Source organism: Stenella coeruleoalba, assembly GCF_951394435.1.
Source record: "Stenella coeruleoalba genome assembly, chromosome: 2".
NCBI lineage: Eukaryota > Metazoa > Chordata > Mammalia > Artiodactyla > Delphinidae > Stenella > Stenella coeruleoalba.
This window is the reverse complement of record NC_137147.1, coordinates 128,038,148-128,110,236: the sequence shown is the minus strand read 5'-3', so window position 1 is coordinate 128,110,236 and position 72,089 is coordinate 128,038,148.

Below are 72,089 nucleotides of genomic sequence, written 5' to 3'. Positions count from 1 at the left end.
TACAGAGAGCAGATTGGTGCTTGCTAGAGGTGGTAGGTGGGGTGTGGGCAAAATGGGTGAAGGGGGTCAAAAGGTAAAAACTTCCAGGTATGAAATAAATAAATCTTGGGGATGTAATTTATGGTAGGGTGACTGTAGTTAAAAATACTGTATTGTATATTTGAAATTTGCTACGATAGTACCTCTTAAAAAATGACAAGAAAAAAATGGGTAACTATGTGTGATGATGGATGTTAACTAAACTTATAATGGTGATAGTATTGCAATATTGTATACACAAAATTGAATCATCATGTTTTATATCAACATTATGTTTTAATACAATGTTATATGTAAATTATATATCAATTTTTAAAAATTAATGTATGTCTTGCTCAGAGGTAAATTAAAAAGAAAAAAATAACTATATATTAACGTTTTATGTTCTCTATCTCTGTGATTTTTTGATACTTGCCTAATTGGTCAACAAGATAAATAACTGAAGATGACAGGTGAGAAATTGTCATGATCAATTCAAACATACTTGTTAATAACAAGTGAATTAAATAGATGTAAATAGGATAAAAGTTAATGAACTTTAAAAAATTGATCATGTTTTATAATACCTACTTAAAAGTCATTTCACAAAAATTTTGGCAACTTGAAACCTTAAAGCTATATTAGATTAAGGCAAATAATGGATATTTCTTGAATATCCAAATTGTTTCCAAATAAGAAAAATATTGAAACTTCAGTTGTTGAACATATTGTATCTACTTTTACAATCTTGTTTTTATATGGTACAAAAAAGCTAAAATATATTGGGGTACATCTTTAAACATGGAATATTGTACAATGAAAAGGCATATTCCTCTAGAAAATTTTAAATAATGTGTTTATAAATTTGCTACAGAATAATAGTATGTAGCCAACAGTTATCAATTGCTTAATTCCTACTTTTCTCTGTAAAAGAAAGATGACTAATGGTTAATGATTCTAATAAATATATGTAAATGAAATGACTATAACTAAGAAAGATAAAGAAAAAAACACTGTGTATGCAAGGAAAGTAAGGTATGTTTTTAATGAGGAAGTATATGAAGAATGTGATTTTGTTACGAAAAAAAGAGAGTAATATTGTCCTAATGTGGAATGACATCTTAATCCAGAATAAAAAAGAGGAAAGGTGTAAAGCAAATACCGAATGGATTTTTTTTAAGTTAGAAAGACTGTGGAAAATGAATCTTGAAAGGAATATTATCTTGTGTGGGCAAATCTGGCAAAGATTGGATGAATTTACTTACAAGGTTTTTAGAACTTAGCCTTAGAATTAATAGTACACAAATGCAAAAGCAGGATTTGGTTATTTCTCTATTAAAGCAACAAGGTGTGTTTAGATTATGTTTGCTATTAATAAGAAACTATTTTTTTTTCTTTACCTTCTATTTATTTAGCATGGAAAGCCAAATTTTGCATTTTAATATAATTTATTGTGCTTCATGTTGTCTTTATCAGGTCTTTGATTACTTAGGAAACAGAGTCTTATTAATAAAAGAGCTGGATTTTTAACAGCTATATAACATTTTGTATTTGCCTTTAAACTCTCTTGTCAGTTTGGTTAAATGATTAACTTGGTATAGTTTCACAGTGATCCTATTTAGTTGTGTTAAAACCTTTTGATATTTTTTTACAACTTCCCAAAACCAAATTATAAATGGAGTCTTTTTTATCTCAAACTAACATTGAGATTTCCCAGATGGTTCCTGGAAAATGTCAAAGGATTTCTTTCTCCCTTTGTAAAAGGTAGATACTAAGCTAATTAAGTTTACTTGGTGTATTTAATTACATGGAAAACATTGGCAAATAAAAAATGATGATAAAAAAGTGTATATATCTGAATCATTTTGCTGTACAGCAGAAATGAACACATCATTGTAAATCAACTATACTCCAATAAAAAATGATGATAAACCTTAGGTTTATATGTTATTAATGAGGTATTCTAGAAATTATATGAAGTTCATATATATTTGTCAATACACTCCAACTAATATGCTGAAATCTAGTATGTAACAGAAATAACTAATTTTCCTTATCAAATAAACTCTCATCAGAAGTTTAACTATTGCCTTTTAACAAGAATATACAATGGAGAAAAGACAGTTTTTCAATAAGTGGTGCTGGGAAAACTGGACAGCTACATGTAAAAGAATGAAATGAGAACATTCTCTAACACCATACACAAAAATAAACTCAAAATGGATTAAAAATCTGAATGTAAGACTGGATATTATAAAACTCTTAGAGGAAAACATAGGCAGAACACTTTCTGACATAAATCACAGCAATATCGTTTTGGATCCACCTCCTAGAGTAATGAAAATAAAAACAAAAATAAACAAAAATGACCTAATTAAACTTAAAAGTTTTTGCACAGCTAAGGAAACCATAAATGAAACAAAAAGACAATCAACAGAATTGGAGAAAATATTTGCAAATGAAGCAACTGACAAGGGATTAATCTCCAAAATACACAAATAGCTCATGCAGCTCAATTAAAAAAAAATGGGCAGAAAATCTAAATATACATTTCTCCAAAGAAGACATACAGGTGTCCAATAGGCACATGAAAAGATTCTCAACATAGCTAATTATTATAGAAAAGTAAATCAAAACTACAGTGAGGTATCACCTCACAATGGTCAGAATGTCTACAAACAGCAAATGCTGGAGAGGGTGTGGAGAAAAGGGAACCCTCATACACTGTTTGTGGGGATGTAAATTGGTGCAGGCATTATGGAAAACAGTATGGAGTTTCTTTTAAAAACTAAAAATAGAACTACCATATGATCCAGCAATCCCACTCCTGGACATATATCTGGAGAAAATCATAATTCAAAACAATACATGCACCCTCAATGTTCATTGAAGCACTATTTACAATAGCCAGGGCATGGAAGCAACCTAAATGTCCATTGACAGAGAAATGGATAAAGAAGATGTGGTACATATATACAATGGAATATTACTCAGCCATAAAAAATAATGAAATAATGGTATTTGCAGCAACGTGGATGGACCTAGAGATTATCATACTAAGTGAAGTAAATCAGACAAAGACAATTATCATATGATATCACTTATATGTGGAATCTTAAAAAAATGATACAAATGAACTTATTTACATAACAGAAACAGACTCACAAACTTTGAAAGAAAAATTATGGTTACCAAAGGGAAAGAAGGAGGAGGGGCAAATTAGAAGTTTGGGATTAACATATACACACTACTATATATAAAACAGAAAATCAACAAGGACCTAATGTGTAACACAGGGAACTATGCTCAGTATTTTGTAATAACCTATATGGGGAAAGAATCTGAAAAAGAAATGATATATGTATATGTATAACTGAATCACTTTGCTTTGCACCTGAAACTAATACAACATTATAAATCAACTATACTCCAACATAAAATAAAAATTAAATTTAAAAAATAAGTTTAACTATGACCTTTAAATCATTTAATTCATTCACAGACAGTTATTGCTTTGCTTTCCTTCTTCTCCAAAAGTATTTACAATCAGTTAAAGAAAGTATGCTCTATGATGGGAACATTTGGATAATTTTGAAGCCATGCTCTGGACTGAGTAATATTTCACAGGAAGAATAAAGAAGCTGATTAATTCATAAAACTACTAACCCAATATTTAGCAGAACAAGAATTAATTACATTGAGCTAAATAAACTGATGAGGATGATCATAAATTTTATGACTTTTGGTTTAAACATTGCTATTTTTTAATGTTTTGGTTACCATGTAGAAATTAAACATTTTCTTATGGCAATTTGGTAAAGTATACATTTGTGAACAAATATGAAACTATTCCCTTTTTTTCCTAACTGATTCCTGCACAATTCAAAAACCCTAGGTATTTTTATTTTTATGGCAATATACTTAGTTGCATAATTTCAATAAAAATCTGTTCTTGTAAGAGAACAAAACTTGAAACATTTGTTATATTACCAATGCTCTGATTGGAATGCCATATTTGAAAATGTTCATGAAAACAGATATGAACAGAAAGCTTTAAGGAACTAAGCTTGAGCTGAATGAGTAAATTCTTATGAAACTCCCTTTGAAAACCAGCCTGTAACAGAGTTTCCCACTATACTGGTCAATAAGGAATGTCATCTCCTGACAGGCTCAGGAATCTCAGGGTATTCTCAGTACCCTAAAAGAGAGGAATTTACCTAAATCTTTAGGTACTGTAGGCAAAATCTGGTATCAAGTTATTGGCTTGGCTTCCTAGCCTTGAGAGGCTTTGAAAATTTCAACCTGAGATTCCTTATGAAAAGGTCCAATCAAGCAAACTCACAAGACCTACGTGATCAGTTGCTATTTTTGCTTCACTTGTGTAAATAACCAGATCAAATTTAATGAGACTAAACTTATTTTGCAAACAAATTAGTCTTACCTTGATTATCTTTAATTGAAAGGTGGTGATTTTAGAGGAAAAAGTTATGATTCAATGGAAAACTTGTGGATTTCATCTTGCACATTTTGCCATTTCATGCCAAAGCCTGAATTATTTTGGTTATCTCCAAGATCTGCCTACAACCCTGCAAATTAACATTTCCAATTTTATCATTTCTCACCTGGAATTATGCATTATGTTTATCTGTGCCATCATGGCTACTTTGTTCTCGGGCCCATTGGAAAATAACAAGGGTGACTGGGAAAAGAGTGATTAATATCCATGAGAACTGACATTATAGCCACTTGATTATTGAAATCCTGGGGTTGGGGTGGGGAAAGGTCATGGATATACCAGCTCTAGGAGAGGAGAAGAAATTTTCCTTCCTTTGCCTTTTTCTATTGTGACCCTCTTTGATTTGGTTGGTGCTCTCCCATATTGGTGAGGGCAGACATCTTTACCCAGTCTAATAAATCAAATGTTAATCCCTTACCTTCCAGAAAAATCCTGACACATTCAGAAATAATGTTTTACCAGGTATCTGGACCTCCCTTAGCCCATCAAGTTGCCAATAAACATACAATGAACAGTCTTCCCCTTGTGAAATTGACACCAATATGCATTGCCTTTGAACATACTTACTCTTCAAATAAAGAAAGCAACAAGTCATAATTCTGCCTAACGTGATAGAAGTATTATGCATACTACTGAAAACACACTAATGTTTTCCAAGAAGAGAGGTAAAATCCTTCAGTAATGTTTACTGTTCTTCTACGTATCTCATAAGAAATACTATGATGTAAAATTAAAAAGCTGATATAAAATTAATATGTCACATATTGTAATTGAGCAGGACACTATGGGGCCTTCCCAGAACAGACCACTCCCACAATGTCATTGGCCTGCCTCTTGTCTGTAGGAAAACTTGAGCCTTCACAAATAGTTCCAAACGGTATACTTAATCAGAGAATAAAGTCAATGGAAAACGGTATACTTAAGTTCCAAGTTCCAAATGGTATACTTAATCAGAGAAGTGAGAAAATGCAGAAAAAAAGGAAAACAGTCAAGCAAGACAAAATAATAAATGATTAGTCATTAAACTTTTAGTTCCTCCTCAAGGGCTATAGGAAATATTCTGAGTCATATCTGCTGAGCTGTTTTGCAGATACTGAAACCCCCACCAGGTGGAAGAAGTTAACTGTATGCTGCCCACAAGCACATAGACCCCAGACTGGTTAGAACCATAAGATTGATGATGTTGACACCTGATTGCGTCACAACCAACCAATCAGAAGAATTTCCATGAGGTGATCACACACCCCACAAACCCCCTCCCACATCCTGTCTTTAAAAACCTTTTCCTGAAAGTGTTCGGGGAGTTCAGGCCGTTTAGGCACTAGCTACCTTGACTCCTTGCTTGGCTCCCTGCAATAAATGCTGCCCTTTCCTTCACCATAACCCAGTATCAGTAGATTGGCTTTACTGTGTGTGCTCAAGCATGCCCAAGTTTGGTTCAGTAACAATATTACAACATAATGAAATAATAAAGTTAGAAAGCAAAGACATTTGATATACACATATAGTAGTATTCATAAAAAATGATGAAATACTCATGACAATTACATTCCTCATTTCTGTCACTGGTCATGTGTTAGTAGGTGGTAATTATAACTACATCTACTATCCACTCTATATTGCCTTTGTATAAGCAAGCGCTTCAGCTTGTAATAGTTCTTTACCTGGTGGAGCAAATCAAACGTTCATTCCTGAAAAGTCTAGGCCTTTATTAGTCCTGCTTGGATTGAGTTGTCGTAGTTTTCCATTGACTTTACTCACAGGGAATGATAATAATAAGATACACCCTAAGAGATATCCAGTACTCCAGGCATACTCTTTCCTACCTTCACTGTAGAGTTGTTGTCCATTTTCTCTTTAGTAGTGACACAGATTCTTTGCCTCACCATTCTTCAGTCAAGCTCCTAAACCTTCTTCAATGCCCATCTGGTATTTCCTTATGAAATCTTTACCAAGAACCTTGTTAAGTGAGTTTAACAAGGGTCTCTCATCCTTCATTTGATCATCCTCAATAGCTAATTAGGTTTCTCAGCTTCTACCATCCTCCAGGTGATGACCTCTCAATCTGGCCTGTCTTCAGCAAACACTCTGTCAATTTAGTCAGAATTCTCTTCACCTTTTATGATTGCTGTTAGTAATTTTCCAACTACTGAAACCCATCAGGCATCTTAGATATAAATTCCCTCTTACCCATGTTATATTCAGTTTTGAACCTGTTTCTTTACTGAGATGTCTTTCCCCTATTGCAATAGTCCTGAATAATTACCCATTTAAAACTGGCGTTTCTTTGACAGTTATAAAACAGAATTTGATAAAACAGAATTCTTACTGGAGATCAGAACCATTCACCTAGGACAGAAATTATACACCTTTGAAGACTTTGTCTCCAATCTTTACTAACTGATTGGAGATTCTTTGGTGAATCTAACTCCTAAATCATTAATTCAGAGCCTTAAAGCTGGTAGGGACGGATTTTTATTTGTAAGATTTTGAGTATATTCTAGAAGCAGAGTTAGAGTCCCAGACAAAAAAAATCAGGATTAAAGTCCTAGGTTTTTCCCTAAGAAGCCAGTTTAGAGTCCCAGGCAAGCAAAAGCTATCTAGTTTATCCAAGTTTATCTATACATTAGAATTAAGGTACCACTAGTTAAGAACTTGGGAGTTTCTCAGTGGACTGTTGAGCCCCCACTGACTATGCTCTGCCAACTCTACTTCCTCTCTTGCTTGCATGCTTTTACCAAGAATAATTTGGAATTTCAACAACCTCTTTGGGAAACTTAGGATATTCACAAAATGGATCCTGTAAGACTTCTACCTTCCTTACACCTTTGTTCCTCTTTCTTTATTTCAGTGTTTTGTATCTTTCTTCCAGTTGCCTTAAATCATTTGTTATCATCTCCTTCAAACACCTACCTCCTTCTTCCCTGTTTCTACCCTGCAAGACATTTTCCTTCCCATTCCAACCCCCAAGTCTTCTGTAACAACTTGAATTTTAGGTCCCCTATGCTCTATTGAGGTCTCTCAAGGAACTAAGGGACCTGTAAAAGCAATCAACTCAGTCTGAAAAAAGTGGTTATTTGTAAAGAGAACTGGATGTTTAGTCCACTCAGATTGATTTAGAGACATCAAGACAGCTGCTAGATATCACCTCATTTAATGACCTAACATTTGCTCCATAGCCTCCACTAAATTACCTGCCAGGGAAAAGTAAAATCTTGACAGTTTCTCCACAAATATTGGTTACCAGGTAACTTAACTTGTCCTATTTTCCAGAAACAGAATTCACACAAAAATATAAAGGGGTGAGTGACCAGGGAGATTATATTACTAGTTTTACTGAGTCAGAGTATCTCTACTGACATCTGTCCACATGTTTTCTTTATATATCTATATATTTATTTTATGTATATGTGACATTTTCTATCTCTTCATGATAGGACAAAATTAATTTATAAAATTCCTTAAGGAAGTTTTATTCCAATTGTCAGAGATAAATGAGTTTCTATAAATTAAGCATTTCTCAAACTCTCAGGAATGTAAAAAAAAAAAATCCAAATTTTAAAAGTTCCTTTATGTGGGATAATCTTTGGCAATAAAGCTAGTTTTGAAAATTGTTGGTTAGGAATAAGCCCAGATAGCGGATTAGAAAGACCCTGAGCTCACTTCCTCTCATAGGCACACCAAATTTACAACAATTTACAGAGTAATCATCAATTAAGAAGACCATAACCTACCAGAAAAGGCCTTCTGCAGCTAAAGACATAAAGAAGGAACCACAACAAGATGTGTAGGAGTGGTGGAGCCACAATATAGTCAAATCCCATACCCTGGGGTGGGTGAATCCCAAACAGGAGAATAATTACAATTGCAGAGGTTCTCCCAGATGAGTAAGAGGTCTGAGCCCTCAGGCTCTCCAACCCAGAGGTCCTGCACTGGGAAGACAAGCCTCCCAAAATGTTTGACTTTGAAAGCCAGTGGGGTTTACATTCAGGAGTCTCAGAGAACTGAGAGAAAGAGAGAATCTACTCTTAAAGGACACACACAAAATCTCACATGCTCTGGGACTCAGGGCAGAAACAGTCATTTGGAAGGAGTCTGAGTCAGATCTACCTGCTGATCTGGAGAGTCTCCAGGAAGGCAGGATGAAAATATAGCTCAACTTCTGGACATAGACATGGGCAGCAGGAATTTTGGGGAGGTTCTTCTACCACAAGGACACTAGTGGTGGTAATCATCATTTTGAAACCCTCCCTCTAGCTTATTAGCCTCAAGACCCAGCCCAACCCCTGCTCAACAGCCAATAGGCACCAGTACTGAAACACCTCAAGCCAGGCAATTAACTGGACAGGGACACAACCCCACCAACAAGCAGGCAGGGTACCTTAAGATATCCTGAGCCCACAGCAACCCCTGGACATGTCCCTGCCCACAAGAGGGCCAGGACATGGCCCCAAACACCACCAAATAGGCATTAAACCCAGCACCCCCAGGGTCCTGCAGCCAGAAAACATGGGACAGAGCTTCACCCACCAGTGGGCAGGCACAAGCCCCAGAATTCCTGGCCCCAGAAAACAGTGACCTTGCTCAAGCCTCAGAATCAGCTTCACCAACCAGTGGGCAGATACCAGCCATAAGAGAACCACAGCACCCCAGACTTAGCCCACACACCAGGAGGCCAGCTCCTGCCTTGGTATCTGCTGGGTCCTGGCTCTGACCAGCAGCATGCCTTATCTAGACTCAGGACCTGGCGCATCCACTATCTGGAGGACACCAGCCACAAGACAATAGCAGCCCCACAGCCTGTAGACCCAGCCTGCCTTCCAGAAGACCAGAACACACCCCAAGACTGGATGGGCCCAGTCATAGCCCACTAGAAGGCAAACACAAAGTTTGGGACACCCTGAACCCTACATTCAGACGTTCCAGGGACTGGTATTACCCACCAGCAGTTTAACACCAGCTGTGGGACTCTTGGGACCATGACTCTGCCTGCCCGTGAGTGAGAACAAGCCCTATGGCCCCCCAGGATTCAATCAGAAGCTGGTACACACCACACAGGGCAGGCCCCAGCAACCAATGAGATCAGGGAGCAGCCAAGCCTACCAGATCATCCACAGTAGTCAGCCTGCCAGAACAGAAGAATCCAAACAGCCCACATAGGGGGAAAACCTAGAGCATATAGCTCTGGTGATGAGAGAAGAGTGCACTGCTGGGATGCATAGGATACCTCCTAAAAAGGCCACCACTACAAGGTCAGGAAAGATAACAAATGTACCAGATACATAGAAATATAAATAGCAAGTTAGACAAAATGAAGCTACAGAGGAATAGGTTCAAAACAAAAGAACAGGATAAAACCACAGAAGAAGAAATAAGTGAAATGAAGATAGTCCATCTACCCAAGAAAGAGTTCAGGGTAATGACCATAAGGATGATCAACAGACTCCAGAGAATGGTTGCACAAAACAAGAAGTTAGAAATATCTAACTAAGAGTCAAAAAATATAAACAACAACAAAAAAGAGATGAAGGATACAATAAATGGGATGAAAAATATACTAGAAGGAATCAACAGTAGGCCAAATGATACAGAGGAATAAATCAGCAAGCTGGAAGACAAAGTAATGGAAATCACTGATGCTAAACTGAAAAAAGAAAAAGAATGAAAAGAAATGAGGACAGTTGAGGAGAAATCTGGGACATCAAGCACATTAATATTCACATTACAAGGGATGAAGAAGGAGAAGAGAGAGATAGAAAGGTGTTGAGGACACATTTGAAGACATAATACATGAAAACTTCCTGAATCTGAGAAAGGAATGATACATCTCAGTCCAGGAAGCACAGAGAGTGCCAAACAAGATTAACCTAGAGAGGAAAACACCAGGACACATTGTAACTTAAAAGGCAAAAATTAAAGATAAAGAGAGAATATTAAAATCAAAAAGGGAAAAGCAACAAGTTACAAAAAAGGGAACTCCCATAAGGTTATAAGCTGACCTTTTAGCAGAAACTCTACAGGACAGAGGGTGTGGCATAATATATAAAAAGTGATGAAAGGGAAAAACCTACAAACAAAATATTCCACTTGATAAGGCTCTCATTCAGATTTGATGGAGAGATGAAAAGTTTACAGGCAAGCAAAAGCCAAACCGCCTTTACAAGAAATGTTAGAAGGACTTCTCTAAGTTGAAAAGAAAAGGGCACAACTAGAACCATAATAATTATGAAAGGGAAAGTCTATTGGTAAAAACAAATACACTAAAGGAAGGAAATAATCCAACACAAACCTAGTAAGAAGGTAAAAAGATAAAAGTTTGTAACATCAACTATGTCTAAAGTAAGGAGTTAAGACCTACACAAAATAATTACATTTAAAATATATTGTCAAAAACAGAATAATCATAAGGGAAGGTGTATACAAATAGAGAGTTATTAAAATGCACTTGGAAGTAAGAGATCAGCAACTTAAAACAATCAGCAACTGAAGAGATTATGATATATATATATGTCATATGTATGACATATATATATATATATATATATATATCAAGATAACCACAAACCAAAAATCTATAATATATACACAAAAAAAAGTAGAAAGGAATCCCAACAACACTAAAGATAGGGATCAAATTACAAGAAATTGAACAAAAGAAGAAGAAAGGAACAAAAAAGACCTACAAAAGCCACCCCAAAACAATTAATAAAATGGCATTAAGAACATACATATTGGAGGAGCTTCAAGATGGTGGAAGAGTGAGACATGGAGATCACCTTCCTCTCCACATCAGAAATACATCTACATGTGGAATAACTCCTATAGAACATGTACTGAACACTGGCAGAAGACCTCAGACCTCCCAAAAGGCAAGAAACTCCACACGTACCTGGGTAGGACAAAAGATAAAAGAAAAAACAGAGACGAAAGAATAGGGACGGGACCTGCACCAGTGCGAGGGAACAGTGAAGGAGGAAAGTTTTCCACACACTAGGAAGCCCCTTCAACGGTGGAGGCTGTGGGTGGTGGAGGGAGGAAGATTTAGAGCCACGGAGGAGAGCGCAGCAACAGGGGTGCGGAGGGCAAAGCTGAGAGATTCCCGCACAGAGGATCGGTGCCTACCAGTACTCACCAGCCCAAGAGGTTTGTCTGCTCACACGCCAGGGTGGGTGGGGGCTGGGATCTGAGACTCCGGCTTTGGATGGATCCCAGGGAGAGGACAGTGGTTGGCTGCATGAACACAGCCTGAAGTGTGCTAGTGCAATACAGCTAGCTGAGAGGGAGTCTGGGAAAAATTCTGGAGCTGCCGAAGAGGCAAGAGACTTTTTCTTGTCACCTTGTTTCCTGGTGCACGAGGAGATGGGATTAAGAGCGCTGCTTAAAGGAGCTCCAGAGATGGACGCATGCCGTGGCTATCAGCACAGACCCCATAGATGGGCATGAGACACTAAGACTGCTTCTGCAGCCACCAAGAAGCCTGTGTGCAAGCACAGGTCACTATCCACACCTCCCCTCCCAGGAGCCTGATTAGCCCACCACTGCCAGGGTCCCGTGATCCAGGGAAAACTTCCCGGGAGAACACACTGCGCGCCTCAGGCTGGTGCAATGTCACACCAGCCTCTGCTGCCACAGGCTCACACTGAATGCCTTACCCCTCCCTCCCCGTGGCCTGAGTGAGCCAGAGCCCCCGAATCAGCTGCTTCTTTAACCCCATCCTGTCTGAGCAAAGAACAGACGCCCTCAGGCGACCTACACGCAGAGGGAAGTCCAAATCCAAAGCTGAACCCCAGAACCTGCACAAACAGAGAAGAGAAAAGGAAATCCCTCCCAGCAGCCTCAGTAGCAGTGGATTAAATCTCTACAAACAACTTGATGTACCCTGCATCTGAGGAATACATGAATAGACAACAAATCACCCCAAATTGAGGAGGTAGTCTTTGGGAGCAACGATATATTTCTCCCCCCAATTTTTTTGTTTTTTTTTTGTAAGTGTGTATGTGTAAGCTTCTCTGAGCGATTTTGTCTGTATAGCATTGCTTTTACCATTTGTCCTAGGGTTCTCTTTGGCCTATTTTTTTTTAATATAGTTTTTAGTGCTTGTTATTATTGGTAGATTTATTTTCTGGTTTGGTTGCTCTCTTCTTTCTTTCTTTCTTTTTGTTTTACTACTTTCCAAAAATTTTTATTTTTTATTTTAATAGCTTCATTTTATTTTACCTTCTTCTTTCTTTCTTTCTTTCCTACATTTTCTCCCTTTTACTCTGAGCCGTTAGGATGACAGGCTCTTGCTGCTCCAGCCAGGTGACAGGGCTGTGCCTCTGAGGTGATAGAGCCAAGTTCAGGACATTGGTCCAGAAGAGACCTCCCAGGTCCACGTAATATCAAAGGGCCAAATCTCCCAGAGATCTCCACTTCAATGCAAAGGCCCAAGTCCACTCAACAACCAGCAAACTCCAGTGCTGGACACCCTATGTCAAACAACTAGCAAGACTGGAACACAATGCCACCAATTAGCAAAGAGGCTACCTAAAGTCATAATAAGGCCACAGACACCCCAAAACACACCACCAGACGTGGAACTGCCTACCAGAAAAACAACATTTAGCCTAATCCACCAGAACACAGGCACTAGTCCCCTCCACCAAGAAGCCTACACAAGCCACTGAAGCAACCTTAGCCACTGGGTGAAGACACCAAAAACAACAGGACTACAAACCTGAAGCCTGCGAAAGTAGACCCCAAACACAGTAAGTTAAGCAAAATGAGAACCCAAGAAACACACAGCAGATGAAAGAGCAAGGTAAAAACCCACAAGGCCTAACAAATGAAGAGGATATAGGCAGTCTACCTGAAAAAAAATTGAGAATAATGATAGTAAAGATGATACAAAATCCTGGAAATAGAATGGAGAAAATACAAGAAACATTTAACAAGGACCTAGAAGAACTAAAGAGCAAACAAACAATGATGAACAACACAATAAATGAAATTTAAAATTCTCAAGAAGGGATCAAGAGCAGAACAACTGAGGCAGATAAGTGACCTGGAAGATAAAATAGTGGAAATAATTACTGCACAGAAGAATAAGAAAAAAGAATGAAAAAAATTGAGGACAGTCTAAGAGACCTCTAGGACAACATTAAATGCACCAACGTTCGAGTTATAGGGGTCTCAGAAGAAGAGAAGGAGAAAGGGACTGAGAAAATATTTGAAGAGATTATAGTTGAAAACTTTCCTAATATGGGAAAGGAAATAGTTAATCAAGTCCGGGAAGCACAGAGAGCCCCATACAGGATAAATCCAAGGAGAAACATGCCAAGACACATATTAATCAAACTACCAAAAATTAAATACAAAGGACGAATATTAAAAGCAGCAAGAGAAAGACAACAACTACTACATGCATGAATCTCCATAAGGTTAAGAGCTGATCTTTCAACAGAAACTCTGCAAGCCAGAAAGGAGTGGCAGGACATATTTAAAGTGATGAAGGAAAAAAACTACAACCAAGATTACTCTACCCAGCAAGAACTTCATTCAGATTTGACGGAGAAATTAAAAGCTTTATAGACAAGCAAAAGCTAAGAGAATTCAGCACTAACAAACCAGCTTTACAAAAAGCACTAAAGGAACTTCTGTAGGCAGGAAATACAAGAGAAGGAAAAGACCTACAATAATAAACAAAAAGAGTTAAGAAAATGGTAATAGGAACATACATATTGATAATTACCTTAAATGTAAATAGATTAAATGCTCCCACCAAAAGACATAGACTGGCTGAATGGACACATAAACAAGACCCGTATATATGCTGTCTACAAGAGACCAATTCAGACCTAGGGACACATACAGACTGAAAGTGAGGGGATGGAAAAAGACATTCCATGCAAATGGAAGTCAAAAGAAAGCTGGAGTAACAATTCTCATATCAGACAAAATAGACTTTAAATCAAATACTATGACAAGAGACAAAGAAGGACACAACGTAATGATCAATGGCTCAATCCAAGGAGAAGATATAACAATTGTAAATATTTATGCACCCAACATAGGAGCACCTCAATACATAAGGCAAATGATAAGGGCCATAAAAGGGAAAATTGACAGGAACACAATCATAGTAGGGGACTTTAACACTCCACTTTCACCAATGGACAGATCATCCAAAATGAAAATAAATAAGGAAACACAATGATACAATAAACAAGATGGACTTATTTGATATTTATAGGACATTCCATGCAAAAACAACAGAATACACATTCTTCTCAAGTGCTCATGGAACATTCTGCAGGATAGATCATATCTTGGATCGCAAATCAAGCCTTGGTAAATTTAAGAAAATTGAAATCATATCAAGTATCTTTTCCAACCACAATGCTATGAGACTAGATATCAATTACAGGAAAAAATCTGTAAGAAATACAAACACATGGAGGCTAAATAACACACTACTTAATAACCAAGAGATCACTGAAGAAATCAAACAGGAAATTAAAAAATAGCTAGAAACAAGTGACAATAAAAACACAATGACCCAAAACCTATGGGATGCAGCTAAAGCAGTTCTAAGAAGGAAGTTTATGGCTATACAATCCTACCTCAAGAAACAAGAAAAATCTCAAATAAACAACTTAACCTTACACCTAAAGCAATTAGAGAAAGAAGAACAGAAACCCCCAAATTTAGCAGAAGGAAAGAAATCATAAAGATCAGATCAGGAAAAAAATGAAAAAGAAGTAAACTGAACAACAGCAAAGATCAATAAAACTAAAAGCTGGCTCTTTTAGAAGGTAAACAAAATTCATAAACCACTAGATAGACTCATCTAGAAAAATGGGAGAAGACTCAAATCAACAGACTTAGAAATGTAAAAGCAGAAAGAACTGACACTGCAGAAATGCAAAGGATCATGAGAGTTACTGCAAGCAACTATATGCCAATAAAAAGGACAACCTAGAAGAAATGGACAAATTCTTAGAAATGCACAACCTTCCAAGACTGAACCAGGAAGAAATAGAAAATATAAACACACGAATCACAAGCACTGAAATTGAAACTGTGATTAAAAATCTTCCAACAAACAAACGCCCAGGACCACATGGCTTCACAAGTGAACTCTATCAAACATTAGAGAAGAGCTAACACCTAACCTTCTCAAACTCTTCCAAAATATAGCAGAGGGAGGAACACTCCCAAACTCATTCTACGAGGCCACCATCAACCTGATACCAACACCAGACAAAGATGTCACAAAAAATGAAAATTACAGACCAATATCAGTGATGATCATAAATGAAAAACTCCTCAATAAAACACTAGCAAACGAAATCGAACAGCACATTAAAAGGATCATGCAGTATGATCAAGTGGGGTTTATCGCAGGAATGCAAGGATTCTTCAATATACGCAAATCAATCAATGTGATATACCATATTAACAAAGTCAATAAATGCAGAAAAAACATTTGACAAAATTCCAAAGCCATTTATGGTAAAATTCTCCAGAAAGTAGGCATAGAGGGAACTTACCTCAACATAATGAAGGCCGTATATGACAAACCCACAGCACACAGCATTCTCAATGTTGAAAAATTGAAACAATTTCCTCTACGATCTGGAAGAAGACAAGGTTGCCCACTCTCACTGCTATTATTCAACATAGTTTTGGATGTTGTACCCACAGCAATCAGAGAAGAAAAAGAAATAAAAGGAATCCAAAATGGAAAAGAACAAGTAAAACTGTCACTGTTTGCAGATATGATACTATACATAGAGAATCCTAAAGATGCTACCAGAAAACTACTAGAGCTAAACAATAAATCTGGTAAATTAGCAGGATACAAAATTAATGCACAGAAATCTCTTGCATTCCTATACACTAATGATGAAAAATCTGAAAGAGAAATTAAGGAAACACTACAATTTACCATTGCAACAAAAAGAAAAAAAATACTAGGAATAAACTTACCTAAGGAGACAAAAGACCTGTATGCAGAAAACTGTAAGACACTGATGAAAGAAATTAAAGATGTTACAAACAGATGGAGAGATATACCATGTTCTTGGATTTGAAGAATCAACAACGTGAAAATGACTCTACCACACAAAGCAATCTACAGATTCAATGCAAACACCTATAAAAACCCCAATGGCATTTTTCACAGAACTAGAACAAAAAATTTCACAATTTGTATGGAAACAAAACAGACCCCGAATAGCCAAAGCAACCTTGAGAAAGAAAAGTGGAGCCAGAGGAATCAGGATCCCTGACTTGAGACTATATTACAGTAATCAAGAAAGTATGTTACTGGCACAAAAACAGAAATATAGATCAGTGGAACAGGATAGAAAGCTCAGAGATAAACCCATGCACATGGTCACCTTATCTTTGATAAAGGAGGCAAGAATATACAATGGAGAAAAGATGACCTCTTCAATAAGAGGTGCTGGGAAAACTGGACAACCACATGTACAAGAATGATTTTAGAACACTTCCTTACACCATACACAAAAATAAACTCAAAATGGATTAAAGACCTACATTTAAGTCCAGACCCTAAAAACTCTAAGAAGAAAACATAGGCAGAACACTCTATGACATAAATCACAACAAGATCCTTTTTGACCCACCTCCTAGAGAAATGGAAATAAAAACAAAAAATAAACAAATGGAACATAATGAAACTTAAAGCTTTTGCACAGAAAAGGAAACCATAAGCAAGATGAAAAGACAACCTTCAGAATGGGAGAAAATATTTGCATATGAAGCAACTGACAGTAGATTAATCTCCAAAATATACAAGCAGCTCATGCAGCTCAATATCAAAAAACAAACAATCCAATCCAAAAATGGCAGAAGATCTAAATAGACATTTCTCCAAAGAAGATATACAGATTGCCAACAGATGGATGCTGAACATCACTAGATGTTCAGATGTACATGTTGGCATATACAGATGCCAACATGAAAGGATGCTGAACATCACTAGAAATGCAAATCAAAACTACAATGAGGTATCACCTCACACTGCTCAGAATAGCCATCATCAAAAAATTTACAAACAATAAATGCTGAAGAGGGTGTGGAGAAAAAGGAACCCTCTTGCACTGTTGGTGCGAATGTAAATTGATACAGCCACTATGGAGAGCAGTATGGAAGTTCCTTAAAAAACTAAAAGTAGAACTACCATATGATCCAGCAATCCCACTCCTAGGCATATACCCTGAGAATAATGTAATTCAAAAATTTCGGGTACCACAATGTTTATTGCAGCTCTATTTACAATAGCCAGGACATGGAAGCAACGTAAGTGTCTATTGACAGATGAATGGATAAAGAAGATTTTGCATATATATATATATATATATATATATATGTGTGTGTGTGTATATATATATATATATATATATATATATATATATATATATATATAATGAAATATTACTCAACCATAAAAAGAAACTAAATTGAGTTATTTGTAGTGAGGTGGATTGACCTAGAGTCTGTTATACAGAGTGAAGTAAGTCAGAAAGAGAAAAACAAATACCATATGCTAACACATATATCTGGAATCTAAAAAAGAAAATTGTTCTGAAAAACTTATGGGCAGGACAGGAATAAAGACACAGATGTAGGGATTGGACTTGAGGGCATGGGAATGGAGAAGGGCAAGCTGGGACAAAGTGAGAGACTAGGCTTGACATATATACACTACTAAATATAAAATAGATAGCTATTGTGAAGCAGCTGTATAGCACAGGGAGATCAGCTCCGTGTGACCACCTAGAGGGGTGAGATATGGAGCATGGGAGGGAAATGCAAGAGGAAGGGATATGGTGATATTTGTATACATATAGCTGATTCACTTTGTTATACAGCAGAAGCTAACAAAAGTTTGTAAAGAAATTTTACTCCAATAAAGATGTTAAAAAAAAAAAGAGTATGGAGGTAACATATTTTAACATAATAAGCATCATTTACTACCCATCCAAAGTCATCATAGTACTCAGTGATGAAAACTCAAAAACCTTCCCACTAAATTCAGAAACAAGGCAAGGATGCTCACTCTCACCACTTCTATTTAATATAGTACCAGAATTCCTCACCACAGCAATCAGACAAGAAAAAATAAAATATATTTAAATTCAAAGGGGAGAGATAAAACTGTCACTATTAGCAGATGACATGATAATTATAGAGAACCCTAAAGTCTCCATCCAAAACTATTAGAATTAATAAATGAATTCAGCAAAGCTGCAGGATACAAGATTAATATACATAAATCTGTTGCATTTCTATACACTAATAATAAAATATCAGAAAAAAATTAAGGAAATAATTCCATCTAATATTCCATTTAAAAAGAATAAAACACTTAGGAATAAACTTATCCAAGGAGATGAAAGACCCATGCACTAGAAATTATAAAACATTTATGAAGAAAATTGAAGGTTATTTCAAGAAATGGAAAGCTATATCATGCTCTTGGATTGGAAAAATTAATACTATTTAAATGGCCATACTCTCCAAAGCAATCTACAGATTTAATGCAATCCCTATCAAAATACTGATGAAACTTTTTCTCTGAACTAGAACAAATACTCCTAAAATTCACATGGAACAACAAAAGACCCCAAATTGTCAAAGCAATCTTGCAAAAAGAGAACAAAAGTAGAGATATACTCCTCCCAGACTATATTACAAAGCTACAAGAATCAAAACAGCATGGTACTGGCACAAAAACAGAAACATAGATTAATGGAACAAAATAGAGAGCCCAGAAATAAACTTATGCACCTATGGTGAATTAATCAACTCAAAGGAGGAAAGAGTATATATAAAATGGAGAAAGTCAGTCTATTCAATGACTGGTGCTGGGAAAAATAGACAGACATATGTAAATTAATGAAATTAGAACATTCCATCACAAATATACAGAAATAAAGTTAAAATGGTTTAAATTTCTAAATATAAGATGGGAAACCACAAATCTAGAAGAGAAAATAGGCAGAACACTCTTTGACATAAATCATAGCAATTCTTTCTTGGAATAGTCTCCTATGACATAAGAAATAAAAGCAAAAATAAAGAAATATTACCTCATGGAACTTAAAAGCTTTTTCACTGCAAAGGAAACCATAGACAAAACAAAAAGACAACCTACTGAATCAGAGAAAATATTTGCAAATATATTGACCAAAAAGAGGTTAATATTCAAAATATACAAATAGCTCATACAACTCGATATCAAACAAACAAACAATCCAATCACAAAATGGGCAGAAGAGATGAATATACATTTCTCCAAAGAAGACATACAGATGGCTAACAGGCACATAAAGAGATGCTCATCATCTCTAATTATGAGAGAAATCAAATAAAAACACCAATGAGATATCATCTCACACCTGTCAGAAAGGCTATCATCAGTAAGTCTGCACATACAATATGGTGCAGAGGATGTGGAGAAAAGGGCACCCTTGGACATTGTAGGTAGGAATGTAGATTGGTATAGCCACTATGGAAAATGGTATGGAAGTTACTCAAAAAACTAAAAAGATAGGTACCATTTGATCTGGCAATTCCACCCCTCGGTATATATCCAGAAAAAAATGCAAATACTGACTCAAAAATATGCATGCACCCAATGTTCATAGTAGCACTATTTACTGTAGCCAAGACATGGAAATAACCCAAGTGCCCATCAACCGATGATTGGATTAAGAGGGTATGTTATATATAGAGAGAGTGGAATAATACTCAGCCTTAAAAAATGAAATTTTGCTACTCACAGCAACGTGAGTGGACCTAGATGATATTATGCTTAGTGAAATAGCTCAAGCAGAGATAGACAAATACTGTTTGATATCCCTTTTATGTGGAATCTAAAAAATTGTACAAATGAATGTATATGCAAAACAGAAAAAGACTCACAGATACAGAAGTCAAACTTGTGCTTACCAAAAAGGAGAAGGGGGAAGGACAAACTGGAGTGTGGGATTAACAATGCAAATTACTATGTATAAAATAGATAAGCAACAAGGATTATAACACAGAGAGTTATAGCCATTATCTTGTAATACCCTATAATGGAGCATAATCTGCAAAAATAGTGAACCTCTATGCTGTGCAACTGAAACTAACAATGTTGCAAAGCAAATATACTGCAAATAATTAATCAAATGCAGAATACCTATTTAGTGGACCCATATCAATAAATTCATCCTGTTTCAACTTTATAATCATTCTACCATTATGTCACCCCCTTAATATACATTCCAGTACATATCCCCAATACTTCTACTTGTATACTTTAGAAAACTTAAGTAGTATTTCTGGAGTTTAGCACACCTCTAAATGGATCACACTTTGTATCTCACCTTTATGGGCTTGCTGGGATTTGCCTCTATCATAGGCAACAAATGCATCAGAGGAAGTTATTGCCATTTCCTCAGACAATGGAGGGTTTATGTCCTCAGTCAGAGCTGTGAAGGCTGTTACCACTGTGGAATGGGAAGATGCTTCCACTTGGGGTAGGGATACTGCTACCATTAGGGAAGGGGAGACCACCTCCTCTGACAAAGATGACTCACAGAATGAATGGGATTGATTTCCTCAGCTTAACAAGGGCATTCCCACACATACCATTCATTCTCAATCAATGCTCTCCTGTTAACAGCAGATACTAGGAGGAATGGATTTAACTTTCATTGAAATCCAGCCAATCACAGCTTTATTTTCAGCCATTTTAGCCCTAGCAGGAAGATAAACCTCTACCTCAGGGTACACCTACAACTGCTTAGAACATTTATGCAGCCTTTGAGCTGAGAATTTAAATCCCTGACATCGTTCTTTTATTTTAATTGAGGTATAGTTGACATACAGTATTATATTAGTTTCAAGTATACATCATGGTGATTCACTATCTTTACATATTATGAAATGATCTCCATGATAAGTTTAGTTAGCAAATGTCATAAAAAAGAGTTATTAAAATATTATTGGCTATATTCTCTGTGCTGTACATTACATCCCTAAGACATTTTTCATAGCTAGAAGTTTGTACCTCTTAATATTCACATATTTTGGCATTTTTCCAAGCCCCCTCATCTCTGCTAACCACAAGTTTGTTCTCTGTATCTAAAGTCTGTTTCTGTTTTGTTTTGTTTACATTACACATGTAAGTAAAGTCATGTGTTATTTGTTTTCTTTCCCTATATGACATTACACTTAGCATGATACCCTCTGATCCATCCATGTTGTAGCAAATGACAAGATTTCATTCTTTTTAATGTGATATATATATATATATATATATATATATACTTATGTTGGTTCCACATATTGTAAATAATGATGCAATAAACATAGATACATATATATGTTTTCAAATTAATGTTTTGTTTGCTTTGTAAAAATACTCAGAGTGTAATTGATAAATCATACAATTGTTCCCTTTTTAATTATTTAAGAAACCTCCTTACTGTTTTTTTCATAGTGGCTGTACCAATTTATATTCCCACCAATAGTGCACAAAATGTTTCCTTTTCTCCACAATCTCACCAGCACCTGCTGTTTCTTATCTTTTAGATAATAGACAATCTGAAGGGTGTGAGGTGATATTTCGCTGTGATTTTGATTTACATTTCACTGATAATTAGTAATGTTCATCATCTTTTCATGTGCTTGTTGGCCATTTTTGTGTCTTCTTTGGAAAAAAATTCATTCAGGTCCACTGCTTCTATTTTAATTGGGTTTTTGTGTTATATTGAGCTGTAGGGGTTTTTTAAAATATTTTTTTGGTATAATAGTCTTATTGAATATATAATTTGCAAATATCTTCTCCCAGTAGAATGCAGTTTCATTTTGTTGATTGTTTCCTTCACTGTGATAAGTTTTTAGTGTGATAGTCCCATTTATTTACTTTTGCTTTTGTTGCCCTTGACTGAATAAACAGATTTTTACCTCCTAAGTTAGATTTATTCCTAAGTATTTTATTCTTTTTGATGTGATTGTGAATAAGATTATTTTCTTAATTTCTTTCTCTGAGAGTTCACTATCAGTGTATAGAAATGCATCAGATTTATGTATATTAATTTTGTAATCTGCAACTTTGCCAAATTAATTAATGAGTCCTAATAGTTTTTTAGGTGACATCCTTAGAATTCCTATGTATAATATCACATCATCTGCAAAAAGTGACAGTTTTACTTTTCTTTCCAATTTGAATTTATGTTTGTTTGTTTTTTTCTTGTCTAACTGCTGAGGCTAGTACTTCTAATAGTATGTTGAATAAAAGTGATGAAAGTGGGGATTCTTGTCTTCTTCCAGATCTTAGAGGAAACACTTTTGGCTTTTCACTGTTAAGTATGAGATCATCTGTGGGTTTTTCATATATGACCTTTTTATTTTGAGGTATGTTTCCTCTGTATCCATATTGATGAGAGATTTCATCAAAAATAGGTGTTGAATTTTCCCAAAGCTGTTTCTGCATGTATTTTAAAAAATCATATGATTTTTATTATTTAATTTGTTAATGTGTATCACATTGAGTAATTTACACTTATTGAACCATCCTTGCACCTCTGGTATAAATGTCACTTGATGGTGGTGTGTGATCCTTTTTATGTATTGATAAATTCAGTTTGCTACTGTTTTGCTGAGGACTTTTGCATCTATGTTAAATCCATGTTATTCACCTGTAATTTGTGTGTGTGTTTCTGTGTGTGGGTGTGTGGGTGTGGGTGTTTATGTTTGTGTGTGGGGTGTCTTTGTCTGGCTTGGTATCGGGGTGGATGCTGACCTTGTAGTATGAGTTCAGAAGCACAGCTTTCTCTTTTAAATTTGTGGAATATTTTGAGAGATTTTTATTAACTATTCTGTTAATGTTCAGTAGAATTCACCTATGAAAGCTGGACTTTTGTTTTGGGAGATTTATTAATATTGATGCAATTTTATTGCTGTTCATATCATAATGTACTAGTGTAGTAATGTAATTAGTCTGTTTATATTTTGTATTTATTCCTGATTCAGTCTTGCCACATTGTATCTTTCTAGAAATTTATACATTTCTTTCAGTTTGTCCATTTTATTGGTGTAAAATTGTTTTCAGCGAACCCTTATGAACCTTTATATTTCTGTGGTGTTGGTTGTAACTTGTCTTTCATTTCTGATTTTGTTTATCTGGTCCCTCTCTCTTTTTAACTTGATGCATCTATTTAAATGTTCATCAATTTTGTTTATCTTCTTGAAGAAATAGCTTTTAACTTCATTGAACTTTTCTATAGTTTTTTTAATGTTTTATATTTTTATTGGAGTATAGTTGCTTTACATAGCTTTGTCAGTTTCTGCTGTACAGCAAGGTGAATCAGCCATATGTATGCATATATTCCCTCTTTTTTGGATTTCCTTCCCATTTAGGTCACCACAGTGTACCAAGTAGACTTCCCTGTGCTATACAGGAAGTTCTCACTATTTATCTATTTTTTACATAGTAGTGTATATATGTCAATCCCAATCTCCCAACTCATTCCCCTCCCCCATTTGCCCCCTTAATATGCATACATTTGTTCTCTACATCAGTGTCTCTATTTCTGCTTTGCAAATAAAATCATCTTTACCATATTTCTAGATTCTACAAAGATGTGTTAATATATGTTTGTTTTTCTGACTTCTCTCTGTATGATAGTCACTATGTCCATCCATGTCTCCGCAAATGACACACTTTTGTTCTATTTTATGGCTGAGTAATATTCCATTGTATATATGTAACATCTTCATTATCCATTTCTCTGTTGATGGACATTTTGGTTGTTTCTATATCCTGGCTATTGTAAATAGTGCTGCAATGAACATTGGCATGCATTATCTTTTTGAATTATGGCTTTCTCTGGGTATATGCTCAGCTGTGGGATTGCTGGGTCATATGGTAGTTCTATTTTTAGTTTTCTAAGGAAGCTCCGTACTGTTATTCACAGTGAATGTATCAATTTAAATTTCTACCCACAGTGTAGGATGGTTCCCTTTTTCCACACCCTCTCCAGCATTTAATGTTTGTAGATTTTTTGATGATGGCCATTCTGACCAGTGTGAGGTGATACCTCATTGCAGTTTTGATTTGCATTTCTCTAATAATTAGGGATGTTGAGCATATTTTCATGTGTTTTTTTGGCCATCTGTATGTCTTCTTTAGAGAAATGTCTATTTAGATCTTCTACCGATTTTTTGATTGTGTTCTTTGTTTTGTTTTGTTTTTGATACTGAGCTTCATGAGGTGTTTCTGTATTTTGGAGATTAATCCCTTATTAGTTGCTTTGTTTGCAAATATTTTCTCCCATTCTGAGGGTTAACTGTTTGTCTTATTTATGGTTTCCTTTGCTGTGCAAAAGCTTTTAAGTTTAATTAGTCTCATTTGTTTATTATTGTTTTTATTTTGATTACACTAGGAGGTGGGTCAAAAAAAGATCTTGCTGATTTATGTCAAAGAGTGTTCTGCCTATGTTTTCCTCTAAGAGTTTTACAGTGTCTGCCCTTACATTTAGGTTTTTAATCCGTTTTGAGTTTATTGTTGTATATGGTATTAGGGAGTGTTCTAATTTCATTATTTTCCTTTTAGCTGTCCAGTTTTCCCAGCACCACATATTGAAGAGACTGTCTTTTCTCCATTGTATATTCTTGCCACCTTTGTCATAGATTAGGTGACCATAGGTGAGTGGATTTATCTCTGGGATTTCTATCCTGTTCCATTGACCTATATTTCTGATTTTCTACCAGTACCATGCTGTCTTGATTACTGTAACTTTATAGTATAATATACTTCCTCTAATTCTGTGAAAAATGCCATTGATAATTTGATAGGGATTACATTGAAACTGTAGATTGCTTTGGGTAGTATAATCATTTTAACAATAATGATTATTCCAATCCAAGAGCATGGTTTAGCCCTCCATCTCTTTGTGTCTTCTTTAATTTCTTTCACCAGTATCTTATCGTTTTCAGCATACAAGTCTTTTGCCTTGTTAGGTAGGTTTCTTCCTAGGTATTTCAGTTTTTTTGATGTGATCGTAAATGGGATTGATTCCTTAATTTCCCTTTCCAATCTTTTGCTGTTAGCGTATAGGAATGCAAGTGATTTCTGTGTATTAATTTAGTATCTGGCAACTGTACTAAATTCATTGATTAGCTCTAGTAGCTTTCTGGTGGCATCTTTAGTATTTCTATGTATAGTATCATGTCATCTGCAAACAGTGACAGTTTTACTTCTTCTTTTCCAATTTGTATTCCTTTTATTTACTTTTCTTCTCTCATTGCCATGGCTAGGGCTTCCAAACTATGTTGAATAATAGTCGTGAGAGTGGACACCATTGTCTTTTTCCTGATCTTAGAGGAAAGGATTTCAGGATTTCAGCAGAGAATGATGTTTGCTGTGGGTTTGTCATATATGGCCTTTATTATGTTGATGTAGGTTCCCTCTATGTGAACATTCTAGAAAGTTTTTATCAAAAATGGGTGTTGAATATTGTGAAAAGCTTTTTCTGCATCTATTGAGATGATCATATGTTGCTTATTCTTTAATTTGTTATATGGAGTATCACATTGATTGATTTGCTTATATTGAAGAATCCTTGCATCCCTGGGATAAATCTCAATTGAACATGGTGTATGATCCTTTTAATTTGTTGTTGGATTCTGTTTGCTAGTATTTTATTGAGGAATTTGGCTTCTATATTCATTGGTGATATTGGGGTGGTATTCTCTATTTTTGTGATATCTTTGTCTGGTTTTGGTATCAGGGTGATGGTGGCCTCATAGAAAGAGCTTGGGCATGCTCCCCTCTCTGAAAATTTTTGGAAGATTTTGAGAAGGGTACAAGTTATCTCTTCTCTAAATATTTGATAGAATTCCCCTGTGAAGCCATCTGCTCCTGGATATTTGTTTGTTGGAATACTATTTTTGTTTAACATCTTTATTGGAGTATAATTGCTTTACAATGGTGTGTTAGTTTCTGCTTTATAACAAAGTGAATCAGTTATACATATACATATGTTCCCATATCTCTTCCCTCTTGCATCTCCCTCCCTCCCACCCTCCCTATCCCACCCCTCTATGTGGTCACAAACCACCTAGCTGATCTCCCTCTGCTATGCGGCTGCTTCACACTAGCTATATATTTTACGTTTGGTAGTGTATATATGTCCATGCCACTCTCTCACTTTGTCACAACTTACTCTTCCCCCTCTCCATATCCTCAAGCCCATGCTCTAGTAGGTCTGTGTCTTTATTCCCATCTTACCCCTAGGTTCTTCATGACTGTTTTTTTTTTCTTAGATTCCATATATATGTGTTAGCATATGGTATTTATTTTTCTCTTTCTGACTTTCTTCACTCTGTATGACAGACTCTAGGTCCATCCAGCACACTACAAATAACTCAAATTTGTTTCCTTTTATGGCTGAGTAATATTCCATTGTATATATATGCCACATCTTCTTTATCCATTCATCTGTTGACGGACACTTAGGTTGCTTCCATGCTGCGGCTATTGTAAATAGAGCTGCAATGAACATTTTGGTACATGACTCTTTGAATTATGGTTTTCTCAGGCTATATGCCCTGTAGAGGGATTGCTGGGACATATGGTAGCTCTATCTGTAGTTTTTTATGGAACTTCCATACTGTTCTTCATAATGGCTGTATCCATTTACATTCCCACTAACAGTGCAAGAGGGTTCCCTTTTCTCCACACCCTCTCCAGCATTTATTGTTTCTAGATTTTTTGATGATGGCCATTCTGACTGGTGTGAGATGATATCTCATTGTAGTTTTCATTTGCGTTTCTCTAATGATTAATGATGTTGAGCATTCTTTCATGTGTTTGTTGGCAATCTGTATATCTTCTTTGGAGAAATGTTTATTTATGTCTTCTGCCCATTTTTGGATTGGGTTTTTTGTTATTTTGTTATTAAGCTGCATGACCTGCTTGTAAATTTTGGAGATTAATCCTTTGTCAGTTGCTTCATTTGGAAATATTTTCTCCCATTCTGAGGGTTGTCTTTTGGTCCTGTTTATGGTTTCCTTTGCTGTGCAAAAGCTTTTAAGTTTCATTAGGTCCCATTTGTTTATTTTTGTTTTTATTTCCATTTCTCTAGGAGGTGGGTCAAAAAGGATCTTGCTGTGATTTATGTCATAGAGTGTTTTGCCTATGTTTCCCTCTAAGAGTTTGATAGTGTCTCACCTTACATTTAGGTCTTTAATCCATTTTGAGTTAATTTTTGTGTATGGTGTTATGGAGTGTTCTAATTTCATAGTTTTACATGTACCTGTGCAATATTCCCAGCACCACTTATTGAAGAGGCTCTCTTTTCTCCACTCTATATTCTTGCCTCATTTATCAAAGATAAGGTGACCATATGTGTGTGTGTTTATTTCTGGGCTTTCTATCCTGTTCCATTGATCTTTCTGTTTTTGTGCCAGTACCATAATGTCTTGATTACTGAAGCTTTGTAGTATAGTCTGAAGTCAGGTAGCCTGATTCCTCCAGCTCCATTTTTCGTTCTCAAGATTACTTCCGCTATTAGGGGTCCTTTTTGTTTCCATAAATATTGTGAAATTCTTTGTTCTAGTTCTGTGAAAAATGCCAGTGGTAGTTTGATAGGGATTGATTGAATCTGTAGATTGCTTTGGGTAGTATAGTCATTTTCACAATGTGATTCTTCCAATCCAAGAACATGTTATATCTCTCCATCTACTTGTTTCATTTTAATTTCTTTCACCAGTGTCTTATAATTTAATGTATACAGGTCTTTTGTTTCCTTAGGTAGGTTTATTTCTAGATATTTTATTGTTTATGTTGCAATGGTAATTGGGAGTGTTTTCTTGATTTCACTTTGACATTTTTCATCATTAGTGTATAAGAATGCCAGAGATTTCTGTGCATCAATTTTGTATCCTGCTACTTTACTAATTTCATTGATTAGTTCTAGTAGTTTTCTGGTATCATATTTAGGATTCTCTATGTATAGTATAATGTCATCTGCAAAGAGTGACAGTTTTACTTCTTTTCTGATTTGGATTCCTTTTATTTCTTTTTCTTCTCTGATTGCTGTGGCTGAAACTTCCAAAACTATGTTGAATAATAGTGGTGAGAGTGGGCAACCTTGTCTTGTTCCTGATCTTAGTGGAAATGTTTTCAGTTTTTCACCATTGAGGACGATGTTGACTGTGGGTTTGTCATAGATGGCCTTTATTATGTTGAGTAAAGTTCCCTCTATGCCTACTTTCTGCAGGGTTTTAATTATAAATGGGTGTTGAATTGTGTCAAAAGCTTTCTCTGCATCTATTGAGATGATCATATGGTTTTTCTCCTTCAATTTTTTAATATGGTGTATCACATTGATTGATTTGCATATATTGAAGAATCCTTGCATTTCTGGAATACACCCCACTTGATCTTGGTGTGTGAACCTTTTAATGTGTGGTTGGATTCTGCTTGCTAGTATTTTGTTGAGGATTTTTGCATCTATGTTCATCAGTGATGTCGACCTGTAGTTTTCTTTCTCTGTGACATCTTTGTCTGGTTTTGGTATCAGGGTGATGATGGCCTCGTAGAATGAGTTTGGGAGTATTCCTCCTTCTGTATTTTTGGAAGAGTTTGAGAAGGATAGCTGTTAGCTCTTCTCTAAATGTTTGATAGAATTTGCCTGTGAAGCCATCTGGTCCTGAGCTTTCGTTTGTTGGAAGATTTTTAATTACAGTTTCAATTTCAGTGCTTGTGATTCGTCTGTTCTTATTTTCTATTTCTTCCTGGTTCAGTCTCAGCAAGTTGTGCATTTCTCAGAATTTGTCCTTTCTTCCAGTTTGTCCATTTTATTGCCATAGACTTGCTTGTAGTAATCTCTCATAATCTTTTGTATTTCTGCAGTGTCAGTTGTTACTTCTCCTTTTTCATTTCTAATTCTATTGATTTCAGTCTTCTCCCTTTTTTTCTTCATGAGTCCGGCTAATGGTTTATCAATTTTGTTTATCTTCTCAAAGAACGAGCGTTTAGTTTTATTGATCTTTGCTAACGTTTCCTTCATTTCTTTTTCATTTATTTCTGGTCTGATATTTATGATTTCTTTCCTTCTGCTAACTTTGGGGTTTTTATGTTGTTCTTTCTCTAATTACTTTAGGTGCAAGGTTAGTTTGTTTATTTGAGATGTTTCCTGCTTCTTAAGGTAGGCTTTATTGCTATAAACTTCCCTCTTAGAACTGCTTTTTCTGCATACCATAGGTTTTTGGTCATTGTGTCTCCATTGTCATTTGATTCTAGGTATTTTTTGATTTCCTCTTTGAGCTCTTCAGAGATCACTTCATTATTAAGTAGTGTATTGTTTAACATCCATGTCTTTATATGTTTTACATATCTTTTCCTGTATTTGATATCTAGGCTCTTACCGTTGTGGTCGGAGAAGATACTTGATATGATTTCAATTTTTTTTAATTTACCAAGGCTAATTTTGTGACCCAAGATATGATCAATCCTGGAGAATGTTCCATGAGCACTTGAGAAAAATATGTATTCTGTTGTTTTTGGATGGAATGTCCTATAAATATCAATTAAGTCCATATTGTTTAATGTATCTCTTAAAGGTTGTGTTTCCTCATTTGTTTTCATTTTGGATGATCTGTCCACTGGTGAAAGTGGAGGGTTAAAGTCCCCTACTATGATTGTGGTACTGTCAATTTCCTCTTTTATGACTGCTAGTATTTGCCTTATGTATTGAGGTGTTCCTATGTTGGGTGCATAAATATTTACAATTCTTATATCTTCTTCTTGGATCAATCCCTTGATAATTATGTAGTGTCCTTCTTTGTCTCTTGTAATAGTCTTTATTTTAAAGTCTATTTTGTCTGATATGAGAATTGCTACTCCAGCTTTCTTTTGACTTCCATTTGCATGGAATGTCTTTTCCCATCCCCTCACTTTCAGTCTGTATGTGTTCCTAGGTCTGAAGTGGGTCTTTGTAGACAGCATATAAACGGGTCTTGTTTTTGTATCCATTCAGCTAGTCTGTGTCTTTTGGTGGGAGCATTTAATCCATTTACATTTTAGGTAATTATCAATATGTATATTCCTATTCCCATTTTCTTAACTGTTTTGGGTTTGTTTTTGTAGTTCTTTTCCTCCTCTTGTGTTTCTTCCTTAGAGAATTTCCTTTAGCATTTGTTGTAATGCTAGTTTGGTGGTGCTGAACTCTCTCAGCTTTTGCTTGTCTGTAAAGGTTTTAATTCCTGCATCATATCTGAACGAGGTCCTTGCTGGGTAGAGTAATCTTGGTTGTAGGTTCTTCTCCTTCATCACTTTAAATATGTCCTGCCAGTCCCTTCTGGCTTGCAGAGTTTCTGCTGAAAGATCAGATGTTAACCTTATGGGGATTCCCTTGTGTGTTATTTTTCCCTTGCTTCTTTTAATATTTGTTGTTTGTATTTAATTTTTGGTAGTTTGATTAATATGTTTCCTGGCATGTTTCTCCTTAGATTTATCCTGTATGGGACTCTCTGTGCTTCCTGGACATGATTAACTATTTCCTTTCCCATTTTAGTGAAGTTTTCAACTGTAATCTCTTCAAATATTTTCTCAGTCCCTTTATTTTTCTCTTCTTCTTCTGGGACCCCTATAATTCAAATGTTGGTGTGTTTCATGTTGCCCCAGAGGTCTCTGAGAATGTTCTCAATTCTTTTCATTCTTTTTTCTTTATTCTGTTCTGCAGTTGTTATTTCCACTATTTTATCTTCCAGGTCACTTATCCCTTCTTCTGCCTCAGTTATTCTGCTATTGATCCCTTCTAGTGTATTTTAAATTTCATTTATTGTGCTGTTCATCATTGCTTTTTTCCTCTTTAGTTCTTCTAGGTCCTTGTTAAATGTTTCTTGCATTTTCTCTATTTTATTTCCAAGATTTTGGATGATCCTTACTATCTTTTTTTTTTGTGGTATGTGGTCTTCTCACTGCTGTAGCCTCTCCCATTGTGGAACACAGGCTCTGGAATCACAGACTCAGTGGCCATGGCTCACAGGCCTAGCCACTGCATGGCACTTGGGATCTTCCCGGACCAAGGCATTAACCTGTGTCCCCTGCATCGGTAGGCAGACTCTCAACCACTGTGCCACCAGGGAAGCCTGATCTTTACTCTCTTTATTCTGAATTCCTTTTCAGGTAGACTGCCTATTTCCTCTTCATTTGTTAGGTCTGGTGGGTTTTTACCTTGCTACTTCATCTGCTGTGTGTTTTTCTGTCTTTTCATTTTGCTTTTCTTACTGTGTTTGGGGTCTGCTTTTTGCAGGCTGCAGTTTCATAGTTCCCATTGTTTTTGGTGTCTGTCTCCAGTGGCTAAGGTTGTTTCAGTGGGTTGTGTAGGCTTCCTGGTGGAGGGGACTATTGCCTGTGTTCTGGTGGATAAGGCTGGATCTTGTCTTTCTGGTGGGCAGATCCACGTCTGATGGTGTGTTTTGGGGTGTCTGTGGCCTTATTATGACTTTAGGCTGCCTCTCTGCTAATGGGTGGTGTTGTGTTCCTGTCTTGCTAGCTGTTTAGGCATAGGGTGTGCAGCACTGTAGCTTGCTGGTTGTTGAGTAAAGCTGGGTTTTGGTGTTGAGATGGAGATCTCTGGGAGATTTTCTCCTTTTGATATTGCATGGAGTTGGGAGGTCTCTTGTGGACCAGTGTCCTGAAGTTGTGTGTCCCAACTTAGTGGCACAGCCCTGATGCCTGGCTGGAGTACTGAGTGCCTGTCCTCCACACAGCTCACAATAAAAGGGAGAAGTAATAGAAAGAAAGAAAGAAAGAAAGAAAGAAAGAAAGAAAGAAAGAAAGAAAGAAAGAGACAGAGAGAGAGACAGAAAGAAAGAAAGAAAGAAAGAAAGAAAGAAAGAAAGAAAGAAAGAAAGAAAGAAAGGAAAATAAAGATAAAATAAAGTTATTAAAATTTAAAGAACATAATTATTAAGGGAAAAAATTTTAAAAAGTAAAACAAAAAACATAAAATACCAGACAGTGAGAACCCTAGGACAAATGGTGAAAGCAAAGCTATACAGCCAAAATCTCACACAGAAGCATACACATACACACTCACAAAAAGAGGAAAAGGGGAATAAATAATATATCTTGCTCCCAAATTCCACCTTTTCAATTTGGGAAGTTTCATTGTCTATTCAGGTATCCTACAGGTGCAGGGTACATCAAGTTGATTGTCGAGCTTTAATCTGCTACTTCTGAGGCTTCTGGGAGAAATTTCCCTTTCTCTTCTTTATTTGCACAGCTTTCGGGTTTCAGCTTTGGAATTGGCCCTGCCTCTGCGTGTAAGTCACCTGAGGGCGTCTGTTCTTCGATTAGACAGGACAGGGTTAAAGGGGTAGCTGATTCGTGGGCTCTGTCTTACTCAGGCCGGGGGGAGAGAGGGTTACGGATGTGGGTGAGCCTGCAGTGGCAGAGGCCGGCATGACGTTGCACCAGCCTGATTTCTTCCTATTTTTAGATGGGGTTGTTTGTTTTCTTGATATTGATTTGCATGAGCTGCCTGCATATTTTGGAAATTACTCCTTTGTCAGTTGCTTCATTTGCAAATATTTTCTCCCATTCTGAGTGTTGTCTTTTCATATTGTTTATGGTTTCCTTTGCTGTGCAAAAGTTTTTCACTTTCACTAGGTCTCATTTGTTTATTTTTGTTTTTATTTTTATTTCCATTTCTCTATGAGGTGGGTCAAAAAGGATTTGCTGTGGTTTATGTCATAAAGTGTTCTGCCTATGTTTTCCTTTAAGAGTTTTATAGAGTCTAACCTTATATTTATCTCTTTAATCCATTTTAAGTTTATTTTTGTTTATGGTGTTAGGAGGTGTTCTGATTTCATTCTTTACATATAGCTGTATGGTTTTCCCAGCACCACTTATTCAAGAGGCTGTCTTTTCTCCATTGTATATTATTGCCTCCTTTATCAAAGATAAGGTGACCATATGTGCATGGGTTTATCTCTGGGCTTTCTATCCTGTTCTATTGATCTATATTTCTATTTTTGTGCCAGTACCATACTGTCTTGATTACTGTAGCTTCGTAGTATAGTCTGAAATCTAGGCACCTGATTCCTCCAGCTCCATTTTTCTTTCTGTTGATTGCTTTGCCTGGGCTTTCCTGGTGGCACAGTGGTGAAGAATCCACCTGCCAATGCAGGGGACACAGGTTAGAGCCCTGGTCTGGGAAGATCTCACATGAAGCAGAGCAACTAAGCTTGTGCGCCACAACTACTGAGCCCACATGCCACAACTAAGGAAGCCCGTGAGCCTTGAACATGTGCTCTACAATAAGAGAAACCACTGTAATGGGAAACTCGTGGACTGCAACAAAGAGTATTCCCCTCTCACTGCAACCAGAGAAAAGCCTGCTTGAAGCAACAAAAACCCAACACAGCAAAAAATAAAATAAATAATTTTTTAAAAAGTGCTTTGTCTATTTGGGACATTTGCCTTTCCATTTAAATTGTGAAATTTTTTGTTCTAGTTCTGTGAAAAATGCCATTGGTAGTTTGACAGGGATTGCTTGAATCTGTAGATTGCTATGGGTAGTACAGTCATTTTCACAATGTTTATTCTTCCCATTCAACAACATGGTATATTTCTCCATCTGTTTGTATCATCTTTAAATTCTTTCATCAGTGTCTTACAGTTTTCTGCATACAGGTCTTTTGTCTCCTTATGTAGTTTTATTCCTAGGTATTTTATTCTTTTTGCTGCAATGGTAAAAGGGAGTGTTTCCTTAATTTCCATTTCACGTTTTTCATCATTAGTGTATAGGAATGCAAGAGATTTCTTTGCATTATTTTGTATCCTGCTACGTTACCAAATTCAATGATTAGCTGTAGTAGTTTTCTGGTAGCATCTTTATGATTCTCTAAGTATAGCATCTTGTCATCTGCAAACAGTGACAGTTTTTCTTTTCTGATTTGGATTCATTTTCTTTCTTTTTTTTCTCTGATTGATTTGGCTAAAACTTACAAAATAATGTTGAATAACAGTGGTGAGAGTAGGAAACCTTGTCTTGTTGCTGATCTTAGTGGAAATCGTTTCAGATTTTCCCACTGAGAAAGATATTGGCCTTGGGTTTGTCATATATAGCCTTTATTATGTTGAGGTAGGTTCCCTCTATGCCTACTTTCTGGAGGGTTTTTATCATTAAATGTGTGTTTTATTTTGTCGACAGCTTTTTCTGCATCTATTGAGATGATCATATGGTTTTTATCCTTCAGTTTGTTAATATGGTGTATCACATTGATTGATTTGCATATATTGAAGAATCCTTGCATTCCTTGGATAAACTCCACTTGATCATGGTGTATGATCTTTCTGGTGTGCTGTTGGGTTCTGTTTGCTGGTATTTTTTTGAGGATTTTTGCCTCTGTGTTCATCAGTGATATTGGCCTGTAGTTTCCTTTTTTGTGACATGTTTGATTTTGGTATCAGCATGATGATGGTCTTGTAGAATGAGTTTGGGAGTGTTCCTCCCTCTGCTATATTTTGGAAGAGTTTGAGAATAGATGTTATCTCTTCTCTAAATGTTTGACAGAATTCACCTGTGAAGTCATGTGGCCCTGGGCTTCTGTTTTTTAGAAGATTTTTAATCACAGTTTCAATTTTGATGCTTGTGATTCGTCTGTTTATATTTTCTATTTCTTCCTCTTTCAGTCTAGGAAGGTTGTGCTTTTCTAAGAATTTGTTGATTTCTTCCAGGTTGTCCATTTTATTGGTATATAGTTGCTTGTGGTAAACTCTCATGATCCTTTGTATTTCTGCAGTGTCACTTGTTACTTCTCTTTTTTCATTTATAATTCTGTTTATTTGAGTCTTCTCCCTTTTTGTTCTTTATGAGTCTAGCTAATGGTTTATCAATTTTGTTTATCTTCTCAAACAACCAGCTTTTAGTTTTATTGATCTTTGCTATTGTTTCCTTCATTTCTTTTTGATTTATTTCTGCCCTGATCTTTATGATTTCTTTTATTCTGCTAACTTTGCTGTGTTTTTGTTCTTCTTTCTCTAATTGCTTTAGGTGTGAAGTTAGGGTGTTTATTTGAGATGTTTCTTGTTTCTTGAGGTAGGATTGTGTTGCTCTAAACCTCTGTCTTAGAATCCCTTTTCTGTATCCCATAGGTTTTGGGTCATCGTGTTTTCATTGTCATTTGTTTTTAGGTATTTTTGATTTCTGCAGTAGTATCTTGGTTATTTAGTAGCATATTGTTTAGCCTACACGTATTTGTATTTTTTACAGTTTTTTTCCTTTAATTGACATCTAGTCTCATAGTCTTTTGGTTGGAAAAGATACTTGATTTGATTTCAATTTATGTAAATTTACCGTTACTTGATTTGTGACCCATGATATGATCTATCCTGGAGAATGTTCCATGAGCACATGAGAAGAAAGTGTATTCTGTTGTTTGTGGATGGAATGTCCTATAAATATCAATTAAATCTCTCTTGTTTAATTTGTCATTTAAAGCTTGTGTTTCCTAATTTATTTTCATTTTGTTCAATCTGTCCATTGATGAAAGTGGGATGTTAATGTCACGAACAATTATTGTGTTTCTGACAATTTCCCCTTTTATAGTTGTTAGCATTTTCCTTATATATTGAGGTGCTCCTATGTTGGGTGCATAAATATTTACAATTTTCATATCTTCTTCTTGGACTGATCCATTGATCATTATGTAGTGTTCTTCTTTGTCTCTTGTAATAGTCTTTATTTGAATGTCTATTTTGTCTGATATGAAAATTGGTACTCCAGTTTTCTTTTGATTTCCATTTGCATAGAATATCTTTTTCCATCCTCTCACTTTCAATCTGTATGTGCCTGTAGGTCTGAAGTGGGTTTCCTGTAGACAGCATATACATGGGTCTTGTTTTTGTATCCATTCAGCCCATTTATATCATTTGGTTGGAGCATTTAATCCATTTACATTTAAGGTAATTATCAATATGTATGTTCCTATTACCATTTTCTTAATTGTTTGGGGTTTGTTATTGTAGGTATTTTCCTTCTCTTGTGTTTCCTGCTTAGAGAAGTTCCTTTAGTATTTGTTGTAATGCTAGTTTGGTGGTGCTGATGTCTCTCAGCTTTTGCTTGTCTGTAAAGGTTTTAATTTCTCCATCAAATCTGAAGGAGATCCTTGCTGGGTAGAGTATTCTTGGTTGTAGGTTTTGCCCTTTCATCACTTAAAATGTGTCCTACCATTCCCTTCTGGCTTTCAGAGTTTCTGCTGAAAGATCAGCTCTTAACCTTATGGGGATTCCCTTGTATGTTATTCGTTGCTTTTCCCTTGCTCCTTTCAATATTTTTTCTTCGTATTTAATTTTTGGTAGCTTTATTGTCTTGGCATGTTTCTCCTTGGATTTATCCTGTATGGGACTCTGCAATTCCTTACTTGATTGACCATTTCCTTTCCCATGTTAGGGAAGTTTTCAACTATAATCACTTCAACTATTTTTTCAGTTCCTTTCTTTTTCTCTTCTTCTTTTGGGACCCCTATAATTCGAATGTTGGTGTGTTTAATGTTTTTCCAGAGGTCACTGAGACAGTCTTCAATTCTTTTCATTCTTTTTTCTCTATTCTGCTCTTTGGTAGTTATTTCCACTGTTTTATTTTTCAGATTACTTATCCATTCTTCTGCCTCAGTTATTCTGCTAATGATTCCTCCTAGAGAATTTTTAATTTCATTTATTGTGTTGTTCATCATTGTTTGTTTACTGTTTAGTTCTTCTAGGTCTTTGTTAAACGTTTCTTGTATATTCTCCATTGTATTTCCAAGATTTGGGGCTATCTTTACTATCATTACTCTGAATTCTTTTTCAGGTAGACTCCCTATTTCTTCTTCATTTGCTTTGTCTGTTTGGGTTTTATCTTGCTCCTTCATCTGTTGCATATTTCTCTGTCTTCTCATTTTACTTAACTTACTGCCTTTGGGATCTCCTTTTCACAGGCTACAAGTTTGTAGTTCTCATTGTTTTTGGTGTCTGCCCCAGTAGGTAATGTTGGTTCAGTGGGTTGTGTAGGCTTCCTGGTGGAGGAGACTGGTGTCTGTGTTCTGGTGGATCAGGATGGATCTTGTCTTTCTCCTAGGTAGAACTGCATCTGGTGGTGTATTTTGGCATGTCTGTGAACTTATTATGATTTTAGGCAGACTTTCTCCTAATGGGTGGCGTTGTGTTCCTGTCTTGCTCTTTGTTTGACATGGTGTGTCCAGCATTGGAGCTTGCTGGTCGTTTAGTGGTGCTGGGTCTTAGCGTTGAGATGTATATCTCCAGGAGAGCTCTCACCGATTGATATTACATGGGACTAGGAAGTCTCTGTTGGTCCAATATCCTGAACTCATCTCTCCCACCTCAGAGGTTCAGTTCTGACATCCAGCTGGAGCACCATGACCCTGTCAGCCACACAGCTTCATCATGAAACTTAAATACCAGCTCTTTTCCATTCTCAAGCCAGCTGATTTCCCAACTGGAAGTTACTCTCCAATTTTTTTATCTTTTCAAAAAACCAGCTCTTTGTTTCATTCATCTTTTTTCATATCAGTGTTTAAATTCTTTCCCATCTGATCTTTATTATTTCCTTCCTTCTGCTGACTTTGGGCCTTTTTTGTTGTTCTTTTCCTTATTCCTTTAAGTGGTAGATTTGGGTGATTTTTTGAGATTTTTCTTATTTCTTGAAGAAGGCCTGTGTCATGATAAACTTCCCTCTGCTTTGCTGCATCCCATAGATTTTTGAGTGTTGTGTTTCCATTTTCATTTGTCTTGAGGTATATTCTTATTTTCTTTTTGATTTCTTCATTGACCCATTTTTTTAGTAGTATTTTATTATGTCTCTTAGTATTTGTTATTTTCCCATTTTTCTTTTTGTAATTGATTTCTAGTTTCATACCATGCAGTCAGAAAAAAAAATGTTTAATACAATTCCTATCCTCTTAAATTTATTATCTAATTTTTTTTTATTATTCATTTGATAATGTTGTGTATTGCATTACTTCATTAGTGGATATTGAACCATACTTGCACCCCAGGATATATCCAACTTGATCCTCATGTATTATTATTTTATTGTGGTGTTGATTTCAGTTTGCTAATATTTTGTTGAGGAGTTTTTCATGTTTCTTCATCAGTGATATTGCCCCACAATTTATTTTCTGTTATATCTTTGTCTGGTTTTGTTATTAGGGTGATACTGGTCTCATAGAATCATTTTGGAAGCATTCTTTCCTTTGCAATTTTTGAAATAATTTGGGATTGATAGGTTTTGATCTTCTCTTAATATTTGGTAGAATCCACCAGTGAAGCTGTCTGGTCGTTGACTTTTGTTTCTTGAGAATATTTTAGTTACTGATTCTGTTTTATTACTTGTAATTTGTCTGTTCATATTTTCTATTTATTTTTGGTTCTGTCTTGGGAGATTTTGCACTTCTAAGAAATTTGTTCAGTCCTTCTAGTTTGTTCATTTTACTGTGTATAATTGTTTGTAGTAGGCCCTTATGATCCTGTGTATTTCTGTGATGTTGCTTGTAACTTCTCTTTCTTTTCTTATGTTATTGATTTGGGCACTCCCTCTTCATTTCTTGAGGAGTCTGCCTAAAGTTTTATCAATTCTATTTATCTTTTGAAAGAACCAGCTCTTAGTTCATTGATATTTTCTATTTTTTTTTGTCTCGGTTTCATTTATTTCTGCTTTGATCTTTATTATTTCTTTCCTTCCACTAACTTAGGGTTTTGTTTTCTAGTTTCTTTAGGTGTGGATTTTGGTTGTTTATTTGAGATTTACCTTGTTTCCTGTGGCAGGATTATATCATTATAAGCTTTCCTTTTAGAACTACTTTTGCTGTCTCCCATAAAATTTGGATTGCTGTGTTTTGTTTTCATTTTTCTCCAGATATTTTAAAATTTTCTCTTTTATTTCTTTTATGACACATTCATTATTGGCAGTAAGTATATTGTTTAGAGTCTATGTGTTTGTGGTTTTTTTCCTTCTTTTTCTTGTAGTTAAAATCCAGTCTCATAGCATTGTGGTCAGAAAAAATCCTTGATATAATTTCAATTGTAAATTTACTGGGACTTGTTTTGGGGATTACTTTATGATCTATCCTTTAAAATGTTCCATGTGCACTTGAAAAGAATGTGAATTCTATGCTTTTGGAAGGAATATTTTATATACACCAAAAGTATATCTGATGTAATGTGTCACTTAAGGCTAGTGTTTGCTTACTGATTTTCTGTCTGGATGATCTGGCATTTGATACAAGTGGCATATTAAAGTTCCTTACTCTTATTGTGTTACTGTCTATACATCTTTTTTGTTTTGTGTATTTCTTAACTAGTTACTATGGACATAGATGATTTTACTACTGTTGTCTTTTAGACTTCCGGCTATATTTATAAGTGAGTGAAATACTACTTTTATTGTATATTTCATTTTACCAATGAGATTTTTCCTTTTGTGCTTTCCATATTTGTAGTTTTTTTCTGCTTAAATAAATGCTTTTAATATTTATTGTAAATATGGTCTCATGGTACTGAACTCTTTTAGTTTTTGCTTTTCAGTAAAACCCTTTATCTCTCCTTCAAATTTGAATAATAGCATTGTGAGGGAGTGTATTCTTGGTTTTTTATTTAATCACTTTAAATATATCACACCATTGTTTTCTTCCTGCAATTTTTTCTACCGAGAAGTCAGCTTATAGTCTTATGCACCCTTGTATGTAACTAGTTACTTTTTCCTTGCTGCTTTTAATATTTCCCCTTTATCTTTAATTTTTGCCACTTTAACTACAATGTGTCTTGCTGTGAACTTCATTTGGTTGATATTGATTGGGACTTTCTGTGCTTTCTGGACCTGTTTCCATGTCTGTTTGCATTCCCAGGTTTGGGAAATTTTCAGTAATTGTGTCTTCATATATGTTCTCTGCCCATTTCTCTCTCTCTTCTCTTCCTGAGATCACTATAATGCAAATAATGTCATCCCAGAATCTCCTTAAATACCATCACTTGTCAATTTTTTTTTCTTCTCTGTCTGGGTGTTTTTCATTGCTTTGTCTTCCAGCTCACTAATTTACACTTCTATTTTATCCACTCTACTGTTGAACCCCTTCAGTATATTTTTCAGTTTAGTTATAACTTATTTTTGGTACTTTCTTATGTTTTCTATATCTTTAAGTTCTTGCTGTGTTCATTCATTCTTCTCCTGTGATGAGCAGCATTTGAATGATCATTACTTCTTATCTCTTTATCAGATAGGTTGCCTGTCCTTGTTTCATTAAGGTTTTTTTTCTGGGGATTTGTCTTGTTCTTTGCTTTGGAACATATTCCTTCATCTTCTCATTTTGCCTGTCTCTTTGTGTTTGCCTATATGTATTAGGCAAAACAGTTCCCTCCCTGGGTGGTCATGTGTAGGAGCTGTTCTGTGTGGCCCAGAGTGCAATCTCCTCTGGCTGAAACAGGAAAGGTGCAGGGCACAACCTTTAAAAGAATGACACAGCTTGCGGACATGACATAAACTGATTAGAACAAACTAGGTCCAAGATGGTGGGCAAGTCAACTTCCACTAGACCTTGAGCCTTAGTGTATGCTCACTGTAGCACATCAGCATGCTAAATGACACACCCACAGGCACCATGACAGTTCTAAGGCCAACCATAAAAGGTCAAAAAGTGGGCGGTGGCCCAATTCCTAGAAATCCCCACCTCTTCCCCAAAATAGCTGGAATACTCCTCCCACTCTTTAGCCTATGAAATTACCTACCCCTATAAAAACTGACAACCCCATATCCTGGTGGCTCTCACCTTCTGAGATGGCCCACACACTATGTAGTGTGTATCTCCCTGAATAAACCTTCTTTCACTTTACTATGGCATACTCTTGAGTTCTTTCCTGCACGAAGCCAAGAACCCACACTCAGTGGCCATCCCAGGGACTAGTCTGAGACCTGGGATGTGACCATACTCTCTGGCCCCACTTTCTTTCCTGCAACATCTTTCCTGGCACCCCACATCAGGCCTCAAAGGACATAATCTCAATCCGCCTATTGGGCTATTACTCCCTTCTGAAGAGTGGCTGGGACTTGTCCCGAGCTGGTAGATATTCAAGTAGCCCCTTAGGTGACAGCTTACACCACCTGCAGGATCTGGCAGAGGCCAGTTCTCTGACCATGAAGGAGCCCACTGAGGCCAAGGCTTTCCTCCCCTTGATCTTCTTCATTCTCCTATTGCTCTATCTCTTTGGACTCAAGAAGATCCACCTAGATGACCAGACATCCAAATTAAGGCCGTGTAGCAAGTAATTGACAACTTGATTGGGTGTGTTTCCCCTGTGGCTCCTCGAGCCCAAATCCCCCTCCCTACTCATTCTTAGTCCCAGTCTGGTTTTGGGACACCAGAACTGCCTTCAGGGTCCAAATTGAGGGACTCCATGAGTCCTCCTCTAGATTTGCGGCCCAGCCCTCCCCATGTGCTCTCGGGGCTTATGGCCTCATTGCACTCCCGAGTGGATATTATGGGTGAGCACTTCCCTTGAGACAGTCACAGCCCCTTCCTCCACCAGGAAGTATCTCCATTATGCACGTTCCTAGTCTCACTCAGTATTCCTCCTTATTTCAACCCTCTCATCAATTGTGATATCAAGCTGGGCATTATGCTCCCTCTTAAGGGTCACATCTCATGCAGAGCCCAGACACCTCTAAGCAGAAGTGTGGGTGAGCACTTCCCTTGTGGGGGTTGTAGGCAGAATTTATCAGTCCCTGAGTGGAAGTAGTGGGTGAACATCTCTCTCAGCAGGCTTTCAAATCTCTCTTAGGAAACATCATTGTTGTACACCTGCCAAAACACCTCTGTATTCTGGGAAGAGTCATGGCTGTAAACTTTCCCTCCTGTCTTGGATTTCACTTATATCCTCCTCTCCTGACTTCTTGGACTGTCTATTGATCCTTGAGCCTCCTTGCCAGCTTTGCCAGCAGGTTGGATGTTGTCTCTTTTATTTCTGTGGAGAAGTAGTCCTCCTCAACATAACAAGGACCATATCCTTAAGGAAGCTTTTCCTTGTATTGTTATCACTGTCTTGTAGCACTCCAGCCATACCCTGCAGCTCTATTTGTTTCTCTTTCTTTTGTTTCAATAATAAAGTTAATCTGTTTAGTTGGCTCAGTGCCTAGGTCTCCTCCCTCCTTCTCTGAAAGGTTTAGGCTCCGGGACTCTGGTCACTGTTTCTCCCACTGGCTCCTGTTCCTTTCCTTGACTAATCCAAAGGGCCTCCTTAGGCTAACTGGCCAGGAAGACTTCAGGTGCTCACAGGGACCTTACTATTGACAATGGAGAATGCCAGGACAAATAACTACCATCTGGCCAGGATCCAACAGACCCCCATCTTGTCAAGACATCCCAATAAAAATATGGGGGCAACTACAAACATCTCGCTAAGATATATTAGATAATTGGGGAAAATTTAGACAGGATGGTTTAAAAAAAGAAATTAATTTTCTTTTGCAATACTGCATGGCCCCAGTACAAACTAGTGGACCAAGAGATCTAGCTAGAAAATGGATCATTGAATTACAATACCATCTTGCAGTTAGGCCTATTTTGTAAAAGGAAAAGTAAATTAGAGGAAGTCATACATTCAAATGTTCATGGCCCTTTTCCAAAATCCAGGTCTAAAGAACTCCCACAAGGTGTGCTTTTTTCACTTCCCTTCAAAGTGCTTTCTTCTCCCACAAGAGCCAGGTGTTTTAGATGATCCCCTTATGAGTCCACCTCCTTGAGGTCCACAGCCAGGAACACCTACCTCCCTCAGTTCTGAGGGAGAACAGTCCTCCAGACCATCTAACCTAATGCCCCATCTGGGCATCCAGAGATCCTATTACCATACCCTTCCAAGTCTGCCCCCTCTCCTCCATCACCAGAAGAGAGTCCCACCAGTACTACTTGTCCCTTAAGGGAAGTGTTGGCTGGTGAAGGAGGAACAATCAGAGTCCACGTCCCTTTTTCTATGGCAGATTTGGCTATTTGCAAAGAGAAATTTGGACGTTTCTCTGAGGACACCAGTCAGTTTGTGGAGGAATTTACCAAAATGACAATGTTTTATGAACATACTTGGGGTGACCTACATGTCCTCCTTTCTACCTGCTGAAGCTTTGAAGAAGAAAGCTGGATACTTGGTGCAGCCCAGGCACATACAGACAAATTGAAACCTGAAATCAAGGACGTATAATCTACCTTACCGGGTTGGGAGGGGGGATGCAATCCCTGACCAAGACCCCCACTGTGACTACCAATAGGGAAGTAGAAGGATTGAATGTAAGAACCACAGGATAACTTGTCTCAGAGAGGGGATAAAAAGGTGTGTTTTTAGGTTTGTCAATTATGACAAAGTCAGAGAAGTAACACAGGAAAAAGATGAGAATCTGGCCTTTTTTAGGGCTGCTTGATGGAGGCCTTTTAAAGATATACCAATATAAATCCCAACACCCACAAAGGGTAAGTCCTAGTGAACATCAACTTTATCGCTCATTTGGCCCCAGACATTAGGAGAAAATTACAAAGAGCAGCTATATGACTCCAGACCCCCAAGAATCAGCTCATGGATTTGGCCTTCAGAATATTTAACAATAGAGATGGGGTGAAGGGGTAAACAGGATTTGGGGACAATAATGAAAAGCACAACTTACTGGTGGTAACCCTAATCATTGCACCACCTCAGAGTTACCTTCCCTTGTGAAAACTCGTGGTGAGGACAGGATCCAGGAAGCCTGGATAAGAGCCACTGTCTCACCAAGAAAACATCTGTTTTAAGTGTGGTCAAGAAGGCCACTGGAAAAACTAATGCCCCCGGTATGGGAAAAGTCCAGCAGGACCCTGCCTGACACGCAGAGAAGGCCACTGGAGGCGGGACTGCCTCCATTCCTGAAGCGGTCCCCAAACCAATGATGGCTGAGAGGACTGAAGACTGATGGGGCCCTGTATGCTTCCTAGCTCCCAAAGGACACCTGGTCATTTCTCTGGAAGAGCCTCAGGTAACCCTTGACATGGCAGGTAGGAAAGTTATTTTCTTATTGGATATGGGGGCCACCTACTCTGTGCTGAATGATTTCCTTGACCCTTGTCCTGCCAATCCTGTATGATAATGGGGATTGATGGAAAGCCCAAAACCAAGTGATTCAACCCTCTCCTCAACTGTTTGCTAGGAAATTTTACCCTTGCACATCAGTTTCTCCTCATGTCTATGTGCCTCCCCCATTGTTGGGAAGGGATTGCTCACTAAATTCCACACAATTGTCCAAGCTGGAGATCCCCATGGAGATGTTACCCACCAAGGAAAACAACTGCTCTTGGCTGGAGGAATCTACCTCAGTCCCAAGCAAGAGGTGATATCCATGCCACCACATCTAAGCTTTTAAACTACGGGCTGTTAAACTTGTTCACAGTGCTATAACTAAAGGTCACTTTCTTCTGCATTCCCCTGCACCCAGACTGCCGCTATCTCTTTTCCTTTGAGTGGACAAATCCAGACACTGTAATGCCATGAATGCCTCCATTCTCTGTGCTTATAAAATTCAAGCTGAGGGTGCCTAAGGATAAGAATGGAATGGAAAAAAAAAAGGCTAGAAATTGTCCTGTTACCTTTAAAAATAGAATCACATGAGGATGTAGGCAAGCCTCCTCAGATCAAAGGTCTGACTGAGGGCCATATTTTTAAAATTCCTTAAACACAGGGAGAATCCCCAAAAGTGTTTGTAAATAGAGTTCCAAAATGGGAGCCCACTCGTCAGACTAAGCTAAGATACCTGATAGAAATTTTGGGGCAGACCTTCTCCCCTAAGCTAAATGAGGAAAAATAAAACATTCCAACATAGGGTATATCAGTCTGTCCGTATCCCTGAGTTAGCCACACAATTCTTTACAAAAAAGAAAAAAACTGTTCTTGTTTTATAAATCTAGTCTTTAAGGGACCAGAGGTGTGGCTCCAAAAATAATCTAAAGCGCCCCCAATCATTTTAGCACTCCCAAAGCTTTTCCTATTTATATTAAGAGGCTTGTAAGTATTAAACAAAGGGGAAATAAAGTCATCCTAGGAGGAACTTGCATCTGCCTTTGAGATTCAAATGTCCTACCTAGTTTTCTCCAGGAACCCTTATCTCTGCCATCTTTTTTAAAATGAAAATTTTCTCAAGAGGGAGGAGATATGCAGATATATTTATACATATAGCTGATTCACTTTGTTGTACAGCAGAAAGCAGCTATACTCTAATAAAGATGTAAAAATATGCAAATTTTGAAAAGGGTTGTAAATAATTCAGAACTTGGTAAGGCCAAATACAAATATTAAGCATCTTTTCCATAAATATTAGCAAAAAAGGTTTAGCCATCTAGACAAGTGGACTTGATTTGTTCCATCTGCCAGAAACCCAACTTTAATCCAACCTCTTTTGTAGACTGATGGGTTTTACATTGCTGTACATGACTCATGGCTGAAATTTTGGAATGGAAACTATGAGATCTCTGTGTTTGTTTGTGTGTTCATATGTATCTATATGTGTGCTGTAGATGTATGGTATTGCCAAAAAATTCATAAAAGAGCTCTATTTAATTGACTTAAAGGAAATTAAGCACTTATATAAATACTCAGAAATAGAAAATAATCTGGCTAGAATGAAATTCAGTTTCATGTCATCTGGAAAATATTCAGTACTGAACAGATATCTGGTATTGAATGTGGCTTAAGCTTGTTGGTTTGATTAATATAGACATGTCAAAAAATATATAGACATGTCTTTAAAGTCATCAGTGTTAAGTATAATACTTCTGTTGTACCTAGGTTTACTAGACATTATTATATCTATATACCCAATAGAATACTATTCAGCCATAAAAAGAATGAGATAATGCTATTTGCAGCAACATGGATGGACCTTGAAGGTATTATTCTAAGTGAAATGAGTCAGACAAAGACAACTGTCATATGATACCACTTATATGTGGAATCTAAAAAATGATACAAATGAACTTATTTACAAAACAGACCTAGACTCACAAACGTAGAAAACAAACTTATGTTATTAAAGGGGATTGAGAGGGGGGGTGGAGGGAGAGAAATTATGAGTTTGGAATTAACATATACACACTACTATGTAAAAAATATGTAAACAAAAAGGACCTACTGTATGGTACAGGGAACTATATTCAGTGTCTTGTAATACCTATAATGGAAAATAATCTGAAAAGAATATGTATATTCATATATATATAAACATGAATCACTTTGTTGTATACTTGAATATACCACAACATTGTAAATTAGCTATAATTCAATTTAAAAAATCTGATAGCCAATGGAATGGACTAGGCATATGACTATGTTTTTCTTATTTTATTAGTGTATAAAATACTGAGCATTAAAAAGAAACCATACGCCACAAATATACCACTTAAGCTCACCACATAGAACTAGGAAACCTAGGGCATTATTTTTTAATTTTTATTATTATTATTATTTTTTTTTTGCGGTACATGGGCCTCTCACTGTTGTGGCCTCTCTCGTTGTGGAAAGGATACTCACCATCACTAATCATTAAAGACATGAAAATCAAAACTACAATGAGGTATCACCTCACACTGGTCAGAATGGACATCATCAAAAACTCTACAAACAATTAATGCTGGAGAGGGTGTGGAGGAAAGGGAAGCCTCTTGCACTGTTGGGGGGAATGTAAGTTGATAGAGCCACTATGGAGAACAGTATGCAGGTTCCTTAAAAACCTAAAGATAGAACCACCATATGACCCAGGGATCCCACTACTTGGCATATACCTTGAGAAAACCATAATTCAAAAAGAGACATGTACCACAATATGCATTGCAGCACTATTCACAATAACCAGGACATGGAAGCAACCTAAGTGTCCATCGACAGATGAATGGATAAAGAAGATGTGGCAGGCTTCCCTGGTGGCGCAGTGGTTGAGAGTCCGCCTGCCGATGCAGGGGATGCGGGTTCGTGCCCCGGTCTGGGAGGATACCACATGCAGCGGAGTGGCTGGGCCCGTGAGCCATGGCCACTTGAGCCTGTGTGTCCGGAGCCTGTGCTCCACAACGGGAGAGGCCACAACAGTGAGAGGCCCATGTACCGCAAAAAAAAAAAAAAAAAGAAGAAGATGTGGCACATATATACAATGGAATATTACTCAGCCATAAAAAGAAATGAAACTGAGTTATTTGTAGTGAGGTGGATGGACTTAGATTCTGTCATACAGAGTGAAGTAAGTCAAAAAGAGAAAAAAGATACCATATGCTAACACACATATATATATAATCTAATAAAAGAAAAAAAAGGTTCTGATGAACCTAGTGGCAGTACGGAATAAAGATGCAGATGTAGAGAATGGACTTGAGGACACGGGGAGGGGGAAGGGTAAGCTGGGACGAAGTGAGGGAGTAGCATGGACATATATACACTATCAAATGTAAAATAGATAGCTAGTGGGAAGCAGCTGCATAGCACAGGGAGATCAGCTTGGTGGTTTGTGACCACCTTGAGGGGTAGGATAGGGAGGGTGGGAAGGGGACACAAGAGGGAGGGCATATGGGGACATATTTATATATATAGCTGATTCACTTTGTTATATGGCAGAAACTAACATAACATTGTAAATTATTATACACCAATAAAGATGTTAAAAAAAGTAGATAATGAAAATACTAAAAAGGGCTATTGATAGAAATTCAGATTGCTAGAATAATCTAGAAAAAGTTCTAGGAAAAGGGGACTAGAAACTATAAAAAAGAATGAAGTAAATTTAGAAAACTCATTTGCTGAGATGAAAGCTGAGCTTAAGGCAATAAATAGCAGATTGAATAATGCAGAAGAGGTGATCTGGAAGACAGAATAATGGAAATCACCCAACCAGAACAGCAGACAGAAAGACAAATGGAAAAAAAAAATAAAGCAAGATAAGAGATCTATGGGATGTGTGTGTCAATCTATGCTCAATAAGTATCCCAGAAGGAGAAGAAAGAGAAAAGAGGATCTCAAATGTATTTGAAGATATTATGGTTGAAAAGTTCCCAAACTTAAAGAAGGAAACAGATATCCAGTTACAGAAAGCAGGGAGTGTCACAAACAGGATGAGCCCAAACAGACCTACACCCAGACATATTATAATTGAAATGACAAAATTTAAATGTAAAGGCAGGATAGTAAATTTAACAAGAGAAAAACAAAGAGTTACTGACAAGAGAACCCCCATAAACCTATCAGCTGATTTCTCTACAGAAACATTGCAGGTCAGAAAGGAGTAGCAAGATATATTCAAAATCCTAAAAGGCAAAAACCTACAACTTAGGATACTCAGCCCAGCAAGATTATCATTTAGAATATGAGAGATCAAGAATTTCTCAGAGGGGCTTCCCTGGTGGCACAGTGGTTGAGAGTCCACCTGCCGATGCAGGGGACATGGGTTCATGCCCTGGTCTGGGAGGATCCCACATGGCGTAGAGCGGCTGGGCCCGTGAGCCATGGCCACTGAGCCTGCACGTCCAGAGCCTGTGCTCCACAACGGGAGAGGCTGCAACAGTGAGAGGCCTGTGTACCATTTAAAAAAAAAAAAAAGAAGAATTTCTTAGAGAAGCAATAACTAAAAATTACAGCAATACTAAACCTGTCCTAAAGGAATATTGAAAGTCTTCTCTAAATAGATAAAAAGCAAAAATATAAAGGAAAGTGAAAATCACCATTGGAAAATAAATCACTTAAGCCAGTACACAGATTTTTAAAAATAATGATATAAAAATTTTCTGTGAAAGTGAGGATAATCACTATGAACAGCAAAATATAAACATGAGATATAAAAGAGGGCCTCAAAATCATAAAATGTGTGGAAGGATAGTAATAAAATGTTGATTTTTTTTTCAGAATGTGTTGAGCTTATATGACTACCAGTCTAAAGCAAGTAGATATAGGAAGGGGTTAACATACTTGAAACACAGGGTAAGCACTAATCAAAAACATACAGCAGCTTCACAAAAGCCAAAAAGAAGAGAACACAAACATAATACAAAACAAAATCATCAAACTACAAAGGGAAAAACAAAAAGGGAAAGAAAGGAACAAAGAAGAATACAAAATCAACAGGAAAAATAGGATTAAAATGGCAATAAATACATTTCTATCAATAATTACCTTAAGTGTCAATGTATTAAATGCTCCAATCAAAGGACATAGAGTTGCAGATTGGATAAAAAGTCAGGAGTGTACAATATGCTGTCTACAAGAGACCCACTTAGGGCAAAGGATACACGTAGATTGAAAGTGATATGATGGAAAAAATATATTTCATGCAAAAGAAATGACAAGAAAGCTGGGATAACAATACTCATATCAGACGAAATAGACTTTAAAACAAAGGCCATAAAGAAAGATAAAGGACACTATAAAAGATAAATGGATCAGTACAATAAGAGGATATTACACTCATCAACAATCCAATGGGTCAAAGATGAAATCAAAGAGGAAATTTAAAAATACCTTGAGACAAATGACAATGAAAACACAACCATACAAAATCTATGGAATGCAGTAAAAGCAGTCCTTAGAGGAAAGTCCATAGCAATCCAGGTCTTCCTCAAGAAACAAGAAAAATCTCAAATAAACAACCTGATCTACCACCTAAAATAATTAGAAAATGAAGAAAAACAAAACCTAATGAGAGCAGAAGGAAGGAAATAACAAAGATCAGAGAGGAAATAAGTAAAATAAAGATTTTAAAAAAACCAATAAAACAAAGAGCTGGTTCTTTGAAAGGGTAAAAATATGTCACAATAGTTTTAATATTGAAATCATATCAAGTTTCTTTTCTGATCACAAATAGTATTAGGCTAGAAATCAACTACAAAAAGCAAAACCAAAAATACCTGAAAGACACAAATACATGGTGGCTGAACATTTTGTTATTAAACAACCAATGAGTCACAAAAGAAAGAAAATGGAAACTTAACTTTACAAAAACTATGGGACACAGCAAAACAGCTCTATGAGGGAAGTTTTTTTTCCTTATCCATTATGGTTTTTTACAGATATTGACTATATTTCTTTATTCTATACAGTAGGAGCTTGTTGTTTATCATCTTTATTTTTAATTTTTTATTGAAGTACTGTTGATTTACAACATTGTGTTCATTTCTGCTGTATAGCAGAGTGATTCAGTTATAAATATGTGTACAATCTTTTCTATATTCTTTAGCATTATGGTATAGCACAGGATTTAGAATATAGTTCCCTGTGCTATACAGTAGGACTTTGTTATTTATCCATTCTATATATGATAGTTTGCATCTGCTAACCCCAAACTCTCAATCCATTCCTCCTCCATTCCCCTCCTCCTTGGCAACCACAAGTCTGTTATCTATGTCTGTTAGTCTGTTTCTATTTCATAAATAAGTTCATTTGTGTCATATATTAGATTCTCCATATAAGTGATATCATATGGTATTTGTCTTTCTCTTTCTGACTTACTTCACTTAGTATGATAATCTCTAGGTCCACCCATGTTGCTGCAAATGGCATTATTTCATTCTTTTCATGGCTGAGTAATATTCCATTGGATATGTATACCAATTCTTCTTTATCCATTCATCTGTCAATGGACATTTAGGTTGTTTCCATGTCTTGGCTGTTGTGAATAGTGCTGTAATGAACATAGGGGTGCATGCATCTTTTTGAATTATATATATTTTTTCCCAATGACCAGAAGTGGGATTTCTGGATAATATGGCAACTCTATTTTTATTTTTTTGAGGAACCTCCATACTGTTTTCCATAGTGGCTTCACCAACTTACCTTCCCACCAACAGTGTAGGAGTGTTCCCTTTACTCCACTCTCTCTCCAGCATTTGCTATTTGTAGACTTTTTAACCATGGTAATTCTGACTGGCATGAGGTGATATCTCATTGTAGTTTTGATTTGCATTCCTCTAATAACTAGTGATGTGGAACATCTTTTCATAGGCCTGGGGCCATTTGTATGTCTTCTTTGGAAAAATGACTATTTAAGTCTTACATCCATTTTTCAATTGGGTTGTTGTTTTTTGTCATTGTTGAATTGTATGAGCTGCTTGTATATTTTGGAAACTAAGCCTTTATCATTTGCGTCATTTGCAAATATTTTCTCCCAGTCCGTATGTTTTCTTTTCATTTTGTTTACTGTTTCCTTTGCTTTGCAAAAGCTTGTAAGTCTGATTAGGTCCCATTTGTTTATTTTTGCTTTTATTTCTATTGCCTTGGGAGACTGACCTAAGAAAACTTTGGTACGATTTATATCAGAGACTTTTTTGCCTATGTTCTCTTCTAGCAGTTTTATGGTGTCACATCTTATTTTATTGATAAGTATTTAAGCCATTTTGAGTTTATTTTTGTATATGGTGTGAGGCTGTGTTCTAACTTCATTGAATTACATGCAGCTGTACAACTTTCCCAACACCACTTGCTGAAGAGACTGTCTTTTCCCCTTGTATTCTTGGCTCCTTTGTTGAAGATTAATTGACCATAGGTGTGTGAACTTATTTCTGGACTCTCTATTCTGTTCCATTGATCCATATGTCTGCTTTTGTGCAAATACCATGTTGTTTTGATTACTGTATCTTTGTAGTATTGTCTGAAGTTTGGGAGTCTTATGCCTCCTGCTTTGTTCTTCTTCCTCAGGATTGCTTTGGCAATTCTGGGTCTTTTTATGGTTCCATATAAATTTTAGAACAATTTGTTCTATTTCTGTGAAAAATGTCATGGGTAATTTAACAGGGATCTCATTAAATCTGTAGATTGCTTTGGGTAGTATGGCCATTCTAACAATATTCTTCCAACCCAAGAGCATGGGATATCGTTCCATTCCTTTGAATCATCTTCAATTTTCTTTATTAATGATTTATAGTTTTCAGCATATAAGTCTTTCACCTCCTTGGTTAGGTTTGTTCTTAAGTATTTTTTTATGTGATTTTAAAAGTAATTGTTTTTTATGTTCTTTTTCTGATATTTCATTGTCATTTTGAAGAAATGCAAATGATTTCTGTGTGGTAATCTTGCATCCTGCTACATTGCTGAATTCATTTATCAGTTCTTGTAGTTTTTGTTTGGACTCTTTAGGGTTTTCTATATACAATATCATGTCATCTGCATATAATGACAATTTTACATCTTCCTATGAGGGAAGTCTAGAGCAATACAAACCTACCTCAGGAAACAAGAAAAATCTCAAATAAACAATCTATCCTTCATCTAAAAGAACTAGAAAAACAACAAACAAAATACGTTAGTAGATAGATAGAAAAAATAAAGATGAGCAGAAGTAAAAGAAAGTGATAAAAAAATGGAAAAGATTAATGAAGCTAAGAGTTGGTTCTTTGAATGGAAAAATGAAATTGATAACTCTTTGCCAGTCTCATCAGAGAAAACAGAGAGTTGTCCCAAATAAATAAAATCAGAAATGAAAGTGAAGAAGTTACAACTGACACTATAGAAAAAATAATAGCAGAAGGGATTACTACGATCAATTGGTGTATAATCATTATACACCAATAAAATGGACACCTAAAAATGAATAAATTCCTAGAAATGTAAAATCTCCAAAAACTGAGTCAGGAAGAGATAGAAAACATGAACAGACTGATTACTAGTAATGTAATTGAAATAATAATTAAAGAACTGCCAAAAAACAAAAGTCCAAGACAAGATGGTTTCACAGGTGAATTTGATGAAGCATTTAAAGAAGAGTTAATTCCTATCCTTGTCACGGTATTTCAAAAACTTAAAAAGAAAGGAATACTTCCAAACTCATTCTATGAGACCAGCATCATCCTGACACCAAAACCACACACACACACACACACACACACAATTACAGGCTGATGTTACTGATGAACAAAAATACAAAAGTCCTCAGCAAAATTTTAGCAAACCGAATTCAACAATACCTTAAAAGGATAGTACACTATGATCAAATGGAATTTATCCCAGGGATTCATGGATAATTCAAAATCTGCAAATCAAAGTGATATATTAACAAATTAAATAAAAAAATAATATAATCTTAATAGATGCATAAAAAACTTTTGACAAAATTCAATATGCACTTATGATAAAAACAATAAAGTGGAGAGAGATGAAGCATACTTCAACATAACAAAGGCCATATATGATGAACTCACACACAACACTGAGTACAATGGTGAAAAGCTGAAAAGCATTTCCTCTAAGATCAGGAACAAAACAAAGATCCCCTCTCATGCCACTTTTATTCAACATTGGAAGTAGTGGAAGTCCTAGCCAGAGCAATCACACAAGAAAAACATAAATTAAAGAAATTCAAATGGGAATGAAGAAGTAAAATTATCACTGTTTGCAGATGATTTTACTATACATAGAAAATCCTAAATAAGCCAGCAAAAAAAACTACTAGAACTCATAAATGAATTCAGTGCAGTTGCAGGATACAGAATTGATATACAGAAATCTGTTGCATTTCTATAAACTAGAAATAAACTATCAGAAAAAGAAATTAGAAATAGTCTCAATAATGATTTCATAAAAAAAGAATAAAATACTTAGCAATAACTGTAACCAAAGAGGGGAAAGTCCCATACTCAGAAAACTATAAGACACAGATGAAATAATTTATAGACAACACAAATGAAAAGATATACCATGTTCATGAATGTAGGATAAAAACCATAAAACTCATAGATGAAAACATATGCAGTATATTCTTCATCATTTGTCTTAGCAATATTTTTTTGGATGTGTCTCCTTGGGCAAGGAATACAAAAGCAAAAATAAACAAATAAGACTACATTAAACTAAAAAATTTTTCACAGTGAAGGAATTTATCAACAAAATGAAAAGGTCACTTACTGAATGGGAAAAGATATTTGTAAATGATACATCTGATAAGGGGTGAATATCCAAAATATACAAAAACGACATACAGCTCAATATCAAAAACACAAACAACTTGATTAAAAATTTGCCAGCAGACCTGATTAGACATTTTTTCAAAGACATACAGATGATCAACAGACATTTGAAGAGAAGCTCAGCATTACTAATCATCAGGGAAATACAAATCAAAACCACAATGTGATTTCATCTCACACCTATCCAAATGTCTATTATCAAAAAGACAACAAGTAATGTGTTAGCGAGGATGTGGGGAAAAGGGAACTTTTATGCAGTGCTGATGGGAATTTAAATTATACAGGACATTTTTCTACCTCTGGATATTAAAAAATTAATTTATAATGTCCTTTAAATAGTGTATTCAAATTGTCTTAGAGATAAACAAATGCTTGTAAAAATTATTTCTAAAACTCTCAGATATATAGAAATATATGTAATTTTAAATGTCACTTTACCTAGTATAATCTTTGATAATAAGGCTAGTTATATAAATTGCTGGTAAAATAAAATAGGCATGTGTTCAGCGTTTTCAGCATTAATTATAGTGCACACAAAATTTTTCTACTGAGGTTTAGTAGACGAGTTTATGTTACCTCCACTGATATTTCAAATTATAAAACTATAAATCCAAACTAAGAACAAGTGTGCAGTAAAGATGAATTGCTTGCTGCATGTCAAGTATGATAGATTTTTTTAAAGAAATAAAAATGAATAACCACATGTTTAAATTTTAGAGTCTTTGCTTTTGAGATTTTTTTTTTTATTCTTGCCTAATTTGTCAACAAGAAAAATAACTTAGGATGATCGTTAGATTTGTGTATTTAGCACTTGAAATTCTCATGATCAATTTAAAAATAACTGAGAAGCAAAAGTGAATTAAAAAGATTTTCATAAGAAAAATATAAACTTTTCAACAATTATGTTTTAGAATGTTTCTGTTTTTACACATTTTCATTGGCATATTCTTTATTAATCATAGTTTTATTGAGATAAGATTGACATATAACATTGTATTAGTTTAAGGTGTATAACCAGATGTTTTGATATATATATACATACATATTTCAAAATAATTACCACAAAAAGTTTAGTTAACATCCACCACCTCACATAGTTACAAATTTTTTTAATCTTGTGGTGAGAACTTTTAAGATTTGCTTTCCTAGCATTTTTAATATACCATACAGTATTGTTAACCATAGTAATCATGATGTATATTACTTTCCCAGAACTTATTTATCTTATAACTGTAGGTCTATACTTGTTGATCACATTTACCCATTTCCCTAATCCCCTTCTACACACCTCTGGCAACCACCCATCTATTTTCCATTTCTTTGGGTTCAGTTCTTTTTACATATCACATATAAATGATATCATATGTATTTGTGTTTCTTTGTGAGACTTATTTCACTTAAAATAAAACCCTCAAGTTTCATTTATGTTGTTACAAATGGCAGGATTTTCTTCTTTTTTATGGCTTCATTATATATGTGTATATATATATACACACACAGAGATATATAATTTATATATATATATATATAATGCTTCTGCATTATATATATAGCTTTTGTTTTCAATAGAAAAAAGTCATTTCCAAGGCCAATGTTACAAACGTTACCAATGAAATTTTCATCTATTAGTTTTATGGTTTTAGGTCTTACATTCAAATCAACTCAATTTATAAAATTCATAAATGAACTTCTCAATAATTATGTTTTATGTTTTGTATAATTTATAACAATTATGTTTTATAATATGTATACTTAAAAATAGCTTCACAGACCCTTGGGAACTTGAAACCTTAAGGCCATACTAAGGGTAAAGGATGGATAATCATTAAATATTTAGTTCATTTCCAATAAGAAAAAGATTAGAAGAAAACTCAGAAAAAGAATCAAAACTGTTAAAATCTCAGAAATATGCTCAAACCTGTTAAAATTGGGATGGATTTATAATACTTTTAAAATAGCCTTATAACTAATGGTACAATTATGCAAAACTAGAAGTTAGTTCTATCTCTTTGCTACAAGAAAAAACATATTTTTTAGATTATTGATCTACTCAATAAGAAATCATAAAAAATTTTCACTCAATTATAAATGATTCTGCCAGAGAAACCAAAATTTTGTGACTTAATTTCCTGTTTCCTGTTGTTTTTATCAGCTTAAGCAGCATATAACTTAAGGCAATTTGGTAAAATATACCTTTGTGAACAAAAGTGAAACAATTCCTTTTCTCCCTAGCCAATCCCTCCAGAATTCAAAAAGTTTTACTGAGTGTTCTTATTTATATGTGAACATAATTATGTGGATAATTTCAATAAAAATTTGTTCTTCTTGTAACAGGATACAATGGGAACATGGATTATATTACCAAGGCTTTGATTAGAAAGTCATATTTGAGAATAACAAGAATTGACTCAGATATGACCAGACAGCTTTAATAAACTAAGGTTAAATTAAAGAGACAATGCTTATAAAACACCCTTAGAAAAAGCAAACTCTATCTGTCTTATAGAGCTAACCACCTTACAGGTCAGTAAGAAAAGTCATTTTCTGGAAGGCATAGGAATCTCAGGATATTCTCCATGCCCTAAGAGAGAGAAATTCATCCAAATATTTAGGTAATGCAGGCAAAATCTTATGTCAATTTATTGGCTTGTCTTCCTAACCTTGAGAGACTGAAAACTCCAATCTGAGATTCCTTATGAAAAGCTCCAGCAAAGCAAACTCAAGACATTTATGTGGTCAATAACTCTTCTTGTTTCACTTATTTAAATAATCAGACCAAGTTTAATGAGACTAGAATCATTTTGCAAACAAATTAGTCTTACTTTGATTATCTCTGATTAAATGATGATGAGTGTAGTGAGAAAAATTATGTTTCAGTAAGAAATTATAATATACCCTTGAGGGTTCCATCTTGCACATTTTACAAGTCACACTAAATTCTGAATTCTTCTAGTTTCCTCAAATGTCTGCCTACAACTCTCAAAATTAGAGTTTGCAATTTTTCTCCCATCTGACTTGGAATAATTGAGAACTAAAACTTTCCTTTTCCCAAAGCTCTATAATTTGAAGCCAGATGACTTGATATAAACCTCAAGGAAATTACCACAGCACATTATGTATTGGCAAAATTAGTAACTGAGCTGTGTGGGTCAACTCAGAAAGCTCACTGGAATACACAATGCCATCACCACAGACACTCAAACTACAAAACAGGAATCCATTGAATTGCCACCACTTTCCTCATTCACCATCAAATGATAACTTTTGAGTTCAACCTCCAGGAATCTTCTCAACAGGCTCTGGAATCAGAAACTGGGTTTTTCATATTAACCTTTGTCTTTTCTATTATTTTTATAGAAACACTCCCTCACTAAATACCTGATGGCTAAAAACATAAAGCATACCCTCTACTATCAAGTCTCATAAGATGACTCAGCAGTTTTTTAAATGAACAAAGCTAACTGAACAAGAAATGGACATACATTGTTCTATGGAAGGAAGAATGTCACTTCATTCCTTTGAAAAACAGTAGGAGCAAAGATTCTTTTCTTGACCAAACTTTAGTTAGGTTCCTGAAACTTCTCATAGGCCCATCTGTACAATTTCTTGTAAAAACCTCAGCAAGAACCCTGCTGAATTAGTATAGGAAGAGTATCACATTCTCCATATCTTCTCATCCTTGATATCTAATCAGATTTTTTGTCCTCCACCATCCACCAGGTAATGTCTGGTAAACCTAGCCTGTTTTCAGCCCAAAATCCCATTAGGGCAATTTAGCCAAAATTCCCTTACACTTCATGTTTCTTCTTAGTAATTTTCCATCTCCTGACCACTGCCCCCTCAGGCTTCTTAGCTATAAATCCCCATTTGTTCACGCTGTATTCAGAATTGACCTCAGCTCAACCCTGAGGACTCTTTCACCCTATTAAAATAGTCTTGAATAAATATGTTTTTACCACTTTTACTCTTGTCCAGCTATGAGTTTTCTCTGATAATAGTCAGAATCAATCACCTTAGTCAGCACCCAGACTCCCTTCATTGTATGTTGATCCAGAGACCCAAGGAGTTCAATGTGGCCAAATGCCAGTCTTAACTTCCATTTCAGGGGAATCATTGTTTTATCTTCTGGTGAACACATTCTTTTTAATGCAGAGCTTACAACCAAGGGAACAGGAAGAAAAAATTGTACCAACATATTTCAATCTCCTCATTCTTGGACACATGAATATTGAATATAAGAGAAACAGCACCATATACTGAGTGCTGATTTAGAGCATATGCAGCCTCCTTGAGAAACTTACAACAGCTAGTAACATATTGCCACCTTAATGGCTCTGTAATGGAAGCTTCAAAAGGCCTTTCTATTAGTCTATCAAGTTAGTAGTTTCAGAATGTTGGCAAACATGGTAAGATAGTGAATTCCATGAACATGAGCCTATTACAACACATTTCTTCTGAGGAGAGTTTCTTAATCTGAATTAATGGTGCATTGTATACTATGACAGTGGATAATGTATTCTGTAAGTACACAGATAATAGTTTTTGTTGAAGCATTGCATTCAGGGAAGGCAAATCCCTATCCAGAGGAAGGATGTATTCCAATAAGAATAAAATGCTGCCCCTTCCATGATGGAAGCAGCTTAATGTAGTCAACCTGAAAAAAGGTAGCTCATTCAACTCCTTAGGGAAAGTTGCTATATCAGGAAATGAGTGTTGCAATCCATTACTGAAAAATTTAACACTTGTCCTTGGTGAATGGACATAAGTGTTGTTGGTCCCAGTAATATTCTCCAACCCTGCCACAATGGCCACTATCTACATGAGCCCATTGTTAATGACAGGGATGGCTGGGAAAAGAGACTGGTATTCACAGAACATGTCTTCCTATCTATTTGTTTATTAAAATTTACCTCTAATGAGGTCACAATTTGGTGAGCACTCACAGAGAGCAAAAATAGCTTTATGGTATTCAGGCCATTGAGAAAGGTTTGTCCACATGCCTCTTTCCCAAATTTTATTGTAACTAGTTTTCCACTCATGTTTCTTTCAAGACCCTGATTAGCAAGCCATACTACTAGCCACTGTTTATTCATTAGTATATACCACTTTCATTTTATGATGCAGCATTCCAGTGCACTCCCAACTTTATGACTTGTTGGGTCACATAACACCCAGTTCATGATGGACAGCTCTGGGTGTGGTAACTATGTAGCCCATGGTTATGCACTCAGTCTCTGGTAGGCTCAGTAACAGGACAAGAGTTGTTTCTCATAAGTAGAGTACATATATGTGAAAGATAGCAAGACCTTGCTCCAAAATTCTAAATTGCCCCTATAGGAGCTAACAAAGCTACCAACAAAATCTCTGTCAGCCAATAAAACTTCTAGAAATATTGGGTCTGCTAGAATTTGGGCAAAAGTGACAGAAGAGCTTGCACAGCAGGCTGGACATGTGGTAGAATCTTCTTTTGTTCTGGTACTAGTCAACTCTAACAATGTTTTGGGTCACTGAATAAATGAGCTCAAGTAACACCCAAAATGGGGGCTAGGCTGCTTCCAAAATCCAAAGAGATCCTCTGGACAATATCTCTCTTTCTTGATTGTAGGAGGAACCAGATGTTAAATTCACCTTCCACATTGAAAGGGCTATCTGGAAAATACCCACACGACTGGATTCCTAGAAATTTCACTGAGGTAGAAGGCCTCTGAGTTTTAGAAGAATTTATTGTGTACCCTTGACACACAAATATCTTACCCTTACATGTGGAGAAGTTGCAATTCCTGCCCAGTAGGTTCTATCAATATAATGTTGTTAATGTAATGGACCAGTGTGATCTCTTTTGGAAGAGAAATAAAGATCCTTGAAAAACAAAATTTATACACAGGGCTGTAGAGGTCATTGCTTAGGATTCTGAAGGTATATTGCAGGCCTTGCCAGCAGAAATAACAATGTTTCTGGTTGGCCTTACAGACAGGTTTGGTGAAAAAAGTATTTGCCAAATCAATAGCTGCATACTGGGTACCAGAGGTTGTATGAGTTTGCTCAAGAAATGAAATTACATCTGTTACAACAGCTGTAGTTGGAGTCACCACTTGGTTAAGCTTGCAATGATCCTCTCTCTTTCCCTAAGATCCATCTATCTTCTACAAGGGCCAAATAGAAGTGTCGAATGTGGATTTCTGGAAATCAATGTCCCTGAAAATTTCAAATCTTTGATGGTGGCACAACTCTCTTCAGTTCTTCAAGATATGTAGTATTATTTGGCTTGGTTTACTATTTTCCTGGGTATAGTCAATTTTAATGGATTTTGTTTGGCTTTTCCTACCACAACATTCCTCAGCTCATAGGTCAGGAAACCAATATGGGGATTCAGCCAGCTGCCAAGTATTTCTATTCCAATTATTCATTCTAAAAGTGGGGAAATAACCACAGCATACATTCAGAGACACACTGGCCCCACTGTGAGAATGAACTGAGCTAAAAGGCCATTGTGATATCCTGACCACCTTAAGTCTCCAATCTGACCAGAGGGCTACAGTGACATTTTGGTTCTCTTGAAAGAGTTTTGGTTCACAGCCAGTGTCCAGTAGCCCCTGAATAGTCTAATTATTTTCTTTCCCACAATGCACAGTTACCCTGACAAAAGGCAGTAGGTACTTTAGAAAAGGCTGGAAGAAAGATTAACAGTGTAAATTTTTGATGGTGTACCGGGGTCATTTCTCAAGGAGAACTGGTCTCCTCTTCATTCAAAAGAATCTTGGTCTGTAAACTGGCTCAAGTTGGGAATTTAATTGAGGAGAAGTTGTACACTATTTTTATGTTTCAAGTTACACTTTTGTCACTTGACCTAGAACGTTTCTGCTTATACAGTTCAAGTAAGAATTAAGTAGACATTCTTTCTCACATCTGAGAAGAGCATGATTAAATAGCCAATGTCATAAATCTATGTAAGTAACACTGCCCATAATCCTGCTTTAACTCTGCTGTCCATTAGAGTACTACATCAATAATGCTTTGAGTGAAGTGTTTTGGCTCCTTCCACTCCAGGATCTAACTACTTCCACTGCTTTATATTTTCCAATTGAGTAACTGCCATTTCCACTGTCAGGTCTGGCCCACAGAGAAGAACAATCACAGAGTTCTTCAAGGATGCTGGGGCTCCACTCAGAATATATTTCTCAAAGTACTGGTGAAGGTGTGCCTTTTGGACATTTCCATTGTGGTTGAGTAGGTCTCAATGACAAGTTAACTCTTACAATCCAATCTCCCTTAGCTTTTGAAGCCCCTATTCTACATTAAACTAAGGAAAATAATGCATTTCCATTTTTGTTATGGTGGGTCATCATTGATCCATGTTTTAGCCAACCATTCCAAGAAACTGTTAGGACCTTTTATAAAGAACCAATCTGTAATATTAAATGCAGAATCTCTGCTTGGTGGACCCATATCAATATATTCAGCCTAATTCTGCTTTATGTTCCTTCCCCTATTATCCCACACCCTTAATAATTATTCAACACATATTCCCCAGATTTCTGCTTGTATATATTAGAAAACGCAAGTAGTTCTTTTGGAGAGTAGTGTACAACTTCATGGGTCACACTGTGTACCTCATCTTTAGGAACATGCTGAGGCTTGAGTCTGGTTACAGGTGGTGACTGCCTTAAGAGAGGCCATTATTGTTTTCTAAGGCAATGTAAGATTAAACCCTCAAATGTAGGTTGAAAGGCTGATACAGTTGTGGATAGAAAGGCTGCTACAAATTGGTATGGGGATGACCTTGCCACTGGGATTCAAGAAACCACTTTTCCTGGGAACTGGGAGACCACTTACTTCTACTGGTAAGAAGACTCAACAGAATACAGAGTCTTGTCCCCAGTTTCATCAGGATATTCCAACATGTCCCCATCCCCATTTGTAGGACATCACTCATTCACAATCAATACCCTCACTTTAACAGTGAACACCTTTGTAGCTTGAGTGCTCAACTTGTTTTAAAATTCAGCCAATTTTACTCAAATTATCAGCAATTTCAGCCCTGACTTGATATAAATTGCTCCTTCAGGGCACACATAGGTGCTCATAAGTCATTGATACAATCCATGTACTGAAAATTCAAATCTCTGACCTAGTCTTGTTCTTTCACCACTTTGTCCAGCAACATTGGGAAGAACTAGTGAACATTATAATATTATTTTGTTTTTTTAAATGTTCTAAAACTCCATATAGAGAATTACATATCTCCTTGCCTCTTACAAGTGGTTGATTAGGAGAATCTAATGCCTATGTCTATGAACAGCTCAGATCGCTATCTAACAGTGCATTGTTTACTTCTGGAACTATAATCTTTATTGTCGTTAAATCTAATCACATTAAGAGAGCAAACTCCAGAAATCCAAGAATCAATTAAGAAAAGTAATTCTTAAAATTATTTTCCTCAAGAACCATTCTCAGTACCAAAAATCTATATTAGTAAAGATTCTCCATTCATCCGATGATGGACACTTAGGTTGCTTCCATCTCCTGGCTATTGTAAATAGAGCTGCAATGAACATTTTGGTACATGACTCTTTTTGAATTATGGTTTCCTCAAGGTATATGCCCAGTAGTGGGATTGCTGGGTCATATGGTAGTTCTATTTTTAGTTTCTTAAGGAACCTCCTATTATTTTCTATAGTGGCTGTATCAATTTACATTCCCACCAGCAGTGCAAGAGTGTTCCCTTTTCTCCACACCCTCTCCAGCATTTATTGTTTCTAGATTTTTTGATGATGGCCATTCTGACCAGTGTAAGATGATATCTCATTGTAGTTTTGATTTGCATTTCTCTAATGATTAATGATGTTGAGCATTCTTTCATGTGTTTGTTGGCAATCTGTATATCTTCTTTGGTGAAATGTCTATTTAGGTCTTCTGCCCATTTTTGGATCGGGTTGTTTGTTTTTTTTGTTATTGAGCTGCATGAGCTGCTTGCTCTATTTACAATAGCCAGGGATTGGAAGCAACCTAAATGTCCATCATCAGATGAATGGATAAAGAAGACGTGGCACATATATACAATGGAATATTACTCAGCCATGAAAAGAAACGAAATTGAGTTATTTGTAGTGAGGTGGATGGACCTAGAGTCTGTCATAAAGAGTGAAGTAAGTCAGAAAGAGAAAAACAAGTACTGTATGCTAACACATATATATGGAATCTAAGGGAAAAAGAAAAAGGTCATGAAGAACCTAGGGGTAAGACAGGAACAAAGACACAGACCTACTAGAGAATGGACTTGAGGATATGGGGAGGGGGAAGGGTAAGCTGTGACAAAGTGAGAGAGTGGCATGGACATATATACACTACCAAAGTTAAAATAGATAGCTAGTGGGAAGCAGCCGCATGGCACAGGGAAATCAGCTCAGTGCTTTGTGACCACCTAGAGGGGTGGGATAGGGAGGGTGGGAGGAAGGGAGACGCAAGAGGGAAGAGATATGGGGACGTATGTATATGTATAACTGATTCACTTTGTTATAAAGCAGAAACTAACACACCATTGTAAAGCAATTATACTCCAATACAGATGCTAAAAAAAAAAATGATTCTCCAGAAAAGAAAAGAAAAAAAAAATTACAAATAGGAGATATATGTCTGCCCACCTGATGAGAGTGAAACTCTTTGCAGAGTCCATGAATCAAATACTAATCCCTTCCAAATACACCTTTACTAAGGCACCCAAAACTAAAATTTCACCAGCTATGTGGGCTTCCATGAAGTTAACACATAAAATTAACCAGCACAAGCCCACTCATTGTCAAATTCACACTTATACGTATCACTTTAATTCATACTTAATCTTTAAATAAAGACAATAACAAGGTCATAATTCTGCCTAATATGATAGAGCTATCTTGCATGCAATGAAAAACACAATATCCTCTTCCCCAGGAGAGGAAGTATCAATAAAATTCTTGGATGATGTTTACTCTTCTCCTTGATATTACATAACAAAGAGTATGATGTAATATTAGCAATACTTAAATACTATGATATAAATTCAGTACATCTGTAACATGATAAGGAAATAATAGGATAGAAAAAATATATTTGCTTAATATATGTACATATAAAAACAAATTTATTCATAACAAAATGAGGAAAAGCTCTTGACAAATATAGCCCTATTTCTGTAACTGGTCACATATCTTACCTGGATTTATAACAACTTTCTACTCTCTATTCTGTATAAATTTACCTCAGCAGCACCTCAACTTCCTGGTTATTTATCTGGTGGTGTGACCCAAATTTTCATTCCTGAAGGGCTTGAGTCATTACTAGTCCTGCTTAGATCAGGTTGTTGTAGTTTTCCATTGTCCTTAATCTTAGGTCATGGTAATACTAAGAGAAACCCTAGGGGATATTCTGTACTCCAGACATACCCTTTCTTACCTCCATTGTTGAATAGTTGCCCAATTTCTCTTTGATAGTGACATAGTTTCTTTGCTTGACCAAACATTATTCAGGCTCTTGTACCTTTCCCTAGGCTCATCTGTTCACTTGCATGTAAAGTTCTTAGCAAGAACTCTAAGTCAGTTTAGCAAGGGTCTCTCATCCTCCATATCTGATCATCATCAATATCCATTCAGGCTTCTTATCCTCCACCATCCACAGGTAATGTATGATCAGCCTGGCATGTGTTCAGCAAAAATCCTATTAGAACTATTTACCAGAATTTCCCTTATCCTTCCTGGTTCCTCATAATAGCATTTTATTTTGACACCCACAAGCCCTCTTGGCTAAAAATTCCCACTTGCCCCTTCTGTACTTGGAATTGAGCACAACTGTATAATGAGATCTCTTATTCCCTACTTCAATAGACCTGAATAAAATATGTTTTTACCAATTTAACTAGGGCCCACCTCTGCTTTTTCTTCGATTATTATGGTGCCATGACTCAGATAAAATCACCTTCATCATTGAACACCAAAGTATTCACTCAGAAGCCTAGGCGTGCATCTTTGAAAACTTTGTCTTCACTCTTGACGGATTGATCAGAGATTTACTGGTGACTCTGACTCCTAAGCCATACTCCAGACAAAAGCCTCTTGAGCTGAAAGGGAAAAATATTGCTTCTTTAGATTTTGATTATACTCTAAAAGGTAGGTTAGAATCCTAGACAAGGAGAGGCTGGGTTAAGGTACTAGGTCTCTCTATGTTTAAGAAGCTGGGTTACCATCCCAGGCAAGCATAAGCTGAGTTAGAGTCAAAAGCAAGCACCAGTGTATAAGAAACTGGATTAGAGTGCCTGGAAATCAGAAGATGGAGTAACAGGCCTAATTTTCTCTATTCATATGTATAAAGGTACCATTGGTTAAGAACATGGAAGCTTCTCAATGGACTGGAAATCCCTTTCTTGAGTCCCTGCTAAAATTGTGCTCTGCCAACTCTGATTGTTTCCTTTCTTGTTGGCACAATTTTACTAAGGAAAATTGGGAACTCCAAAGGTCTCTTAGGGAAAATTAAAATCTGCCCAAACTGGCTCCTTAAACCTCTCTCTTCCAATCACAGCTGTTAATCCTTCCTTCTTTAACCACTTTGGATCATCTCTTGAATTCTTTGTTTTGTCCCCATTCAAGCATCTACCTTCTTTGTCCCTCTGTCCATCCTCCCAGACTTTTTCCTTTTCACTTCAGCCCTTCAGCTCTCTACAGTCACTTGAATTTTAGGCCCCTACTCTCCTTCAAGTGTTCTCAAGGGACTAAGTGACCCCCCCCCCCAAATCCACAACTTAAGACTGAATAGAGAACACAAAGCTACTTGGAAGCAGAACTGAATGTTTTTTCCATTCAGCTGGGTTTGGGAGATATACAGACTGCTGCTAGATATTTCCTCAGACACTAGCCTAAAATTTACTCCACAGCTTCCATCAGATTACATGTCAGGGCAATAGAAAATGTTAATATTCTCCTTCAGAAATATTAGTCTACAGGTAACTTTAATTTGTCTTTTGCCAGAAACAAAATCAGGGAAAAAGTAAAGTGGTAATAAAGCAGTAAGATTGCATTTCCAGGTTTTATGGAGCCATGGCTGAAATTTTAGAATCTTTGCCTCTTGTGTATGTTTATGTATGTTTATATATGTATGTAAGTATCCATGTGTTTATGTATGCATGTAATGAGTTTTTTGACATTAATTTTGTTTATTCTTTTACTTTCACAGCAACTTCCTTTAATTAAATTCCTGATGACTAGCAACATCAAGCTACCCTCTACTACCTGATCTAAACAGAAGTTTCAGCCAGTTCTTAGTGAATAAAAGGTAACTGATTAAAAAAAAAAGGATTTATATTGATCAAAGGGAAAATGTCTCTTCTTGAATAAGAGGAAGAGCTAAAAAAATGTTTCACTTGACCAAACTTGAGTCAAGCTCTGAATGTTTACTAGGCTGATCTGTGCAGCTTCTTATAAAATCCTTCCCAAGAACCATGCTAAGCCAGTTCAGCAAGTTTCCCTCATTGTCCTTGTCTGATAACCTTTTATATCTAATTGGGTTTCTCATTTTCTGCTATTAACTAGGTGGTGTTCAATCATCCTGGCCTGCTTTAGCAAGAATTCTGTTAGAATGGATTAGCAAGAAAACCCCTTAATACTTGATGTTTCAATTTAGTTTTACATCCACTGACCTCCACCAGGATCCTTGCTTATAAATTCCCACTTGTCCATGCTGTATTCAAAATGAGTAAGGGTCTATACTAAGGTATTTTCCTCTATCACAGTAGTTCTGAATGAATATGTTTTTCTTTTTGGCTTTAATTACTTCATAGCTATGGTTTTAATTTAACAGGATTTAGAAAGATTCACCCCAGCCAAAACAGTAACACCCCTCTTTGCCTGTTGATACAGAGGCATGAGGAGTTCAAAGTGGGCAGGTGACAGTCTTAACTTCCAGTTGAATTTCTTGTCTCCCGGTGGAAGAATTCCTGCATCTGGAACCAAGACATCTAGGTCAGCAGAGCATAATAATGAGGAAACAGGCAGCAAAAATATTGGTAGTGGATCACTGGGGATTATATTGAGTGGTGCCCCTCTCATTTCCACCCCTTGATTCCTGGCCCTATGGATCAAGGCAATCAGAGAAACAGCCTCATATATTGGATGTTAATTAAAAGCATATAGAGCTTCCTGGGGAATCTTGCATCTACCCTACAAAATATTGCCACGTAGTTGGCACTATTACTGCATCTTCAAAAGGTCCTTGCACCATTTTATCAAGCCAGCTGCTTCAAGATGGTGAGGAAATATTGTGAAATCAATGAAATCCATGAGAATGGGCCCATAGTCACACCTGTTTTGCTGTGAAGTGAGGTTCTTAACCCCAAGCAACACCGTGTGGAATACTATGTCAGTAGATAAGCCATTCTGTAACTCCACAGATGGTAGTTTCAGCAGAATTGTTGCAATAAGGCAAATACATATATGGAGAATGTGTGCATTCCAGTTAGGGAAAAATATTGCCCTTTGCATTATGGAAGTGGAGTGGTCCAATGTAATCAACCTACCACCAGGTAGCTGGATGAACATCCTGGGAAATGGTGTCATATAAAGAACATAGTTTTGCTTTCTGCTAACGGTGTATTGGGCACTCACCCTGGGTGAGTAGAAGTCCATGTTTCTGAACACTTGCATAATCTTTCATCCTGCCATAATAGCAACCTGTTTATGAGCCTTGGAAAATGACAGGGGTTGCTGGGCAAAGAGGCTGACTGGTATCCATAAAACATATATCCACTTGATTGTTTTTTATATAAATTTATTATTTATTTATTTATTTTTATTTATTGGCTGTGTTTGGTCTTCATTGCTGCACGTGGGCTTTCTCTAGTTGTGGCGAGTGGGAGCTCCTCTTCATTGCAGTGCTTGGGCTTCTCATTATGGTGGCTTTTCTTGTTGCAGAGCATGGGCTCTAGGTATGTGGGCTTCAATAGTTGTGGCACCCGGGCTCAGTAGTTGTGGCTCATGGGCTCTAGAATACAAGCTCAGTAGTTGTGGCACATGGGCTTACCTGCTCTGTGCAATGTGGGATCTTTCTGGACCAGGGATTGAACCCATGTCCCCTGCATTGGCAGGTGGATTCTTAACCACTGCACCACCACGGAAGTCATATCCACTTGGTTTTGAAATCTTTCTCTGCTGAGGTCACCCACTAGTGAACATTCAAATGGAACACAAATATATTTATGATTTTTTTCACCCAATGAGGGAGGTATATCCACATGATTCCTCCTCAGATATTATTGTCTCCAATTTTTCAATCATGTTCCTTTCAATTCCCTGTCAAGCCTGACCATTGGCCACAGGCTGTGAATCAGTATATAATTCCACGTCTGGCCATTTCTCCTTACAAGCAATGTGAACAACTATATGCACCATACAAATGTCTGCCCTCTGGGAGTATTTCCCTTTACCACTATCCCTCACGGAACTTCTAGAGAAGAGATGTAGTACCACAGCTGTCCATTGATGGGTAGTACCTGCATATCATGCAAAATTATCTGTACATCAGACCCACAATTTTTCCCTCTGTCAAGCAATCTTAAGGAACATCATATGATGCCATAGTTGTGGGCTGAGAATGAGAAAGCAGAGTGGCAGGAGCAGGGGCAATGAATATTTAGGCCACTTCTTCACATAACTTATTTGTGACCTCAGGTCCTATATAGGCCCAATTATATGTTTACTACTTTAACTTCATGATCTATTATTACTGTGAACTCCCATATTTATGGTTCAGTTGGTCAGATAACATTCAGTCAATGATGGGCAGTTCAGGACACATGATATTTTGGTAGCCCATGGTCAAGCATTAAGTGTCTGCTAAGGCCTACCGGGAGGCCAAGACTTGTTCTCAAAAGGAGAGTAGTTATCTGTGAAAGATAGTAGAGCCTATTTCAGTAGCCCAAATACCTTCCCTGTGAAACAGCATCCCTTTCTGTCAATGAAATTCAGAAACAATTGGGTCTGCTGGACTATATGGCCCAAGTGGCAGAGCAGCTTGACAATATCCTTGACCTGTTTCAGAGTCTTCTCTTGTTTTTTTGCCTCAAGCAAAACTAGAAGCTTTTCAGGTTACTCAGTAAATGAGCCAGCATAATACACCCAAATGAGGAAAATATTGCCTCAAATACAGAGGCCCACAGGTGTTATGCCTCTTTCGGGTGTAGGAGAGGCCAGATGAAACACCTTATTCTTTACCTTGCAATTGATAAGTGGACATGCCCCCAAACCTTGGACTCCTAGAAATTTCTCTACGGTAGAAGACCCCTGAATTTTAGTTAGATTTATTTCCCACCTGCACATAAAAAAGTCTTACAAATAAGTCTAGAGTAGTTACAGTTCCTAATCGTTAAGTCCATTCACCATAATGTCATCAACGTAATTGATTAATATAATATCTTGTGACAGGGAAAGGTGATTAAGATACCTGCAAATTAAATGTAAAATAGGGTTAGGACTTGATATACCTCTGAGGAAGGACAGTGGAGATATATTGCGGGCTTGCCACCTAAAAAAAATGACTGCTTCTAGTGGGCTTTATGGACAGTTGTGGAGAGAAAGGCATGTACCAGATAAATAGCTGCTTATGTACCAAAAGGGGATATGTGAATTTGCTCACAATGAAACCACATCTGGAACAGCTGCTGCAGTTTATGCTAAAGAGCAATTCCAGAAACCCCAGAACCAATTCAGAAAAGTTATATTTAAAATTATCTTCCCTAGAACTACTATCCATTTCAAAATCTATATTAGTACTGTTTTTTCAGAAAAAAACAGAACTTATAGGATATAAATAGGTGGAAGGATAGATATGCAGTTAGATATGAGGAAATTTATCATAGGAATTGGCTCTAGTTATGGAGGATGGAAATCCCACAATATGCTATCTGTAGATAGCACATTGCTATCTGTAGAACCAGGAAAGCCAGTGGTTTAATTCAGTCTGAGACCAAAGGCCTGAGAACGAGGCTAACCTAAGGGTAACTACTAGTCCCATGCCAAAGGCCTGAGAACAAAGGGGCCCTTGATATAAGTCCCAGAGTCCAAAAGTCCAAAAGCAAGGAAGTCTGATATCTAAACCCAGGAAAATATGAACGCCCCAGCTCTAGGAGAGGAGAAAAATTTTGCCCTTCTTTGCCATTTTTTAATATTGTGGCCATTTATTTCAGATGTATGAGGCTCTCTCACATTGGTGAGAGTGGATCTCTTTACTCAGTCTACTGAATTAAAAGTTAATCCATTCTGATACACCCTCAGAGATACAATCAGAAATAATGTTTTATCAACAATCTGTAATTCCCTTAGTTCAGTCAAATTGACACATTAAATTAATCATCACAAGTCCACCCTTTGTCACCTTGACAATTACACACTTTACCTGCAAACATACACATCTTCAACTAAAGACAATAATGAGCCATGATTCTGCTTGAAACATGAAAGAAGTATGCTGTATGTTATGAAAAAAAGAGTAACCTCTTCCCCGGAAGAGGGGTTAAGTCCTTAAGTGATGTTTACACTTCTCATAGATATCCTGTGAAAATTAGTATGTTGTAAAAATAACAATACTTAAATAATATATAAAGTCAATACTTCTCATGTTACATAAGGCAATGAAAGAGGATAAGAAACAAAGACATTTTCTTAGTATCAATATATACACACAAACATACTCATAACAAAATAAGTAGCAAATACTGATAACAATTACAGTCCTCCTTTCTGTAACTGATCTGAAGTGTTAGTACCTCTTCTACAACCCTAATGTATTCTCATTGCATCAGCAAGCACCTCAGCTGCTTGTGATTCTTTCCCTGGTGGGGTGACCAAAACCTATGTTCTGATAAGTGTCTTGACTATTGCTTGTCCTGCTTTGATTTGGTTGTTCTAATTTTTCATTGACTATAATCACATGGCATGGTAATACTAAGAGACACCATAAGGGATATTCTGTGTTTCAGACACATGCTCTTTCTTATCTCCATTGTAGAGTAATTACCCAGTCTCCCTTTGGTAGTGACAAAGATCCATTGCTTCATCAAACTTTAGTCAAGTTCCTGAAAGTTCTCCTAAGATTATCTGTATACTTCTTCATAAAATTTTTAGCATGAACCCTGCTAAATCAGCATAGCAAGGCCCTCTTTTCCTCCAAGTCTGCTAACCCTTGATATCTAATAAAGATTCTCATTCTACACTATCCACAGGTGATATATGATCAACCTGCCCCAGCTTCAGCAAGAACCCTAAGTCAGTTGAGCCAAAATTCCCTTTAAACTTGGTGTTTCCTCTTAGTAATTTTCTACCTGCTGTACCCCAACAGACTCGCTGGCTGTAAATTCCCATTCGCCCAAGCCATTTCCCTTATTTTAACAGTCCTGAATAAAATCTGCTTTTCCCCTCTAAAATTCTGGGTTCTCTTTAACAGTTATAATGCTACAACTGGACAGATGAGATTCACCATTGCACCCCTGGACCACTCACCAAGATCTAAAGTAGGCCTTTGAACTCTGTCT